The sequence below is a fragment of the Gossypium hirsutum genome, chromosome A10, assembly GCF_007990345.1.
Source record: "Gossypium hirsutum isolate 1008001.06 chromosome A10, Gossypium_hirsutum_v2.1, whole genome shotgun sequence".
NCBI classification, from domain to species: domain Eukaryota; kingdom Viridiplantae; phylum Streptophyta; class Magnoliopsida; order Malvales; family Malvaceae; genus Gossypium; species Gossypium hirsutum.
This window is the reverse complement of record NC_053433.1, coordinates 84,311,002-84,379,568: the sequence shown is the minus strand read 5'-3', so window position 1 is coordinate 84,379,568 and position 68,567 is coordinate 84,311,002. Positions and strand designations below refer to the sequence as shown.

Genomic DNA, 68,567 nt, shown 5'->3' with positions numbered 1-68,567 from the left:
CTGGAGTCCCTGTTGTGACTTTGGAAATTCATTATAAATTAACCAGAGATAATTAGAAGTCATGCCATATGTGCATAGATTCCCCTTCGAGTCTAGTTTCTATATAAACAAACGACATCAGTGATGAAGCCCTGTACAGGGAGATATCCAAGTCGTAATGCGAAAGGTCAGTGTAGTCGATCCCTGTAACATGGGAGACTTTGACTAATAAATTACTAATTGGCCCAACCAAAAATTCTAGAAAAATATTGTGGATGGGTATATGAGTGTAGTTTCAGAGAAAATTTACGGAACTGGATTTCGAGTTTCAGAACTCAAGATATGATTTTTAAAGCGACTAGTACGCAGATTGGCAGCTTGTCTGGGAAATTTTTTTTAGTGGTTTGAAGTCTGTTAACACCTCGTGTTCGACTCCGGCGGCGGCCTTGGGTTCGGGGTGTTACATTTGATTGGTATCAGAGCTATGGTTTAGTCAGTTCTAGGACTACCATAGCACGTATGAGTCTAGCTGTACATGCCTTAATGTTAATGTTTAAATGTGTGATGACTTCTGACGGTTAAAATTTTTGTTTTGATTAGTAAATGGATCCCGGTGTAGAGAGAACCTTGGCGGATGACGTTGAAAGTGTAGCGGTGCTCCTGCACAAGGGACGCCGCCTGTTGAACCTCAGTCATCTGCGAATAATCAAGGTGAGGGGGCTAAACAAGCCTTCTTTACCATGATGAATGAGTGGGTCACGCAATATGCCCGAACCAATCCGGCTGTCCAACAATTCCCGAATTTGAATGATCCACCCCAAGAGCCCGTAATGCCATCAATTACTGATCTTGTGAGGCTGAGTAAGCCACCTGTAGAATTGATTAGGAAGCGCGGGGCTGAGGAGTTCAGGGCCATAGTTACTGATGATGCTGAAAGGGCCGAGTTCTGGCTTGATAACACCATTCGGGTGTTTGATGAACTGTCATGCACGCCCGATGAATGTCTAAAGTGTGCTATATCCTTGTTGTGGGACTCAGCCTACTATTGGTGGAGGACCCTGATTTCCATAGTCCCAAACGAACGAGTTACTTGGGACTTCTTTCAAACGAAATTTCGAAAGAAATATATTAGTCAACGGTTCATTGACCAAAAGCGTAAGGAATTCTTGGAACTCAAGCAAGGCCGTATGACAGTATCTGAATACGAACATGAATTCGTAAGACTCAGTAGGTATGCCTGGGAGTGTGTAGCTGATGAGGTTGCTATGTGCAAAAGATTCGAAGAAGGGTTGAATGAAGATTTAAAGCTACTAGTGGGTATTTTGGAGATAAAAGAATTCGTGACACTAGTCGAACGAGCCTGCAAGGCGGAAGAACTTGGAAAGGAGAAGAAGAAGGCTGAATTTGAAGCTAGAGACTATCGTAAAAGATCGACGGGTAAAGCTCCGTTCTCAGCTGTAAAGAAGTTCAGGGAGGACACTAATAAGTCGAGGACGACTGCGGGAATTTCCATCAGAGCACGACCACCGACGGACTCCCGAGCTACTTCGGTAGCTAGTGTGGGCAATAATCGTCAAGAGAAACCTGAATGTCCCCAATGCGGAAGACGACACCTAGGTGAATGTTGGGGTAAGTCTACTAACAGGGCCTGTTACGGATGCGGTTCGAAGGACCACTTCATTAGAGATTGCACGAAGCTTGATGAGAAGAATAAGATTCAAGGTGCAAGACCTAGTGGAGTGACAACTAGAGGTAGACCACCGAGAATTTTAGGAGGTAGGGGTGGTAGTAAGAGAGGGGCCTCTGATACGGCTGTTCGAGCCGAGAACCGTACTCCTGCTAGAGCATATGCCATTCGCGCACGAGAGGAGGCATCCTCCCCTGACGTCATCACTGGTACCTTCATTCTCTTTGATACTAATGTGATTGCATTGATTGACCCTGGCTCTACTCATTCATATGTATGTGAAACCTTAGCATCCAGTAAGACTCTACCTGTTGAGTCTACTGAGTTCGTAATTCGAGTGTCAAACCCTTTGGGTCAATACGTACTTGTTGATAAAATGTGTAAGAGATGCCCTCTAATAATCCGAGAATCCTGTTTTCCGGCTGATTTGATGCTTTTGCCGTTTGACGAATTTGATGTTATTCTTGGTATGGATTGGTTGACCGTACATGATGCAGTGGTGAGCTGCAAAAGAAAAACCATCGATTTGAGGTGCGCAAATAACGAGATAATTCGAGTTGAGTCTACGGACTTAAGGGGGTTGCTAGCTGCAATATCCTCAATGTTGGCCCAGAAATATGTAAGAAAAGGGTGCGAAGCATACCTTGCGTATGTACTTGATGACAAGGAATTAGAAAAAAAACCCAAATCTGTACCGGTGGTTTGTGAATACCCGGATGTTTTTCCTGAAGAATTACCGGGTTTACCACCTGTTCGGGAGGTAGAGTTTGGTATTGAGCTTGTACCTGGAACTACGCCAATTTCGATAGCTCCGTATCGTATGGCACCAACCGAGTTAAAGGAATTGAAAGCTCAATTGCAAGAGTTGACGGATAGAGGTTTCGCTCGACCAAGTTTCTCACCTTGGGGTGCACCAGTATTGTTCGTGAAAAAGAAGGACGGAACCATGAAGTTGTGCATTGACTATCGTCAGCTGAATAAAGTGACAATAAAGAACAAATATCCGTTACCGCGTATCGATGATTTGTTCGACCAACTGAATGGAGCCTCAGTGTTCTCAAAAATAGATTTGAGATCGGGCTATTATCAGTTGCGAATTCGAGATTCGGACATACCCAAAACTGCCTTCAGAACGAGATATGGTCACTACGAGTTCTTAGTGATGCCGTTTGGGCTCACTAATGCCCCTGCGGTATTTATGGATTTGATGAATCAGATCTTCAGACAGTATTTGGACCGGTTCGTAGTTGTGTTCATTGATGACATCTTGGTCTATTCAAGAGATGAGACCGAACATGCTGAGCACCTGAGATTAGTGTTGCAAATTTTGCGGGATAAGCAGTTATATGCTAAGTTCAGTAAGTGTGAGTTCTGGTTAAGAGAGGTTAGCTTCTTGGGTCATGTGGTATCCGCATCGGGTATTCGAGTTGACCCGAGCAAAATTTTAGCCATACTTAACTGGAAGCCTCCAAGAAATATTACCGAAGTTCGGAGCTTCCTGGGGCTCGTCGGTTATTACCGACGATTTGTAAAAGGTTTCTCGATGATAGCCACACCAATGACGAAGCTACATCAAAAGGATGCTAAGTTCGAATGGACGGAGAAATGTCAGAAAAGTTTCGATCAACTGAAAACTTATTTGACTGAAGCTCCAATTTTAGTGGAACCCGAATCAGGCAAAGAGTTTGTCATTTATAGTGACGCATCCCTACTTGGGTTGGGTTGCGTATTGATGCAAGAAGGTTGAGTGGTGGCCTATGCGTCGAGACAATTAAAGCCACATGAGAAAAATTATCCGACCCATGATCTCAAACTAGCTGCCATCGTATTCGCTTTAAAAATATGGCGACATTACTTATTTGGTGAAAAGTGCCATGTATTTTCGGATCACAAAAGTCTCAAATATTTGATGACTCAAAGAGACTTAAATCTGCGACAATGACGTTGGCTTGAGTTGTTGAAAGATTACGAGCTTGTCATTGATTACCACCGGGAAAGGCTAATGTGGTTGCGGACGCCTTAAGCCGGAAATCACTGTTTGCTTTACGAGCGATGAATGTACACTTGTCTGTTCTACCCGACAATGTGTTAGTAGCTGAATTAAAGGCCAAACCATTATTGATTCGTCAAATTCGTGAAGCTCAGAAAGTCGATGATGAATTGGTTGCAAAACGGGCTGAATGTGTTCCGAATATGGAATCCGAATTTCAAATTGATGATGACGATTGTTTGAGGTTCAGAAGTCGGTTGTGTGTTCCAAGAAATTCAGAACTCATTTCGATGATTCTGAACGAAGCCCATTGTAGCCGAATGTTAATTCACCCGGAGAGTACGAAAATGTACAACGACTTCAAACGTCGGTTTTGGTGGCATGGTATGAAACGAGACATCTCCGACTTTGTTTCGAGATGTTTAATATGTCAACAAGTGAAAGCGGAACATCAAGTGCCTTCAGGATTACTTCAGCCGATCATGATACCCGAGTGGAAATGGGATCGAGTCACAATGGACTTTGTGTCCGGACTGCCATTGTCAGCAAGTAAGAAGGATACGATTTGGGTTGTTGTTGATAGACTGACTAAGTCGGCTCACTTTATCCCCGTGCGTACGGATTTTTCATTGGATAAACTAGCCGAATTGTATGTTTCTCAGATTGTGAGATTACACGGGGTGCCTATTTCTATCGTGTCGGATAGAGATCTGAGATTCACCTCGCGATTTTGGAATAAATTGCAAGAAGCTTTGGGTACCAAGCTGCATTTTAGCACCGCTTTTCATCCACAAACCGATGGTCAATCCGATCGGATAATTCAGATACTTGAGGATATGTTGAGATGTTGCATCCTCGAGTTTAGTGGTTCATGGGAACGGTATTTACCTTTGATTGAATTCGCTTACAACAATAGTTTTCAATCAAGTATTAAGATGGCACCTTACGAGGCTTTGTACGGTCGTAAATGCCGTACACCATTGTTTTGGACCGAGCTCGGTGAAAGTAAAATTTTCGGAGTTGATTTGATTAAAGATGCCGAACAGAAAGTAAAGGTAATCCGTGAAAGTCTGAAAGCAGCCACAGATCGTCAGAAATCGTATGCGGATTTGAAACGAAAAGACATTGAATATCAGGTGGGAGATAAAGTGTTTCTTAAAGTTTCGCCTTGGAAAAAGGTACTCAGATTTGGCCGTAAGGGCAAGTTGAGTCCGAGATTCATTGGGCCGTACGAAATCTTCGAACGAGTTGGTCCAGTTGCGTATCGATTGATTTTGCCCCCTGAACTTGAAAAGATCCACGACGTCTTTCATGTTTCGATGCTTCGACGCTATAGATCTGATCCATCGCACATAATTAGCCCATCAGAGGTTGAAATTCAAGCCGATATGAGTTATGAAGAAGAACCGATGCGTATCCTAGCTCGTGAAGTGAAGGAGTTGCGAAACAAAAGGGTTCCGCTAGTAAAGGTGTTATGGCTCAAACACGGGATCGAGGAAGCTACTTGGGAAACCGAGAGCTCGATGAAAGAACGATACCCAAACTTATTTACTGGTAAGATTTTCGGGGACGAAAATTTCTTAAGTGGGGGAGAGTTGTGACAGCCCAAAATTGACCCTAGTCGGGAAGTGGTTTCGGGACCGCTAAACCGAGTCATAAAAATAATTAACCGTCATAATTGATGCTCATTATATGTACATGTGCATGTGTGAAAATTTTGTGTTTGAATTTTGTTTAATTGTAGGTGAATTTTAGTAAATAGGACTTATGTGAGAAAATTTTGAAATGTGATAGGTCAAAGCATAAGGATCTATTAGTGCATGAAATAAAAAGGGGGGACTTGCATGTCAATTTCCCCCCTAATTAGTAGTGGCCGGCCATGACAAGCATGGTAGACCAAGTGTGATGGGCAAGAACATGTCATAAACATGTTGAGTTAGTGTTTCATGGGAAGTATGATAAAATAAGGAGCATGGGCATAAAATAATGAAAGGGAATATGATGAAAACAAAAAAAAAGTGTTTGGTTGTCCCCCCTCCATTTGGCCGAAACTAGAAAGAAAAAACAAAAAAAAAGTGTCCATCTTTCTTCATTTCCCTTGGCCGAATGTTCTAAGGAAGAAAGAAAAACAAGTTGTGTTCTTTGGTTTTTCTTGGCCGAATTGAAAAGAAAAAGAAGAAATTGAAGTTAAGGCATTTGGTCACCTTTAAGTTAATTAAGAAGCTCTTGAATATTCGGTGCCTAGGGGAAAAGTTTCTAAGAAGTTTGGCCATGCATGTAACTAGATTGAGGTATGTTTGATATTATTCTTTGAGATTCATGTATATTTTAAGTTGTAAGTTTGAAATCTACCTAGCCATGGTTCAAATTTTGTTAATTGATGGAGATGATATTCGGCCATGAATGTTACATTCTTGGTTGGTATTTTGATGTCTTTGGTGATGAGGTATGAAGATGGTTGATTTTGAGTGTTTAATAAAAAGGATACATGAATTATTGTTAAAAAAATGGGTCAAGTGTTCATGAGATGAAATTAGGTGTTTAAATGATGTTATAGTTGACATTGTGCATATATACATGCATTCGGCCATCTAATTGAGTATGAAGGTGGTGTTAAATCTAATTGTGATGCCCATTCCGAAGTATATATATATACATATATATATACATAAGTATGCCCATTCGTGATGTTACCTTTAATTATGTGTATAATCGACTAAATGGGTAATTAGTGAGGATGGTTGCCGAATATACAGACATACATATGCATGTGTAATTGAATTATGAATGTTTAGCAAGATGGTTAAACTAGTTGATTTATTGATTAAGCTCAAGGAGTTAAAGGAGGAGAATCAAGCAAAGGCAAAGAAAAGATCATCGAGTAGCCGAGTTGGAACCGTCTTACCCAACACAAAGTAAGTCATTAAGCATATAGTTTGTATTAATTTAAATGGTCACAACGTCTATGTAATGATGCTGAATGGAATGATAAATATATATATATATACATGTATGCATGTGGTGATGAAAGTGTTGAATGAAAAGAAAAGAGGTGAGATGTATTGAGTTGTTGATCTCGGCACTAAGTGTGTGGGTATAAACATTTATGATCATGAGATTGGCACTAAGTGTGCGGGTTTAAATTGTACAGCACTAAGTGTGCAAGTTTGATTATATAGCACTAAGTGTGCGAGTTGATTATATAGCACTGAGTGTGCGGACTTAATATATACTTTTGAATCACTATGGACACTAAGTGTGCGACATTATTGAGTTGATCACGGACAGCGGATCGGGTAAGTACCTTGAGTTCATGGCTAATAGGCGCTATGTTTATATTTGGAGTTGAGCTTGGTTAGTTTGAACCAATGTGACAATTATAATTGAAGTCACGTACATAAGATTTATCGCGGAATAGGTGAAAGGTCGTTTAGTTGTATGATTGTAACGAAAATACAATGATGTATGAAAATGCCTCAAATATCCTATTGATTAGTATATGGAATGTGAATGCATGACTTGGTATGAGATTGAACCGATAGGTCAAAGGAACTATGGTATGGTTCGGTATGGATGGAGTAACTAGCCTCGTTCCATTTTGTTTCCTCTTGTGATAATGTTATTAATGGATGGTGGTGCATTGCTTATGACTTACTGAGTTATATACTCACTCGGTGTTTCCTTGTCACCTATTTTAGGTTTCTTGGACTCGTCTCTTTTTGCGTGATCGGGCCGTCATCGAAGTCATCACACCGGCTAGCAACTTTTGGTATCTTCTTTTTAGTCGGTCTAGGAGAACATTTCGGCATGTATAGGCTAATATGTTTTGTTGAAATTTGGTATGTAAACTTTTAGCCATGCGAAAATGGCATAAATGTTCGGTTGGATTTGGTTCTATAATGTTAGGTCGTAAGTCTTGGAAATTCGATTTTATGCCATATGTCATGGTTGATTATTTTTGGTGTCAAAATTCATGATATGGCAATAGTGTAGTAGGGAGATGTTTGACAATGATTAGCCCTTGGCATGGCTAGTCATGATCATAATTTGTGATATGTATGATGAATTACTAGTTAGATCAAGGAGAAATCACGAAATAGGCATAGTTGCTTTAGTAACAGATGCTGGCAGCAGTAGTGACATGAGATTGAAAAATCACTAAAAATAGTAGGAGTGGAATTAATTAATGCATAAATTATGTAATTGAAGCTCGATGAGTCTTTTTTCATATAGAAGAAACGAAACGACCATATGAGCTGTATGTTAGGAGATAATTAAACTCTTGTAAAACAGGGCCAGAGTGATTTCTGGATTCCCTGTTCCGACTTTGAAAATTCATTATAAATTAACCAGAGATAATTAGAAGTCATGCCATATGTGCATAGATTCCCCTTCGAGTCTAGTTTCTATAGAAAGAAACGACATCAGTAATGAAGCCCTGTACAGGGAGATATCCAAGTCGTAATGCGAAAAGGTCAGTGTAGTCGATCCCTGTAACATGGGAGACTTTGACTAATAAAATGTACTAATTGGCCTAACCAAAAATTCTAGAAAAAAATATGTGGATGGAAATATGAGTCTAGTTTCAGGGAAAATTTACAGAACTGGATTTCGAGTTTCAGAACTCAAGATATGATTTTTAAAGCGACTAGTACGCAGATTGGCAGCTTGTCTGGGAAATTTTTTTTTTAGTGGTTTGAAGTCTGTTAACACCTCGTGTTCGACTCCGGCGACGGCCTTGGGTTCGGGGTGTTACAAAAACACTTTATTCAATGAATGTGTGCATAACAACGGGCGACATATATTATAGGAAAAACTAGGGTAAATTTTAAGTCCTAATGCATCTAGGATTACTTGCTTAGTAGGTAGCAATTAAAAACCTAAGTTTAAAACATGAAAAATAACTAAGTATAAAACTAATGCCTAATAAAGCATGTTTGGCCAGCTTTAAAATAACTACGGAGTAGACAAAATTTGACATGATAAATAGTCTTATTAGGCTTAAATAAAATTGTCCATCAACCCAATTAACACTTAAAGCTTTAAAAGAAATTAACTAAGTCTTAAAAGTTACAAATTGCTTCTTATAACAACCCTAACCTATATCTGCTGCCAAAACAGGGTTACGAAGCATTACTAGAAGTTACAAATCAAGTAAACAGATATTTCACATCATACAGTATTCACATCAGAAATCAATCATAAAGTCCCTTATATGAACCCTCGAAGTCTAAAATACACATTAGAAATAAGTCGGGACTAAACTGGGTCCTCAAAATTTTTTTCGAAAAACATTAAAATTTTTCCAAAGTGCAGGGGACACATGCTCGTGTGGCCAGATCGTGTGTCTCACTTGGTCAAGAGACAAGATCGTGTCTCAAGCCATGTAGACATTCAAAATAGGGACACACGACTATGTCCCAACCAGTGTCCAAACTTGAGAGCTCTCTGACTTAGGTCACACGGCCAAGCCACACGTTCGTGTGCTAGGCCATGGAGCATACTGACTTGCGTTAATAAGGTGAAGGGGCCACATGGCCAAGCCACATGCCTGTGTGCTAGGCCGTGTGAATATTTTGAGCATTCTGTTTAGCAATTTAAAAGATGTAGGGGACACACGGCCGAACCACACGCCCATGTGCGAGGCCATATGTCATACACAGCTGAGACACAAGTCCATGTCTCTGCCTGTATGGACAAAAATAGGTCATTTCCAATGCCACATTTCTCAACCAATTTGTATTCCACCTACATTAACAATTCAATGCATTCAAAAGCCAATACATGACATTCAAACTAAGCCAAAATCAAGTTTTATGCATGTAATATCATTTCATAAATCCAAATATCCAAACTTACCTATTTGACCAAAAACACATATAGGTATACTTGTATCAATTATTAACATACCTATAAGATTACTATCAATCAACCATACCAAACACTCACATCAAACATGATATAGCCTCTTATATACACATCAAAACATGTCCATCACAAGCCATTCCAATGGCTAGTTACAACAAAAATATTTACATGCCAACATTAGCTAATTAATCTATACATGCCATTATAACCTAAATTGATTTACTATTTATACCGAAATGTACATAGTCATCAGGCAAGTTTCATACACATGTATCTTTCATCTCATTTTTCAACATATCAAGTAACATCATTTTCATGTATTATAGACATATACGGGTAATAATTCATTTCATATTCATATTGTTTCATATCATAAATTTGCCCATTGAATCATTTAAAATATCGATGGATACACGGGTTGTACACACGAATTGTACAAATCTAAAATCTTTCGATTCATATATAGGTATGCCCATAAGAGCATATAATCGGGAAGCTATTTCAAGCCATATAACGAGAAGCTCATGTGAGCCATGTTACAGGAAGTTCGTAAGAGCTGTAATCGGAAAGCTCATGCGAGCCAATATCAGGTAGCTCCTGAGAGCCATTAATCGAGAAGCTCATATGAGCCAATTATTGGGAAGCTCCGAAGAGCCAATTGTCGAGAACCTTATACAAGCCATAAAAAGGAAGCTCAAGATAGCCATTAATCAAGAAGCTCGTGAGAGCCATATAACGGGATGCTCATAAGAGCTAAATAATTGAAAGCTCATGAGAGCTATTATCGGGACGCTCATTAGAGCTGTGGTGTGTCCGCAACACATGCAGGACCACAACCATTTGGGAACCCTTAACGATAATGTCTTTGTATCCATTGAATTTTCAAGGTTCAAACGGGACTTAATACTTGTCGGATATATGATCAAGAATATACATGACATTTTATACAAATCATTCAGAACAATATTCAATTCAAAACATTTAAATATACAATTTAGCTACACGAACTTACCTCAATATGTGTTTGTAGGTTTGTAGTCTACTAGTCCGATACTTTCTCTTTTCCCCGATCTAACTACGTATTGTGTTTATTCGAATCTATATGAGTAAGTTTAGCTCAATTTATTACAATTCACATTCAATTCAATCCAATACGCATTTTTGGCAAAATTATTATTTTACCTCTATACTTTTAATTAATTATGATTTTATCCCTAGGCTCGGAAAATGAAATTCATACAATTTAATCCTTATTCCAAGCCTAGCCGATTTTTATGTATAGCAATAGCAGCCCATGCATTTCATAAAATTTAGAATTTTTCCATGAATTTTTCATCTTTTCAATTTAATCCTTGAACCATAATTTCATCAAAATTCTCTTTACAAAAGTTGTTTATCTATCAACAACCTTTCATTTTCTACCATAAAACTTCATAATTCAACTATGCTCATCTATGGCAAAACTTTGATACTTTAATAACTTTGTAAATTAATCCCCAAGATAGCTAGATGAAGCTATTGCGATCTTAGAAACATAAAAATTATTAAAAATAGAACAAGAATACATACCTAATTAAGCCAAATAAGTTTGGTAGAACTCAATACTGATAGCTAGGGTTTCCATGTATTTTTGTTTAGGAAAGATGATGAAAATGATGAAAATAGATTTTTTTCTTTTATTTATCATTACTTTAATCCTTAATAATTTGCTAAATTCCATTGATGACTAATCATCCTTATCAACTAACTCCTTTAAATGGTCTATTTGCCATACAAGAACCTCAAAATTTGAATTCCATAGCTATTTGATCCTTTTAGATATTAGAATTCAACTTTTGCACTTTATGCAATTTGGTCATTTTCATCAAATTAGACATGTAACTGGTAAAATTTATTTACAAAATTTTCGTACGATATTTCTGTCATAATGCAGACCATGAAATAATATTAAAATAAATTTTCTTCCGGACTTGGATCTGTTGTCTCGAAACCACTGTTCTGATTTCACTAAAAACGGGTTGTTACAACTCTCCCCCTTTAAGAAATTTTTGTCCTCGAAAATCTTACCAGTAAAGAGGTTCTGATATTGCTTTCTCATTGTTTCCTCAAGTTCCCAAGTAGCTTCTTCAATACCGTATTGTTGCTAAAGAACTTTTACTAAAGCTACCTTTTTTATTTACCAATTCTTTCACCTAACGTGCCAGAATTTTGATCAGTTCCTCACTGTACGTCATGTCAGGCTGAATCTCAATATCCTTTCGAGAGATAACATGTGAAGGATTTGACTAGTACCATCGTAACATAGACATATGAAAAACATTGTGAATTTTGTCAAGTTCTGGCGGTAGAGCTAATCAGTACGCAACAAGTCCGATTCTTTCAATAATCTCATATGGCCCGATAAATCGTGGACTCAGTTTTCCTTTACAACCAAACCGAAGAAATTTCTTCCACGGTGAAACTTTTAGAAATAATTCGTCGCCAACTTGAAATTTTATTTCTTTATGTTTAAGATCCGCATAGGATTTCTGACGATTAGAAGCTACTTTCAAGCTATCTCGAATCACTTTTACCTTTTCTTCAGTCTCATGAATCAAATCAACTCCATGCATGTTTTTCTCATTGAGCTCAGTCCAATACAATGGATTTCTACATTTACGACCATATAAAGCTTTGTACGGTGCCATCTTTATACTTGATTGATAACTATCATTATATGCGAATTTGACTAATGGCAGATGTTTTTCCCAATTGCCTCATAATTCTAAAACGCATCATCGAAGTATATCTTCAAGGATCTGAATCACACACTTAGACTGACCATCAGTTTGAGGATGAAATGAGGTATTGAAATGTAATTGCGTACAAGAGTTTATTGTAACCTTTCCCAAAATCGTAATGTGAATCGCGGATCTCTATCTTAAATTATAGAGACCGGAACTCCATGCAGTTTGACAATTTCAGAAACATATAATTTTGCTAACTATCCAGGGAGAAATCCATACATACCGGAATAAAATGTACAGACTTCGTCAACCAATCAATGATAACCCAAATGACATCTTTCTTTTTCGAAGATAGAGGTAATCATGATACAAAATCCATTGTAACTTTATCCCATTTCCATTTCGGTATCGTCACTGGTTGTAACAATCCTGAAGGTGCCTGATGTTCAGCTTTAACTCCTTGATATATCAAAAATTTAGATACAAACTCAAAAATATCACATTTCATTCCTGACCACCAGTACATCTATTTCAACTTATTGCACATTTTATTACTCTCCGGATGAACAGTCATAATACCATTATGATCTTCGACAAAATTTTTTGTACAAGCTCTGAATTCTTCAATACACAGTCTCTGCCTTTGAAGAAACAATCATCGGGTCGTATTTGAAATTCTGAATTAGGAGTTGATTCACACTGTACCTGTTTAGGTTGCAACTCATTATTCACTTTTCTGAGATTTACAGATCTGCTGTAGGAACATTGGTTTAGCCTTTAACTCAGCTAAGATTGAGCCATCATCAGACAATGGCAATCGAGTATGTAACATCCTGATTTTCGGATTTATTCGCGGTTTTCAATATTTTGTAAAGATTTTAAAATTTTGTATTTGGATGTGAAATTAATATTTTGAGTAGGTAAATGGGCTTATAGAAGGCCCATGTGTTGGCCAAAACCCGGTTGAATTTTTGAATTTTTGGACTTAGGAGTTAGGGGTTCTGGCTAGATGGCCCTTGTATAGAGATATGGGTAAATTGCATCACAAAAAGAGCCTTAGTAAAGTGGCAAGGGTGACGCCACTAGGCTCCTAAAAAGATGGCGTGTGGAGCATTGGGGAAAGCATGGGATCGATTCCCTGTGTTGACAAATAGATGCATTTATTTTTCAGTGCTGGAGGGGTAAGTGTTGGAGTCCAGGTGGATTCTGCTAGAGGAGAGTTTGAATCAGTCTAAACGCTTGGATTAAGGAGCGATAAGGGGAGAGATTTAAGGGATTTTGAGAGAGGCTAAGAGTTGGCCGAATTAGGGGAATTAGAAAGGGGATTTCGGCAGAGGGGTATTAGGTTAGTATTTTGGCACTTAGGGTGTTGAGTGGTGCCGTTTTCTTTTGCTGAAACACCTTAGGGTCGTTCTTTTCTCTTTTTTCCTCTCTAGCCGAAACCACCATTCTCTCTATTCTTCTTTCTTCATTTTTCTTCTTCAAAACCGTTCATCAAACCTGCTGTTCATCAACACTTGTGCCGAAACCACAAAAGTTGAAACCTCGAAAAATACATTAGTTGTGTCAATTTCTTTCAAGCCAAATCCTTCGATATTTTTGTGCCTAATAAACAACAATAATCTTTTCTAAACCCTAGATACCTGTCGGCAATTCTACATCAAGGTTATAGCCCTACATTGTCATCTCCTTCATCACCCAAAAGCCGAAAAAAAACCATAGATTTGTGGGCTTATAGCCGAAACTTCAAAACTCCGGGAGTCGAGTTCTACCGTCGTTTGAAAGATAAATCTACACCAGATTGCGTAGAGATAAAAAAAGGAGTAAGGGGTAAGTGTTCATCATCTCAGATCTGGTCTTATTTTTACAAGTTAGGAAAAGCCGAAGTCCCTAAGCTATAGGGAGGCTGTCGATTTGGGCCTTTGGCTCTCTAAGGTCTTTAACCAATGTTTTCTGTCAATGATTAGTGTTTACTTAAGCGTTGGAGAAGGCGTGGTTCCTTGGGGCAATCAGATTCGGAGCTAGCTATCGGTTTTTGCAGAAAGGTAAGGTTTTAAAGGTTTTTAGGGACATGGCTCGGTCTTGGATGAGTAAGTTTTTGGGTTTAGTGTCTATGGTTTGTAAATAAGAACTATGCTAATCAATTGTAGGACATCGAAAGAGATCTCAGTAGCAGTCGTCGCGAATCAGGTGTGTACCGAACACCCTTTCTTAGTTTAATTCGGCAAAAGTCGAAATGCCAAAATTTCGGCATTTCATGGGCTTGTGAGTATGCGAATGCTCTCAAGACGTAGAGTAATTGTTAGATCTAGCACCACAAGGTGGTAAGTAAGTTTGTGTGACGTCTTAACGTACTTCAGAAAAATAGGGCCTCGATAGGCCAAAACTGGGCCTAATGGGCTTACGGACCAATATGGGTAAGAGATGGGCAAATTAGCCTGTTAGTTAGATGGTGGAACCAAACTGCATAAAACTGTTGAAAATTACTGAAGTAGCTTGTGTAGTTGCTAAGTTTCGAAAATTACCCCTAAAGAGCAAAATTACCGATATACCCCTAGGGTTTAAATTGGCTAAACTGCATGATTGATTAATACTGTATTTTACATGATATGCTTTTACTAATATCTGTTGCATGGGATTGGGGTATTGATGGAGGAAGTATTGAAAGTGGTTCATCCACGTACTGGAGGCTTTGCTTCAACTTACTGATATTTGAGCAGCGTTGCTGCAACTGTGGAGTGTAGGGCTGGGTGGGTTGAGATATTCCCCACATGGAGTGTAGGGCTGGTGCGGGTGCAGTGTAGCAGTTGGTGGGTTGAGTAGTCTCCCCAGATGGGTTTGCATTCATTACTACTGTTGTTACTTATGTTACTGAACTGGGCCTATGGGCCACACTGTTATGTAAAAAGGGGCTAAGGCCTTGCTACTGTATTCTGAAAAGGGCTTCGGTCCACTGTGTACTGTTATCTGAATAGGGCTTAGGCCCAATGGGCTCAAGCTGATTTGGGCTTTGGATGGGTTTCTGTATGCACTGAGTTTCCCAAACTCACCCCTTCCTCTTCCATCTTTGCAGGTGAGCCCTAGTTGGTGGACTTGGAGCTGCGCGGGATTCAGAGTGGCCATGAAGATTGATTGCCGGATTTAATAAGTTTAGCATTTAATTTGGATTATTTTTATTATGCTTAAAGTTGTAATAAGGCCGCTCTTTTTAATTAATTTTATTTTGGGGATTATTAAACTGGTTAGCACTAGGGTTCGTTTCATAAAAACTACTTGTTTTTAAAAGATCACGATGACGCGTAAAGTTTCCGCAAAGTAAATGTTTTTTTTTCCAAGAAAATAAATATTTTAAGCAGACTTAAACTTGTTTTAATGTTCGTAGACACGTAACCTGCTTAAAGTGTGGCAATGGATGTGTGCATGTCTAGGATTGTATCCGGGAAGAGCTTGGTACTTAAGCAGTCCTATAAGACTCACCTCCTCTTTTCTGGCTTCCTACTTAGTGCACAGCTTCCATTCACTTTAACTTAAAACAAGAACTGATTTTTGCTAAACTCTAAACAAAGAATTTAGACAAACACATGTTTTTTGAAACATCTCCATGTGACATACTAAATTCGGCCGTAATGTCTGGGCCGGGTTTGGGGTGTTACATTTAGTGGTATCAGAGCCTGGTTGCAACAACTCGGCTGTGGATCGGGTCTAAAAATCTTTTCAGAAAAAAAGGTTTTTCTATAAGTTTTCGAAGATGTTGAAAGTTTTTTTATTGTTAAACGGGGTTAAATCAAAAGTTTTAAAATAAAAGTGTTTTCAAATCAAATCTTTTTATTTTCGGTAAATGAAAACATGAGTATTTTAAAAAAAAATTAAATGGACTGATAAGGAAGTGGCACACTGAATCCCCGACACCAAGTCTGTAAGTGTTGTTTTTCTGCTTTAAATATTTATATGGAACTGGACTGGAAATAATGCTGTAGATAGTACTGAGCCTTAGAGATAGTGCTATTGATAATGTAGTATTAGGGCTACAAAATTGGGACCCTAGCTAAATTGCGATTGCGCGAAAATAACTCTAAAACTCTATCTGTTCATAAGAGGCCGTGGTCGAGGCCGAGGTAGCACCCAAGCTGGATCTGCGTCATCTGAACACATACCAGCTGGCGAGGCACGTCCACCACCGGTTAATGAAAATGGGCCGTATGACTGGGCCGTAGGGGATGACACTTTGTCTCAGGCCATGTTGAGGGTTTTGGAAAGGGTGGCCGGAGCTAACATCGGGCCCATGAATAGGGGGTCCATTTCTGAATGACTTCGGGCAAACGGAGCTGAGATTTTTAGGGGCGTATCTGGAGTGGCCCCAAATGTGGCTGAGTACTGGTTGGAAGCCATAGAGCGGATCATGGATGACCTAGACTGCTCAGTAGAACAAAAGTTGAAAGGGGCGGTGTCATTGCTGCGGGATGAAGCGTATCAGTGGTGGATTACTGTGAGAGAGGGTACCCCAGCTGAGAGGGTAACATGGGAGCTGTTCAAACAGACCTTTAAGGAAAAATATGTTGGAGCTAGCTATGTGGATGCACGCAGAAAGGAGTTCTTGAATCTGACTCAGGGAAATAAGACCATTGCTGAATATGAGGCGGAGTTTCTACGATTGAGTCGGTATGCTAATGGCATTGTTTCCACCGAATACGAGCGCAACGTTCGTTTTGAGGATGGCCTCAGAGATGAGTTAAGGGTGCTCATAGCTCCGCAGAGAGAGCGAGATTTCGTTGCACTGGTAGAGAAGGCTAAGATAGCCGAGGAGGTGAAGCAAACCGAATGAAAGAATCGTGATAGGGATCGGAATCGGTTCAGGAGGGATGCTGGACCAGCGGGTGCTGCAAATCGAAGTGTTAAGAGAGCTAGGATGGAGGAACCGGTTCGAGCAGTTTCGGTGAACACAGGTAGACTGCAAGCTTGTGGGGATTGCGGCAGAATGCATCAAGGAGAGTGCTGGAAGCGTTCTGGGGCTTGTCTTCGTTGTGGGTTTAAGGAGCATAGGATTAAGGATTGTCCTAGGAGGGCCACTCAGGCTCAGGGGGCCGAACAAGGGGCTGTGCGACCGGCTCAACCTGTGAGGGATGGACCGCCGCTGCCAAGAGGTCGTGGACAAGGTCGCGGTGGTAATGGCCGTGGACGTGGGGCACCCAGCAGGGGTATTGGTAACGCGGATGCTCGTCAGCCAGCTTTGGTGTATGCTGCTCGTTGCCGCGAGGAGGGTGACGCACCTGATATCATAACTGGTACTTTTTTATATATGGTGTACCTTACCCTGCTCTGATTGATGTGGGATCAACCCATTCATATGTGGCATATAACATTTCTGGGGCACTGGGTGTGCACTTCGAGGAGACTGTGTGTGGGGTGTCTGTGATAAGTCATTTAGGTCATTCGGTTAAGGTAGAGAAACTCTTCAAGGAGGTGCCTCTGGAGATTCAAGGCGGGGTTTTCTGTGGGGATTTGATGGAGTTACCGCTTGAAGAATTCGATTTGATACTAGGGATGGATTGGTTGACCAAGCATAAGGCAACTTTGGATTGTGCAGCTAAGAGGATGGTGTTAAGGACTGTCAATGATGAAGAGGTAATGATTATTGGAGAACGGAAGGATTACTTATCCAATGTAGTATCGGCGTTGAGGGCTGAGAAACTGATGCGCAAGGGGTGCGAGGCATATCTGGCTTTGGTAAGCCAAGCTGAAACTGAGGATCTGACTGTGGAGACCATCAGAACTGTTAGGGAATTCTGGGATGTTTTTCCGGAAGAGCTTCCTAGATTACCTTCGAATCGGGAAGTTGAGTTTGGAATCGATTTGTTTCCTGGAACAGCTCCAGTATCTATTGCACCCTATAGGATGACACCGAAGGAGTTAGTGGAACTGAAGGCTCAAATTCAAGAGTTGTTAGATAGAGGCTTCATTAGGCCTAGTGTGTCTCCTTGGGGAGCACCAGTCCTGTTTGTGAAGAAAAAGGACGGACGATTAAGAATCAGTATCCACTACCAAGGATTGACGATCTGTTTGATCAGCTTAGGGGAGCTTCGGTATTCTCCAGAATTGATCTTCGTTCTAGATACCATCAGCTAAAGGTAAAAGAAGGGGATATTCATAAAACAACATTCCGAACTCGATATGGACATTATGAGTTTGTGGTCATGCTGTTTGGGCTGACGAACGTACCTGCAGCTTTTATGGATCTGATGAATTGAGTATTCCAACCTTACTTGGATCGGTTCGTAGTCGTCTTTATCGACGATATCCTAGTATACTCTGAAACGGAGGCGAAGCATGATAAGCATCTCTGTATTGTGCTGCAAGTGTTAAGGGAAAAGGAGCTCTATGCGAAATTCAGCAAGTGTGAATTCTGGTTGAGGGAGGTAACCTTCCTAGGGCATGTGGTCTCTGCCGAGGGGATTAAAGTGGATCCTCGTAAAATTGAAGCAATTCTGGAATGGAAGCCACCTAGGTCAGTATCGGAAATTTGGAGTTTTCTAGGGTTAGCAGGTTACTACAGAAGGTTTGTGGAGGGTTTCTCGGTGATGGCGGCACCTTTGACAAAACTCATAAGGAAAGGAGTACCATTTGTCTGGACCGAGAAACAGCAAAAAGCTTTTGATTGGTTGAAAAAGGTATTGACTGAAGCGCCAGTGTTGATTCAACCGGTGTCCGGGAAGAACTTTACTGTATACAGCGATGCGTCGCATGTGGGGTTAGGTTGCGTACTGATGCAAGAGGGCAAGGTGGTCACTTATGCATCGTGACAGCTTAAGGCTCATGAGGTGAATTACCCTACGCATGATTTGGAGCTAGCAGCGGTGATTTTACTTATATGGGGAAAAGTGCATCATATACACAGATCATAAGAGCCTAAAGTATTTGTTGACTCAGAAGGAGTTGAACCTTAGGCAACGAAGATAGGTGGAGTTGCTTAAAGACTACGACTGTTCGATAGAGTACCACCCAGGAAAGGCTAATGTGGTGGCGGATGCATTGAGTCGAAGGGTTGTTACTGATTTGAGAGCCTTGTTCGCACGATTAAGTCTGTACGACGATGGAAGCTTGTTGGCAGAACTCAAGTAAGGCCTACTTGGACTGAGCAGATTAAGGAAAAATAGTTGAAGGACGATTCATTAGCTCTTCGGTTCCAGCAAGTTAAGAATGGTGAGAAAGAGGATTTTGGGTTGAACACTGAAGGAGTTCTGTGCTTTGGTGGAAGGGTTTGTATTCCAAAGGACCCTGAATTGAGGCAGTTAATTCTAAAAGAGGCTCATGGTGGACTCTGTGCCATGCATCCTGGAGGAAATAAGCTATATCGAGACTTGCGAGAGGTGTACTGGTGGCCCGGATTAAAATGAGAGGTGACTGAATTTGTTGGGAAATGTCTGACGTGCCAGCAGGTTAAGGCTGAGCACCAATTACCTTCGGGATTACTGCAACCTGTGAAAATTCCGCTATGGAAGTGGGAAAGAGTAACAATGGACTTTGTGAGTGGGTTACCTTTGACACCCACCAAGAAAGATTCGGTGTGGGTGGTTGTGGATAGGTTAACAAAATCTGCTCATTTCATACCTGTTCGTATCGACTACTCACTGCAAAAGTTGGCCAAGTTATATGTGGCGGAGGTAGTGTGACTGCATGGGGTGCCAGTGTCGATAATTTCTGATCGAGACCCTAGGTTTACATCTCGGTTTTGGCAGAAGTTGCAAGAAGCGTTGGGTACACAATTGGATTTTAGCACCGCTTTTCACCCACAGACAGATGGACAGTCAGAAAGGGTTATTCAGGTTCTGGAGGATATGTTGAGAGGTTGTATCATTGATTTTCGTGGAAGTTGGGAGGACTACTTGCCATTGGCGGAGTTTACTTACAATAACAGCTATCAAGCAAGTATTCAGATGGCACCATATGAAGCGCTCTATGGGCGAAGATGTCGTACGCCGACGTGTTGGACAGAGTTGGGTGAACGACGAGTGCTTGGACCGGAATTGGTGGCAGACATTGAAAGCAAGGTTAGGCTGATAAGGGATCGGTTAAAGGAGGCATCCGATAGACAGAAGTCGTATGCGGATCTGAAGCGCAAAGAGATTGAGTTTGCTGTTGGGGATATGGTTTTCTTGAAGGTTTCCCCTTGGAAGAAAATTTTGAGATTTGGTAAGAAGGGTAAGTTGAGCCCACGGTTTATTGGGCCTTACCGAATTGTTAAGCGGGTTGGACCAGTGGCTTATCAGCTAGAGTTACCACCAGAACTGCATCGTATCCACGACGTTTTTCATGTATCCATACTGAGGCGGTATCGATCTGACCCAACTCATATCATACTAGTTGCAGAAATCGAGGTACAGTCAGATTTAACTTTCGAAGAGGAACCTGTGCAAATACTTGATCGTGACGTCAAGGTGTTGAGAAGGAAATCAGTTCCACTAGTGAAAGTACTTTGGAGGAACCATGGAAAAGAAGAAGTTACTTGAGAGATTGAGGAGGCTATGCGTCAACAGTACCCTCCAACTATTCTAATAAGGTAAAATTTCGAGGTCGAAATTTCTGTAAGGAGGGTAGAGTTGTAACATCCTGATTTTCGGATTTATTCGCGATTTTCAATATTTTTTAAAGATTTTAAAATTTTGTATTTGGATGTGAAATTAATATTTTGAGTAGGTATATGGGCTTATAGAAGGCCCATGTGTTGGCCAAAACCCGGTTGAATTTTTGAATTTTTGGACTTAGGAGTTAGGGGTTCTGGCTAGATGGCCCTTGTATAGAGATATGGGTAAATTGAATCACAAAAAGAGCCTTAGTAAAGTGGCAAGGGTGACGCCACTAGGCTCCTAAAAAGATGGCGTGTGGAGCATTGGGGAAAGCATGGGATCGATTCCCTGTGTTGACAAATAGATGCATTTATTTTTTAGTGCTGGAGGGGTAAGTGTTGGAGTCCATGTGGATTCTGCTAGAGGAGAGTTTGAATCAGTCTAAACGCTTAGATTAATGAGTGATAAGGGGAGAGATTTAAGGGATTTGGAGAGAGGCTAAGAGTTGGCCAAATTAGGGGAATTAGAAAGGGGATTTCGGCAGAGGGGTATTAGGTTAGTATTTCGGCACTTAGGGTGTTGAGTGGTGCCGTTTTCTTTTGCTGAAACACCTTAGGGTTGTTCTTTTCTCTCTTTTCCTCTCTAGCCGAAACCACCATTCTCTCTATTCTTCTTTCTTCATTTTTCTTCTTCAAAACCGTTCATCAAACCTGCTGTTCATCAACACTTGTGCCGAAACCACAAAAGCCGAAACCTCAAAAAATACATTAGTTGTGCCGATTTCTTCCAAGCCAAATCCTTCGATATTTTTGTGCCTAATAAACGACAATCATCTTTTCTAAACCCTAGATACCTGTTGGTAATTCTACATCAAGGTTATAGCCCCACATTGTCATCTCCTTCATCACCCAAAAGCCGAAAAAAAACCATAGATTTGGGGGCTTATAGCCGAAACTTCAAAACTCAGGGAGTCGAGTTCTACCGTCGTTTGAAAGATAAATCTACACCAGATTGCGTGGAGATCAAAAAGGAGTAAGGGGTAAGTGTTCATCATCTCAGATCTGGTCCTATTTTTACAAGTTAGGAAAAGCCGAAGTCCCTAAGCTATAGGGAGGCTGTCGATTTGGGCCTTTGGCTCTCTAAGGTCTTTAACCAATGTTTTCTGTCAATGATTAGTGTTTACTTAAGCGTTGGAGAAGGCGTGGTTCCTTGGGGCAATCAGATTCGGAGCTAGCTATCGGTTTTTGCAGAAAGGTAAGTTTTTAAAGGTTTTTAGGGACATGGCTCGGTCTTGGATGAGTAAGTTTTGGGGTTTAGTGACTATGGTTTGTAAATAAGAACTATGCTAATCAATTGTAGGACATCGGAAGAAATCTCAGTAGCAGTCGTCGCGAATCAGGTGTGTACCGAACACCCTTTCTTAGTTCAATTCGGCAAAAGCCGAAATGCCGAAATTCCGGCATTTCATGGGCTTGTGAGTATGCGAATGCTCTCAAGACGTGGAGTAATTGTTAGATCTAGCATCGCAAGGTGGTAAGTAAGTTTGTGTGACTTCTTAACGTACTTCGAAAAAAGAGGGCCTCGATGGGCCAAAATTGGGCCCAATGGGCTTACGGACCAATATGGGTAAGAGATGGGCAAATTAGCCTGTTAGTTAGATGGTGGAACCGAACTGCATAAAACTGTTGAAAATTACTGAAGTAGCTTGTGTAGTTGCTAAGTTACGAAAATTACCCCTAAAGAGGAAAATTACTGATATACCCCTAGGGTTTAAATTGGCTAAACTGCATGATTGATTAATACTGTATTTTACATGATATGCTTTTATTAATATCTGTTGCATGGGATTGGGGTATTGATGGAGGAAGTATTGAAAGTGGTTCATCCACGTACTGGAGGCTTTGCCTCAACTTACTGATATTTGAGCAGCGTAGCTGCAACTGTGGAGTGTAGGGCGGGTGGGTTGAGATATTCCCCACATGGAGTGTAGGGCTGGTACGGGTGCAGTGTAGCGGTTGGTGGGTTGAGTAGTCTCCCCAGATGAGTTTGCATTCATTACTACTTTTGTTACTTATGTTATTGAACTGGGCCTATGGGCCACACTGTTATGTAAAAAGGGGCTAAGGCCTTGCTATTGTATTCTGAAAAGGGCTTCGGTCCACTGTGTACTGTTATCTGAATAGGGCTTAGGCCCAATGGGCTTGAGCTGATTTGGGCTTTGGATGGGTTTCTGTATGCACTGAGTTTCCCAAACTCACCCCTTCCTCTTCCATCCTTGTAGGTGAGCCCTAGTTGGTGGACTTGGAGCTGGGCGGGATTTAGAGTGGCCATGAAGATTGATTGCCGGATTTAATAAGTTTAGCATTTAATTTGGATTATTTTTATTATGCTTAAAGTTGTAATAAGGCCGCTATTTTTAATTAATTTTATTTTGGGGATTATTAAACTGGTTAGCACTAGGGTTCGTTTTATAAAAACTACTTGTTTTTAAAAGATCACGATGATGCGCAAAGTTTCAGCAAAGTAAATGTTTTTTTTCCAAGAAAATAAATATTTTAAGCAGACTTAAACTTGTTTTAATGTTCGTAGACACGTAACCTGCTTAAAGTGTGGCAATGGATGTGTGCATGTCTAGGATTGGATCCGGGAAGAGCTTGGTACTTAAGCGGTCCTATAAGACTCACCTCATCTTTTCTGGCTTTCTACTTGGTGCACAGCTTCCATTCACTTTAACTTAAAATAAGAACTGAATTTTGCTAAACTCTAAACAAAGAATTTAGACAAACACATGTTTTTTGAAACATCTCCATGTAACATACTAAATTCGGCTGTAACGTCTGGGCCGGGTTTGGGGTGTTACAGAGTAATCGTTGCTCGTAAGGCAAACAGAGACTTTTTACTCAGAGAATCTGCAACTACATTTGCCTTTCCCAGGTGATAATCAATAACTAAGTCATAATCTTTCAATAATTCAAGCCACCTGTGCTGTCTTAGATTCAAATCTCTCTATGACATCAGATATTTTAAACTTTTATAATTGGTGAATATATGAAACTTTTCACTGAACAAATAGTTTCGCTAAATTTTTAGTGCAAAAACAATAGCTGCCAATTCTAAGTCATGTATCGAATAATTCTTCTCATGTGGTTTTAATTGTCTGGAAGTATATGCTATTACTTTACCTTATTGTATCAAAACACAGCCTAAATCGTTCAATGGCGCATCGCTGTAAATCACAAATTCTTTACCCGATTCAAGCTAAAGTAGAACTAGTGCTTCAATCAACAAGTCTTTCAACTGGTCAAAACTTTGCTAACTTTTATTGGTCCATTCAAATTTCACATCTTTCTGTAATAATCGTGTCATCGGCAAAGCTATCATCGAAAACCCTTGTACAAATCTCCGATAATAACCAGCTAATCCTAGAAAACTTCTGACTACAGCTGATATTTTATTCGGGTCAACTCTAATACCTTCAGCCGATACTATATGTCCCAGAAAACTCACTTCCCGAAGCCAAAACTCACATTTGCTAAATTTAGCATACAGTTGTTTTTCTCGCAAAGTTTTCAAAACAATTCTTAAATGTTCGGCATGCTCAGTTTCATCTCGGGAATATACCAAATTATCATCAATGACTACCACAACAAATCTATCTAGATACAATCTGAAAATTCTATTCATTAAATCCATAAACGCTGTAGGTGCATTAGTTAAGCCAAACGGCATCACAAGGAATTCATAATGTCCGTACCTGGTTCTGAATGATGTTTTTGACACATCTGAGTCTTTTACTTGTAATTGATAATAACCAGAACGGAGATTAATCTTTGAAAACACTATGACACCTTTCAACTGATCAAACAAGTCATCAATACGAGGCAATGGATACTTATTCTTAATTGTGACTTTATTAAGTTGTCGATAATCAATACATAATCTCAAGGATCCATATTTTTTCTTAACAAACAGAACTGGTGCACCCTAAGGTGAAGAACTAGGTCGTGTAAAACCGCTATCAGTCAATTCTTGCAATTGTGCTTTCAATTCTTTTAATGTAAGTTGACTGGTGAATGAGGATGAAGTCGGGTGTGGAGGGGTGTTAAGAGACTAGGATAGGGTGGTCAAGGCATTATTTTCAGGTCCAGTTGCAGCAAAGGATTCTATTACAGCCGAGGTTGGAGCGATCATCATTGCTTTGGATGTGTATTTAGCAATGGGGTGGAAAGGTAAAAGCTCTCTAATCATTGAGATTGGATTAAATGAGGTGTTTAGTTGGTTTGAGAATAATAGATTGAGAACGTGGTTGTTGCGATCTATCTTCAAGGATATCAAAAATAGAATGGTTAGAGTAGGTAATGTTTCCTTCTCGAAAGCTGAAAAGCATGGAAATGAGATGGGTTATGCTCTGGCGTTAGCTAGAATAAAAAGGCCTGAAATGTTTAAGGCATGGTGGTGAATATATATTGAGTGATGTTGTTGTGTTTCTTCTGAAGATTTGGTTAGTTGTAAGTGTCTAAATGATTCTTAGTTATATGAGGCTTATGTTTTGGTTGCTTGCACAATTTTTTTTAGAGGGCAGAATAATAGACGGGGGTTTTAGGGGTCTAGTGGTATGAAATTATGATGTTATCGGTTTAAGATTTTGGTGTTTTGTGCATGGGAGAGGGACACTTTTCGTTGGGGATTGTTGCATTTTGCAGATTGTAACATTATTTGCAAATGCTTGAAATGTGTAATAATTTAATCGAGCAAAAAAAAAAGTAAAAATTTGAATGTTAAAATATGATCTAGGTTCTCATATGTTTCATACCTTTGAAATTTAGTTTCCTTATATTATTTTTAGGAATTTAGTTAGTTGAAATTTAGTTTCCTTATTTTATTTTCAGGAATTTAGTTAGTCTACTTTTCAAATTTTAAAATTTAGATCATCATTAAAATTTTTTAGCTAAATTCAATAATGTGATATTTAAAATAAAAAAAATCACATTGTAGTGATGTAATAAAAAATTACGTGGAAAATGCTTATGTGATTTTTTTTCTTAAGTACGCATTCGAACTCGTCATAATACAATAATTTGTTGGTTGGAATAGTGTTCTTAAAAAAATGGATACATCATTGTAATTGAAATAGTTAACAATAATAACTATTTATGCTATTTAACAACATTTTAAAAATAAAAGGATCAAATTATGCCAAAATTTGAAGTATATGGATTTAATCCAAGTTTTAGCATAGTATAAGAGCCAAAATTAAAATTTAACCATTGTCTTATAATGTAAAAAATTGGCAAACCCAAAAGATGTGTTTGTCTTTAAAATCTTTGGGCTTGTTTGGTTTGCTTGAAATTGTAGCAATAGTTCATATATTACATAACTATCACATGAGCATCAAATAAAAATGGATTTGCTAGCCTTGATAAATAGCAAGGTCATATGAATTTTTTACTTAAGTTAGGTGATATCTTTTTAGCTTTCAGAAGGTATGTTTTAAACATCACTCATTCTTTCCTCAACTTCAATTATTTTTGTTTCAATTTTATCCTCATCCAACAACCACATATTACAAGTAAAACTATTCATGGGTTGAGTGACCCACCCGATTAGGTCGGCCCAGCCTGCCATTTCTTATCCTTGAGTTGACCTGTCCCAACCCGAATTTAAATTAAATGATTTTAATAATATTTTATTTAAATTTAATTATAAAATATATAAATATTAATAAAAAATATATTTTATTATTTTATTAATTTTAAAAAATATTTTTATATATTTAATATAAAATTTAAAATATATAAAATTAAACAATTATATATACAATTTATTTTATTATATTAATATTAAAATTATACATTTTAATAGTATATTAATATATTAATATAAAATTAAATATTTAGTTATTTATATAAATATAGTTTTTTTTATCATTTTAGTAAATATATATTATTATTTTTACAAAGTAATAATATTAATATATTGTTTTTAAACAATAAAACTTTTTAATTTATTATTTTAATATTAATATAAAATTAAATATTATAATATTTTTATTTTAATATTTTATTCTAAGTTATATAAAAAATAAAGATGTTAAAGGTAAGATAATACATTAACAAATAATACTTATGTTTTAACTCATAGCAAGCACATAGTGAGAAGAGTAATTTATATCACAATTTTCAATAACCAAACACTGTGATGTAGTAACTTCTATCTTTTACCCATTATTTTGAAACTTGAGTGTTATTTAATATAACACTCCTCTTTTTACATTAAGCATACCAAATGTGATATTAAAGTATTCAAATTATATATAACTACGTAATATTATAATAAAAATTTTAACTATATTAATTATTTGGACTAACTAGTAATATTATTAAAAATATAGTATGGAATTATATTAAAAATTAAATTATTAAGATTAAATTTAAAATTAGAGTATAATAAAATGCAAAAAAAAAAAGGTACATAGACCTAAAAATAAGAGAATTGACAGAAAATCTTCGTGCAACATATAAAGCACGATAACTCATAGATATAAAAAAGGAATACAAATACGAGAATCAAGATTTGCAATTGAAGGTAGGATGAAAATTGAGGTTGAAGTTCAGTCGTAGCTATTACGATTCATTTCATCAAGAATCACCACCAGTGCAACAACGAATGCGTAATCAACATTAGGGTATGCTGTTATTCCATAGTTGTCTGCGTTAATTACCAGGCTTTTCACGTTTTGTTTTCTTTGCATCTGCATTCAAATTAATATGCTCACTATTACTTACCCAAATAATAACATGATTAATAGTAATAACATAAACTTAGAAATGGTGCTGATTGAATCTTAGTTCGATTGGTATGGACATCGTTGTCAATACAGAAGGACGTGGATTTGAGTGCGCCGAAGCACATTATCCTCCTATTTATGAATTAGGGATAAACTATGAATAGTTCTAGATATTATGTCAAAAAAAACATATATGATCAAAACTTATAATAAGATTATTAAAAAAAAGGTTAGAAATGGTAAAAAACTATCTCATCTTTATCCGAATTTTAGGGCAAAATTAGTTCATTACCCTTTATTGACATGTCTATAATTAGCGCCATTCAGAAAAAAAAATTGGTATTTAAGTTTGGGTATATTTCAATTACTAATTCAACTATGTTTTGTAATGGTTAATTTTATTATAATTATTTAGATATATTATTAGAAATTATGATTGAGCTTAGAAAAAAAAATTGTCATATATTAATAGTGTTTAGTAGGTGTATAAATGAGATATTAGTACTTGCAAGCTATTCGAATTCGGTTCAAAAAATATTTGAACTCGATTTGGTAATTATCGAGGCGAGCTCAAGCTATCGTTAGAGCAGAATTCAAGCTTAGTAATACTTGATTTGAATGGCTCGTAAGCCTTATCGAGCATTTCATATTTTTATATTATTAAATTACATTATTACTATTAATATATATTATTAATCTTAAACTTAATTATTGCGTTGAGCTAAGCTTGAATTTGAGTACAAAAATAGATAAACAAACTTAACTGAGCTTAAAACAAGATGTTTGATTGAGCTCAAACCGAATATCAAGTTCCGAATTTCAAGTCAAATTCGAGCTTGAACTTGATAATATTCGAGCTTAGCTCGGCTAAAATAAATTCCCTTATGTTTAATTTTATACATCAGATAATACATATATCAAAAGTAAAAGTAAATAAATTCAAATATCTGTCGAAGAGTTGTTAAAAATTTTGTCTGATACTTAAATAACATGGGTTGAAACATTTTCATCCACTTCCGCTAAAGATAAAAGGGTGACATAGATTAAACCCATGTCATCTGAGTTAAAAAAAAATTTAACCACTGTCCAGAGTAAGCCTTTGCAGTATTAAACGTTGTGTTAATATATTCAATTTTGTGCATAATCTTTTGGCTCTCTGAGTGATATTGATTTTGTGCATAATATTTGGCCTAAAAGGTCAATATAATTAGTGCTTTAGTAAGAAATGATTAGGGTTGGAATAGTAAATTTAGTACCTGTGCAATAATAGCGTCTCCAGCAAAAATAGTGCAGCTGCTGTCGCGCCAACCCTCTTTGATCTTGAAATCAGGCAGTGATTCACTGGTATTGGATGCCAAGAAAACATCTAAAGTCTTAGTCATCGTAGTCTTCGTCCTCATCTTCAGATGAACCAAAGACGATTTCCTCACACTGAAAAGAAAATCACTTGATTTGTCGCTTTCCCCTCTAAAAACTCTCCATCTCCTATGAACACTCAATATCTAACCAAAGAACACCAAATTTATATTCATTGAATTTGAATTCACTTATTGTCCAAGAAAATGGGAACCAAACCTTTACCTTCTGTTTGAGGGAAACGAGAGGATTTCCAGCAGCGTCGAGCAAAACGCGGCGATCAGGAAAGCTGAACAACTTATTTTTAACCTTGAAAATAGGGTTATCATTAACGTCGGTGATATCGAAGTTATTTTCAGCAACCGTAAATACCGTGTGTTGTATTTTAAGATCCACAGGGTATGGGACAATATACTGTTCACCGATCACCACAATGGGGTTACTCTCCGTCGTATAGGCATTGGCCGGTGCCGTTCCTGACGCTGGCCCTGGAAGCTTTCCTCCCATCGCTGCTGCCATCGAATAACGAATATTCTCTCTTATTCTTACAGGAAATTAAAACAGTGAGGAAATTCTATTGAAAATTATTACGGGGTTAACATTTTATTTATGCAAAATATGTGTACATGCAGATTCAATGAGATTTCTGTTGCTATATTACATGTTTTGGATCAAATTCTTACGCCAACTACTGCAATTTGTTCCGCATGAGAAGAAGCTTGCCGGCCATTTCATGTTTTTTCCAACGCTTTCACCCACTAAAATACAAATTTGGCTTAACCATTTTTCTCTTCAATGAATACAGTAAAAAGGTTGAAAATAATCAGCTCTCTGTTTTCCGCAAACATACTGATAACCTAACTTAAGATAATTATCTAACAATATGAAATGAAGATTGAATGGTGGTGATGCTGCTCTTCCCCTCGCTAATTTTAGTGTGTGGTGGGTATAGACCGATTGTGTGTTTTCTAATATTGATCGTATTTCTCCAATGTTGTTTCTTTGGTGGGAGACAATGCGTTTATTGTGTTGGAATATAAGGGCTTCGTCTTAGCCCTATAACAAGAAATGTCTTTCTTGAAACAGTGTAGGTAATTTTGGATCCTTGGGGCGCTGTGACGTGGGCTGGTTAGGTGAATTCATTCTTTTCTTTTGGCGTATCTCGTTTAAGGGTTTTCTAAGAAGGATCGTGGTTTGCTTCTTGGGTGGGCTGTTATGTGGTCTATCCGGCCGGTGAAGGCCTTGTCAAACAATGTGCCTTCGTTAGAATCAGTTTAGCATTCTAACCAAACATTTAGAGATGACAAAACAAATCGGGAATTCGTGTGTTAATTTGAGATAATGTCCACCTTTTAACTCTTTATTCATTTAAGAAATCATAAAATCATTATACCCTAACACTTTCTTAGTTAGAATTTTTAGGACGAAATTTTTCAAGAGTTGTAACAACCCGATTTTTATTAGTCTTGAAAATGAAAAATTTCAAGAGTTGTAAACTCGGTCTGTAAGTATGAATATTTAATATTTATGATGTTAGTATTAAAGTTTATTAAAGCTTGAATAAGCAATTAAATGCGTCATTATAAAGGTTTAACATGGATTGGTAACCTGACACGAATATATTTAACTCAGACAAGCAACTGATGTGGTTTAATACTTGTGTATCCGAGCACATTGACTAGGTTTCATCGAGCGATATGGATAATATGAAATGAGAAATTGAATGACATGGAATGAATTCGGTATTTAAATGATGAATTATTGAATGTTCGGAAAGTAAAGTCTATAGCATATATGTGAGTACATTACTCTTGCTTGGATTGAGATTTCAAATATGTTACCTATAGTTAAATGAATGGCATGATAAATACAATGTTATATTATGGTTTGATGTTGGTATAATACTCACCTTATTGTTTTTCCTAATATGTCTATTGATTAAATAGGTGATATAAATCGGTATGAGATTAAATTTGGTTATTTGCATTTATTTTCGTATGAATTTGTGTTGCTTTGTTGCTGATGAAATTGGTCAGTTATGCACGAAATGATAGGTTTTGGTGGAAACTTGAAATAAATACCAAAGTTGTGTTTTTACCAATAACAAGGGAATTAATGAACTGTTTCCAGTATCGCGATGCCATACCCTTAATATTATGATACCCACTTGTTATATTTTGAACACTTTGCAATTTGATCCTCAGGTTGAGAAGTCTAGCTACTGTCTTTGACATCGTGATACCCGTTTGGCTTATTTTGGAGTTTAGCTACTATTTTTGTTACCATGATACCGAGCTAGAGATATCACGATACCTACTTGCTAAATTTTGAAAATTTTTAGTTTAATCCAAGTTCAAACCTAGGATGGTTTTGAACTTTCGTAAGATCAATTAAGGTTCGGATTGGATAGTGTAACATAATATAAATTTGTTAAACGTTTAATTGCATGCTTGAATAGAATTTACTGTATAATTGACTGTAACTGCTCCGACAATGAATATGGTATCCTGTAGCTTGGATTTGACAATTGGGTCGGGTGAGGGGTGTTACATTTAGTAGTATCAAAGCTACGGTTTAGTCGATTCTAGGGCTAAAACATAGCGCGTGTTAAGTTTAGAAATACATGCCACAATAACCTATGATAATGTGATGCATTCTGATCCGAATTGATTATGTTTTTCATATCGATAAACCATGTTGGTCAAATCAAATCAAGTCGTTTCTAATGAAGTTGATAGTAATGTTCTTTCTTTTGATTAGGGAGCTGCCTATAGTTTGCCCGTTTCTCAAGGACCTAGGAGTGAGGCAAGAGTTCACCCAGTTTGTGGGAGATACCCATTCAACTCCACAACCTCAAATGCATCCTACTCTTATGATCGTGCCTCTTGTCGAACCTCTTCATCCTCAAAACCCTAGTACAATAAATGTTAAGCAACCCACCGATCGATAAAGTTCATAAATGTGGGGTAGAAAAATTTAGGGGCAAAAAAGATGACAACTCTGCTAATGCTAAGTATTGGTTGGAAAAACACTTCGAGGGTGCTTGATAAAATGATGTGTACCCTAGAGGACAGTTTGAAATGTGTTGTATCTTTATTGAAAGAGGAAGCATGCTAGTGGTGGACAACTCTAATATTTGTTGTTCCTAAAAACCGAGTAAATTAGGATTTCTTTCAAACTGAATTATGTAACAGCTCACCCGACGAAATCACTATATTTGGTTACTGTTTATTGTGTTACAGTATTAAGCATAGCTTTGATGGCAATATAGCACTATTAATAACAAGTAGACTAAATTCCTTTAGTCCTTACTCAACTTCCACTGAAATGCTTATCAGCTCAAACTGCCGATGCAAAAATGTGCAAGCGTACACTATCGATGCAAGTATAGTAGGCAGATCTGTGGGATATCGATCATGCAGGGACGATAGTTCTTTGTCTATTAATGTTGATGCAATAGCTAAAAAAAATGAATTGAATTGTGTGGGTAATTGTCGGAGCAATAACTTAAAAAAATGAAATAAAATATGGTAATGATAAACTGGGATCCCAACATGAATCTTCAGTAGTATAGTAAGTACTCACAAGGTATAAAAGATAGGTGATTGTTGACGCAATAAAAATTAATGTGTATCTTACCAAATGCCACTCTTTTATTTAATCTAGGACTTAACCATGCACGTTAACCTCACCTTCCGATGATGGCAATATGACACTATTAAACAAAAGTGGACTAAATTCCTTTAGTCCTTAGTCAACTTCCGCTGAAATGCTTGTTAGCTCAAACTGTCACTGCACCTTCTTATTTTAGTGACTGCAATAACACTTCTGTGTTTAATACATTGAAACCCCTAAGATTAAATAATAAAAACAATATTTAATAAGATAACATTTAACAAAGCATTCATTGTACTTCAATACAACAGAAAACATAGAGTAATCACCAATGTTTTCAAAGAAATAAGAAATAATTGAATGGAGAATACTATTCCTACGCTACTCGACTGGATCTCTCCATTTTCCCTTATTCTGTACTTAGATTTCCTCATCAGGAGTGGCTTTGCATCATTCTTCACATTGGCTCACTCATAGGAGGCTCAAGCTGCCATGGCCGCAAGCTTTAAAATAGGGTAAGAGAATAGAGGTTTTTTCCTCCCTTTCCTCTTCTCAACCTTTAATGTTCTCCCCAACTATACAGGTGTCCTTCCCTCAGGATTCTTCTGTACTTGTACGTACAGGGTATTAATACCAGATTGGACAGCTCATGCATAGTTGGCTATTATTAGACAGCTGTCACTGCGGCGACTATTCTGGATGCAATATGGAATTAACTAATGCAATGACATTAGTGCAGAAAGATAGCAAAATTAAGGATAAAATAGGCTAGGATTCACTAGGTTATAAAATGCAATTTACTAAACTGAAAATGCTAAAATGAATGCTATAGATAACTAAATGGGAACAAATTGGCCAATAAGTAGGGAGAAAACATATGTTCTTTCTAGTACAATCATACCTTCAAACTTGAGCTTTTACTTGTTCTCAAGTAAAATAGAAACTAGCAAGGCTACAAAAATCTTTCTAAGAAAAATGATCATTCTAGCAACTGGAACCCTCTAAATTCCCAATGAATGAATCACATTTAAGTGAAATAATATTGCATCGACAATACATAAGCACGAATGAGTAAGATTGCACTTTCATAAAGGCAAGCATCATGTTTCAAATCCTAAATTCTATCTCCCAGTAAAACATTTATTTTACAATGCTAAGTGTTTATATATCTTTTTTTCTAGAATAAGGGATATCGTTGCATTACTATACCCTTGTTCCTCAAAAGTAACGATGGGGTGCAACAAACCCCTAGGGAGTACATAATTGCATCGACACACACTCATGCAGCGATGGCCTTTGGCCAGATTCATTTTTCTAATGCTTGTATTGGAGTGTTCCCTTTTTAACATTCCACAATACACCCACTTTGTAGTGTCTCTTATTTATAACTATCTATATATATAAGCAGCTGAAAAAGGTAGTTTCACTCAAGATTCAAGGAATGCTACTAGTTTTTTATTACTAATGCGACCTAAATCATCCATCAAAGTATTGAAGATACAACATTCAGTCAAATTTATCCAACTCATTCATTGACAATTCACATGATCCAAGAATTAAGCATCGAATGTAACAAAAATTTTCAAACAATTGTGCATAAATCTTGCATGCTTAAATTTTTTTTTGAAATGTGGGTGTATTTCCAAATCCCATGTACATTCCCCCAAACTTAAAGATTGCATTGTCCCCAATGCACTGACATGAATATATAATGAAAATAAAAATGCAGTGACAATGTGTACTAAACAAAATGTGACTTACAACTATATGCAATGCATGAAAACTATAGCTACAACTTTAAAATAAAACTAACTCAGTTATTCACAGCCATCGCTGTGGCTGCACGATATTTCTTTCTTTTCCTTTTCTTCTTATCTTTTTTGTCCTTGGAGTGATTTCTTTTCTTTTCTTTGGGCTTTGTACTGTTTTCGGATCTCTTCTCAAGTTCCAGCTCAACCCCGGCATCATCGATTGCTTCTTATATAGGAGAGGCCACCTAGAGTGGTCTAGTGTAGACCATTATTGCCAATGAGTTATCCTGCTGCCCACGAGTGACCTCAGCAACTTCTGCCAGTCTCGCTCCATCTAGTTCTAGATTTTCAATATTTGCACCTAGATATTTTGGTGCGGTGACAATATTCACATCAGAGTCTTCTTTTTCTATTTTTTCTCTTCTTCAGCAACAATTTCCTCTTCTGTAGTAGTAGCTTCTTTTTCAACAACAGCGTACTCTTGATCAACAAAAATACCATCCTTAAACAAGCTATCAATCTTGCACAGACATTCCTCAATGCCCCTGGATTCTTAATCTTTGTCATTATTAGAAACTTGCACGATGAGAGGAGATTCCACTGATCGGTGTCAGTCTTTAAAGTTGTTTTTCGCAGATGAATGCTCATAGTTTTAAATTATTGGTGGAAACACTGGGAAGTCCGGTATTGGAGATGGGCTCAATTAGCTTAATGTGGCTACAATGGAACTATTCCAGGCTTTAGTATAAGCTTTAATTCTTGGTCATAGAGGTTGGCATAGAATTCACGTACCCAGGAAGGGGAAAGCTTCTAAGGTGTTTGCAGAAATTTTCCCATTTCAGTTTAGAAATGGTTTGGTGAATTTGTTTGCCCAACTCCTATTGTTGCGATAGGGAAATGCCTTGTTTGGGGTGAAAATTTTAGCACAATATGTTGTCTTGAAATTGTTCCCTTGCCACTTTATTTAAAAAGATTACTGGTTCCTTTTTTTGCACTTGCCTAGGGGATTCCGACTCATGAACTACGATAGCAGAGGACGCATGTTCTGTGACAGCCCAAAATTGACCCTAGTCGGGAAGTGGTTTCGGGACCGCTAAACTGAGTCACCGAAATGTTTGAATGTGATATTTATTGTCTAGAATATGTAATTATGAATGCGTGAAAATTTCAAGCTTCGATTTAGTCGATTGCATGTGAATTCAGTTAGTAGGATTTGTGTGACACTTTTGAAATGTGATAGGCTAATCTATAAGGATCTAATAGTGCATGTAATAAAAAGGGAGGACTTGCATGTCAAATTTCCCCCCTAATTAGTAGTGGCCGGCCATGCTATGAGTGGAAACATGTCACAAACATGTTATGTTAGTGAGGTATGTTAGGAAAAATAAAATAAGGAGTATGGGTAATAAAGAAATGGAAAAAAAAGAAAGAATGTGTGTGAGTGTTCCCCCATTGCCGTGAGTTAAAGAAAAGAAAAAAAATTTGTTCATCCTTTTTCATTTCTTTTGGCCGAAAATTCTAAGGAAGGAGGAAGGAGTTCTTGCTTCATGTTTGGTTTGGAAGAGGATTAGGAGGAGGTTTGGCCATACTTGTATCTAGATTAAGGTATGTTTGAGGTTGTGCCATGAGATTCATGCATGTTTTTAGTTGCTAGCTTGAGTTCTAATTAGCCCATGGTTCAAATCTTTGCTATGTCATGGGGATGATATTCGGCCTAGGTGGATTTTGTGTTAATGCCATTGCATGCTAAATATGAAGCTTGTTAATGATACATATGATGGTGGATTGATGACTCTTGGATTTTCTTTTTAGCATTTTTGAGTGAGACATTAAGTTCTTTGTTATACCATGACCAAAATTGAAATGGTATGGTGTTGTGATGTATTCGGCCATGGTATATCCATAAGTATGATTTATGCTTATTGCATGGTAGGTAAGATTTGTGTTTTGGATTTATGTTCATGTTTAGTTATAATCAACTTTAAGATTCGGCTCTTGCACATATATATATATGTTTGCACATGACGTATTGGTATGACATATACAATATCTCAAGGTATATATTTACATATGATGGTGTTTCGGTTATGGAGTACATGATGGATGCGTATTGAGTTATAATATGTAATGCATTAGTTAGTAAAAGGTATGCCATTTGTGTGTGGTATTGAGTATATAATTGGCCTCAACATAGACATGCATAATCGGCCACATGAATGAGTACATAGGTTGATGTGTTGTTCGGCCATAGGTAAGCATATTGAAGGCTTTATCTTGACTTAGAAAATTCGGCTAAGGAGAGTATTAACTAATGTGTTGAGTTTGATTTATGATTCCGTACATATGTGACTTTAATGTCTAATGAATATATGTGGGCCAAGTACCTTGAGTTCCTCTTTTCGATGCTCAAAGGATTAAATCAATTTATTTGTTAAATTAAGCTCAAGAGCAAAGGGGAACTAAATCCGATAAAGGGAAGGAAAAAGTGGTCGAATAGCCATCGGAATCGTTCGACAACATCCGAGGTAAGTTTTCGAGTAATGGGACTTAAATTATGATTCGATTAGATTATGTCTTAAGTAAATCAAAATCATGCTCTTATATGTGGCTATTGAGCCGAAATTGTAAATGTGATAAGTGTCTTGTGTTTGAGCTTTGGTAATGAAAATGAAATATGAATGTGTCATGATTTATTGATATATGTGCGTGGTTACTCGAATGATATCCGGGCTAAGTCCCGAAGGCTTTTGTGCTAAGCGACTACATCCGGACTAAGATCCGAAGGCATTTGTGCTAGTGACTATATCCGGGCTAAGTCCCGAAGGCATTTATGCTAGTGACCACATCCGGGTTAAGACCCGAAGGCCTTGTGCGAGTGGTTATATCCGGCTAAACCCCGAAGATGCTTGATTTGGGAACGAGCGATCTTGCTGTAAAAATTTAAATTAATACGCTCGTAAAATCCTAGCGATGAGGTATGTTTCGTGTGTGCTTTGAATTAGTTGATCCCTTACAAATCTGTATTCGCTCAGTCGATAAATGAGCTACCGGCCTTTGGCTAAGTTGATCTTTTGTGTATGAACATAAGGGTTGGTAATGTGAAGTAAGTATGATATTGAAAATTTGTGCATATGAAATTATCCGTTTAGCTATATGAATGCTATACTTTTGTTGTGCTGGAATCCCTTGCTCAAAACTTACTAAGCATAAATTGCTTACTCCGTTTCTTTGTTTCTCTGTTTTATAGATTTTGGCTCGTCAGCTATCGGACTCGGGATTTTTGGAAGTCGAAGTCTCCCACACTATCAAAGCCCCATTTTGGTACAATTTTGGTTGAACTTTGAAATGGCATGTATAGGACTACCCTTTTGTTGTTGGTCATGTACCCTTCGGTTTTGTGTAAATTTGGATAGCCATGCGAAAATGGCTTAAATATACTTTGATCATAGCATTATAATCATTTTGTATGTTGTCCGTCGAGAGGTATGGAAATGTTGGTAACGGTTAGCCATGAGAAGGGTTATTCTTGATCACTTTTGGAATATGTATGACAAACTCTAGTTGATCCATGGAGGATCATGAAATAGGTAAAGTTTACCTTAAAAAAACAGATGCTGGCAGTAGCAGTAATGTGGATGTGAAAAATCACTAAAAATAGTAGGAATGGAATTAAATAGTGAATAAATTATGTAAACGAACCTTGGTGAATCTATTTTCATAGGTAAGTAACGAAACGATCATATGGACAGTATGTTAAGTGATATTCAGGTTCTCGTGAGACAGGGCCAGAACGGTTTCTGGATTCCCTGTTCCGACTTTGGAAATTCATTATAAATTAACCAGAGATAATTAGAAGTCATGTCATATATTCATAGATTCCCTTTTGAGTCTAGTTTCTATAGAAACAAATGACATCAGTGTTGAAGCCCTGTACAGGGAGATATCCAAGTCGTAATGCGCAAAGGTCAGTGTAGTCGATCCCTGTAACATGGGAGACTTTGACTAATAAACTGTACTAATTGGCCAGACCAAAAATTCTAGAAAAAAATTTGTAGATGCATATATGAGTCTAGTTTCAGGGAAAAATCACGAAGCTGATTTTCGAGTTGTGAAACTCAAGATATGATTTTTAAGGTGACAGTGATGCAGTTAGCCAGCTTGCCTGGAAAATTTAAAATGGATTGTGCAAAGAAGTGATTTAAGTCTGCAAACCCCTCGTGTCCGACTCCGGCGACGGACTTGGGTACGGGGTGTTACATGTTCTTCAGTAGATTTGTTGGCTTTCTTGGTCAAACCTCTTGTTCCTACCATCTTTTGTTGAGGGAAGACAATTTTAAGTGAAAAAGGTTGGATCTTGAGTAAGGAAAAAGAATAAAAATGGTAGCTTAGGGTGCTTTACAGTCGGCATAGTGATGTAGACTTTATAGGGAGTGAAAGAGGAAGATGTAGAGCCGTGATGTTTTGTGGATAGATACAAAGCTAGCAAGAAGAGTTGCATCCAATAAGAATTGTGCCTGCTCAAACAGATCAAACGGTTGAGTGGGTTTTGATCCAACGGTGAAGATTGAATTTCCCTTAATTTTGATCAATGATAACATAGTGGTATGGAATGCGTTGACAACCAAATCTTATTTTGTTGACATTGGTACCTTATTGTTTTCCAAAAAGGAAAGAAAACAAGTTTTACAAAACAAGAATAAAATAAGATGAAATCTCGGAGTAATAAATTAAAGTTTTAATATATTTGAACCAAATTAATGGTCTTTGCCTGCACTTGATTTTTATTTCCAAAATAGTGTTTCAATCTCTGTCCATTGACTTTATATTGGTGTCCATCACGTAAATCTCAAACTGTGACCGCACCATGAGAAATTGCATCTACAACTTTGAACGGTCCAGACCAGTGTGAATGCAATTTACTTGAGTGCAATTTAAGTCAAGAATTGAATAATAAAATATGTTGCCCCGCGATTAATTGTCGCTACAAAATAATCTTGTCATGCCATCGTTTGGTCTTTTCCTTATAAATCATAGTATTTTCATAAGCATTTCTTCAAATCTCTTCTAGCTGGTGATGCCCAACAGCCTTTTCTTTCCAGTAGCTTCATAGTCTATGTTCACTTGCTTAACTTATTGGCAAGTGACATGCTTTCCCAAAAACCAATTGATACCAACATCCCCAATGAGGTCTTGTATGATGTCCGTAAAGCCCATAGAGCGTCATCGAATCGAAAGGACCAACCTTTCCTCGAAGGGTTCACAACCTTCTCGAGAATGTTCTTAATTTGTCGATTTGATACTTCGGCTTGTCCATTGGTTTGTAGATAATAGATAGTGACCATTTTGTGATTAACTCTATATCTCTTTAATGCGGCTGCCACTTGGTTGCAATGGGAATGTGTACCCTGATTAGTAATCAAGGCATTTGGTGTGTCGAAACGGGTGAGTATATGCTTGTGAAAAAATTTGAGCACTGTCCTTGCATTATCCTTAGGGGCAGCAACAACCTCCACCTACTTCAAAACATAGTCAACAACGACTAAATATAAAGATTTCCAAATGAACTTGGAAACAGTCCCATAAAATCCATTCCCCAAACATCGAACAATTAAACTTCCATAATTGGCTGTTGCAACATTTCATTACATCCGGAAATAGAACCAGTGCGCTGACATTTATTACATTGATTCACAAAGTTATGAGCATCCTTGAACAATGATGGCTAGAAAATCCTGATTGAAGAACCTTAGCAGCAGTTCTCATACCACTGAAATGAACTCCAAAAAGAGCATCGTGATAGTGCTTTAGAATTGAGAGCAACTCCCATTTTGGAACACAACGTCAAATAATGTTATCATTGCATACCTTGAATAAATACGGCTCGTTCCAATGGTACTTCACTACATCACAAAGACATTTTTCTTTTTTATGGCCTTTGATACTCAATGGAAGCTTTCCACACACCAAGTAATTAACCAAATTCACCAAGGAGTTGTATCAACAACGAATAACATCTCATCTGGAATGTGTCAACAATTTGAAGTATTTTCCCGTCTTCTCTGCCAATTTCCAATTTAGAAAAATGATCAGCAACTTGATTCTTTCACCCCTTTCGGTCTTTTATCTCAATGTCAAATTCTTGCAACAATAAAATCCATCGTATTAGTTCTGACGAGTATTTAATGGCAGCATGGTCAGTAAATACTGTAACTTTGGTACCTATAAGATATAAGTGAAATTTATCAAAAGAAAAAACTATTGCAAAGAGTTCCTTTTCAGTTACCGTATAATTGAGTTGGGCTCCCGTCAAAGTTTTACTTCTATAGTAAATAGGGTGAAACACTTTGTTTCTTCTTTGACCCATCACAGCTCCAATAGTATAATCACTTGCATCGCATATCAACTCAAAAGGTGAGTTCCAATCAGGTGTAATGATTATTGGGGCTGAGATTAATCATTTTTTCAGATCTTTAAAAGCTTCTAAACGTGCTTTGTTGAAATCAAATACTGTATCTTTCTCTAACAACAAACACAATGGTTTAGAAATTTTTGAGAAATCTTTAATAAACCTTCAGTAAAAATCAGCATGGCTTAAGAAACTTCTGACTCCTTTCACATTCATAGGGGCCAGTAATCTTTCAATTACATCCACCTTTGCTTTATCAACTTCAATTCCTCTCTTTGAGATTTTATGTCTTAAGACAATCCCTTCCTTGACCATAAAATGATATTTTTCCTAGTTAAGGACAAGATTCGTCTCTTCGCATCTCTTCAGTACCTTAGTCAAATTAATCAAACAAATATCATAAGTGTTACCAAAAATAGAAAAATCATCTATGAAAACCTTAACAAAATTTTCAACCATATCAGTGAATATTGCCATCATGCATCGTTGAAAGTTTGTAGGTGCATTGCATAAACCAAAAGGCATTCGCCTAAAAGAAAATGTACCATATGGACAAGTAAAGTGTGACAACCCTAATTTGACCCTCGTCGAAAAGTGGTTTCGAGACCACAAAATTGAGTCATAAAATATAATTAACCGTTATATTCTATGCTTATTATATGTGTAAATGCATGTGTGAAAGTTTCATGCTTTGATTTTGTCATTTGTATGTGAAATTTATTAAATAGGACTTATGTGAGACATTTTTGAAATGTGATAGGTTAATTTAAAAATGGTCTATTAATGCATGATATAAAAAGAATGGACTTGTATGTCAAATTATCCATTTTTAATGTAGTGGCCGGCCATGTTGATGTTTAATATAAAATATATGTATTATTTATTAGTTTAATGGCAACTAAATGGCTTTGTATTTTATAATATTGATGAATATAATAAAAAAAAGGGGTGAAGAAAACAAAGTTTCATCTTTGTTCTTCTTAGCCGAATTTGAAAGGAAAAAAAAGGGGCAAGACATTCGGTCATTTTAAGCTTGAGGAAGGTTAGTAAATTATGTTAGATTTTTGAAATTTTAGCTTGTTTTAAGTTAATTATCAAGTTTCTTACTTAGCCCATGTCAAAACTTTGAATTTTGGGTGATGAATTGAGCATTCGGTTATGGTAGATTAGAAAGGGATTGGATTATTGCCTTTATGTTTTGATGAAGAATTGTTGATGAAAGAAGTTTGAGCTAGTTAAAAATTTAAATTGCTAGTACTTATATGTGTAATATTCGAACTTGGACTTGCTTAATGATTTGAACAAGTGTTTTGTATTTAAATGCTAAAATGTGAGCAAATGCCGTTTGGGTGATTTGAAATGAATAAATTAGATGGTTGAATATCTAAGGCTTCGGCATTGTACATGATTTTTAAGGGTATGATTTTGAATAATGTAAGTAATGGAATGTGAGTAATGTTATGCATAGGTGAAATTATTATGTTCGGCTTTGATAGTATATATATGTAAGTATAATTAATCCATTTTGATAATATTATATAAGGTGATAAATAATAAGATTATGGTGACTTGATTTTAGTAACATTTGGCCAAGGACTATATGTGCTATCTAATTCGGTATAAGTGTATAGGTGCTAATTACCTTGTATTTGAGGTTTTGAAGAATAGGTAGTGATTAATTAAAATGATGAAGGTTAAATTTTGAGTTTGGTTAAGTTTGGGCATTCGGCATTACTTATAACATTGGATATGAGTGTATGAAAGGTTAGAATTTCTTTTAAGTGAATTATGACCTTGATTTGAGCAAGATAGAATTGGCCATAAGCATGATTAGATGGTTCGGTCATTGTTTGGCATAGGTGAAACCTATATAAATTTTGCTACATTCGGTCATAAAATGGAATTGAATATGAAAGTTAAGTTGAGTAGTTAGGGTTGAATGGGTTATATATTAATCATAAATGGATTTTATGCATATGAGTATGTATGTATTTGTGTGTGCGGCATTGATGATAAATGGCAATTGGTAATGTGGTAAATGTGTAATAAGTTGACATTCGGAGTTAGTTATATGTCTTGGAGCTATAGTGTAAATTTGAAAAATAAATAAAAGTATATGATTTAAAAGCATGCATTATATATATGCATGTGTATACGCGGTTGTGCATAAATATGAGTAAATGATTAAGTTGTGATAGTCATATATAGGTATATATATATGCCTTATGTATGTACCTTGTGCTTATAGAGACATTCGGGAATATGGTTAAATTCATGTATAAGGAAGCATGATAAGTTATGTGAATCTTTGCTTGTATGTGCGAATTAGATATAAATTAAATAAGCATGAAATCGAGTATTGGCATATTTTATAAAATATAATACATATTGAAGTTATATATGATTGTCAAATGTGACTATTAAGAAATAAAGTTGAGTAAGTAATTAAACAAATCTATTTGTTTTATTAAGCTCAAGAGCAAAGAGGGTCGAAGTTGGATAGGGGAAAGAAGAAAGTAATTGAGTAGCCTTTCCGCAACTGTTCTCACCTTTAGTATATAATTGATGATGCCTTGATATGTATATATTAGATGAATTGTGACCTTTTCGTTCTACTTGAATTAAGTTGTGTGATAAATAATTTATGTATATGACATATAGTTGAATGGTCACTATGGGTTAAGCTTGAATGGTGAAATGAATATGTGATATTTATGTATGACTTTTGAACCGAAATGTAAATGATGATGTTTATATGGAGCTAGTATCCGAATGTAGCAAATGACTACTAATGTGATATGTTGAATGAGATGTGTTAATTTATGATTAAATATGCATGATGTTTGATGTGTATCCGGGCTTAAAGATCCGCAGGCTATATGCTGGTATTATATCCGGGTTAAATCCCGCAGGCTTCGTGCTGGTATTATAGCCGCGTTAAATCCCGCAGGCTTCGTGCTGGTATTATATCCGAGTTAAATCCCGCAGGCTTAGTACTGGTATTATATTCGAGCTTAAAGTCCCGCAGGTTTTGTGCTAGTGACTGGATTCGGGTTTTAAACCTAGCAGGCTTAACGATAAGATCATGAATTCGAAAGTTCGAGGTAAACTACTATTGATTATGTATGATACATTATGATAGTCAGGTACGTATTATGTACTCGCATGTGAATTGATTTTTAAGGTGAATTATTAGTATCAAAGAACGATATATGTGTGTGAATGATTACTATATCTACAAATAAGAGCATGACCTATTCGGTCGATGTCTGTCATTATATGAAAGTATGTGACTTAAATTAATTGTATGAGCTATTAAATAAAGTAAAGTTTGTGCTGAAATTTATTTGTGTATTCATATATTTATATACATATATATTCGGCCAATAGGTTTTTTAATCGGTGTACTTGTGTATATTCGGCCAAGTGATAACTAATTAGAATATTAGTTTTGTGATACTAAATGCTCGATTTAAATGATAAGTTTTAATTGTTTGTATTGCTTAAAACTTACTAAGCTTTGAAAGCTTACTCTGTTCTTTATTTCTCTGTTTTATAGATTGTTAATTTTGGCCACCGATTCGGGGATCATCAGCAGTTAATCACACTATCGATCTTTTTGGGTACAGTTATATTTTGGACTCGATATGGCATGTATAGGTTAGGCTGATGATAACGATGTTTTGAAATTGTAAATATTCTGGCCATACGAAAATGGCGTATAACATAAATATCAGTATGTATTTCAGCTCGATCTCTGTTTATGTTTATTTACAATGTGAATGAGTTTATTAAATGTTTAGTTCGGTAATACCTCTTAGCCTTAATCCGGCGATCGGATTTGGGTTAGGGGTGTTACATAAAGGTTGTTTTATGTTGGTCTTCTGGGGCTACAACTATTCGGTTATATCCCGAATAACCATCTAAAAAAAATAGAATTTATTACCTGCCAGTCGATCTAACATCTGATCCATAAAAGGCAACAAAAAATGGTCCTTCTGAATGGCTTTGTTCAATTTTCTGTTATCAATACAGATTCTCCAAGTGGTAATAGTTCTCGTTGGAATTAACTCGTTACGCTCATTTTCGAAAATCGTGATTCCACCTTTCTTTGGCACACACTGTACCAGACTTACCCACGAACTATCTCAAATAGGATAGATGATTCCTTCATCTAACCATTTGATCACTTCCTTTCTCACAATTTCTTTCATAATAGGATTGAGCCTCCTTTTCCCATCAATTCGAGCTTTTTCACCTTTTCCCAAAATAATTTTATGTATGCAAAAAGAAGGGCTTATACCTCGAATATCAGCTATGGTCCAACCAATTGCTTTCTTAAATTTATTTGGAACAACAATTAGTTGCTCCTCTTGATCTTTCGTCAGTTCTGCTGAAATAATCATAGGAAAAGTATATCAGTCACCTAAATAAGCGTATTTCAAATGGGAAGGAAGTACCTTTAGTTCGAGTTTAGGTGGTTCTTCGATTAACAACTTGGGTTGCACAAATTCTCTGACTTCCAACTCTAATGGTTCAAATCGTGTGGATTGAATAAAATTTCTCTGATTGGCTTCCATCAAAACCATGTTTTCTTCACCTTCTTTATTCTCTAAAGGGTCAATATCTAAGACTTTCTCCAATAGATCTTCTTCAAAATTACTTTCCATAGAAACCAAGGTTTCTATCTATTCCATAACTGAACACTCTTCTACCGGATCGAGAAATTTCATTGCTTTAGGAAAGTTAAAGGTTACCTGATAGTCTTGAACTGGCATGGTAAGTTCACCTTTCTACACATCAATTAACATTCTTCCCGTGGCTAAGAAAGGTCTCTCAAGGATGATCAACAATTCCTTATCTGCTTTAAAATCTAAGACAATGAAATCAGTAGGAAAAATAAATTTATTGACTCTTACCAAAACATCCTCAATCTTTCCCTCGGGATATGCTAAAGATCGATCCACCAGCTGAAGCGTCACAGTTGTAGTTCTTACTTCACCTATCCCTAACATCTTGAAAATAGACTTAGGCATCAAGTTGATACTTGCTCCTAAATCACACAAGCTTTACCACAGTAAGATTCACAAATGTTCAGGGTGTAGTAAAGCTTCCTGGGTCTTTTAATTTCAGTGGTAGTTTATTCTGCAGGAACACACTGGACTCCTTTGTTAAGGCAATAGTCTCATACTCACTAAGTCGTTTCTTCTTGGACAGTATATCCTTCATAAACTTCACATAATTTGGTATTTGTTTTAAAGCCTCCACCAACAGAATATTGATGTGTAACTGCTTCAAAACATCCAAAAACTTCTTGAATTGCACCTCTTGTTTCTGCTTGTGTTGCTGCAATCTTTGCAGCTATGGAGGTGATGGAACTTTCGGTTGAATCGAACAATTTTTCTGAGTAGGTAAATTTGCATCCAAAGAAGATGTTAAAGTATCTGAATTCGCTAAGTTAGGATTTACCTTGTCAGTCTTTGTAGATTCTGATTCCTTTGGTGTAGGAATTTCAACAGCTGGTTGATTCTTCTCAACGGGCTTATCTTTAACATCAATCAATCGGGGTTACAGAATTTTACCACTTTGAAATGCCGTTGCCTTGATATGTTCTTTACCCAAATTTCTTGGATTCTCAGTATCACTCGGCAAGGTTCCTTGCAGTCTATTACGAAGCTCTATAGCTAACTGACCCATTTGGTTTTCCAAATTTTTTGCTGTTGCTGCTTGGCTTTGGATCAAAGAATCATTCTTTGCCATGTGCACTTTCAACAAGTTCTCCAAACTGTTTTGTAATAGGCCGATTTAGACCCTAATCAGAATGGTGGTTCCAGGACCACGAATCCGAGTCAGAAAAAATATTTTAACATTTTCGTGAATTGATTTTCGTAGAATTTTAGTGTTTTAATTTTGATGTTTGAGTGCTCGATTATTAAAAAAGATTTAATTACATCAAATGAAAATTAAGCATGCTACTTTGTAAAATGTCTAATTTCTATGTCTTTTTAATGTGGAGGTTTTATGTTGCAATTTAGCCAAATGAAATAAGGGTGGACTGTTATAACCATGCATGATAATGGTTGTGGATTTTACTTGTAAGGTCAAATCAAAAAAGTAATTATTTAGTTAATATATTATAAAACATATAATAAACAAACCACAATAGTATTCATCTTTAAGAATCGAAAATACCAAAAATAAAAAGAAAAGAAAAGAGTTAGGCATTCGGCTACTTCTCAAGCTAAATCAAGGTATGTTTTTACTTCGATTTTTGATAATTTTTACATTTCTGAGTTCGTTGCTTCAAATATTATCTGACCCATGCTTGAATTTTTTATTTTGATGAATATTTTGAGTTAGGTCATTGATGAGAGCTTGTTATTTTTGTTGTTTGATGATGAAATATGAAAGATATATTTTAGATTAACATGTTTTGTATTGAAATTTTTGATGGTTGAGTAATTAGGATTAATTTGCTAAAATAATAAGTTGAGGGACTAAAATGTAAAATAAATAAAATATATGGACTAGTATCAATATAAGGAAGATTTGGCCTAGCTATGTTGTTGTGAGATTTTGCATATTTTGTGTTTTGTGCAATAGGGACTAAATAGTGAAAAATGTGAAATATTAAGGGTAAAAGTGGAATTTGTTCATTTGTGTGTTTTTGGATGAATTTGATTGAATATTTGATTTAATAAGTTTAATTTAAATTAATTTAGATCAAGAAAAAATAAAATCAGATTTAGATCGAGGGAAAACTAAAGTTGTCGACTAGCCGATTCGTACCGGTTTTTTATCGACTGAGGTAAGTTTATAAGCAAATAGACATGTTTAATTGTAATTAAATACTAGATATATATGCTGTTATGAAATGTATGGATTTATATTTATTATGGCCAAATATGAAAAGGCTTGATTACTACATTTCCAAATTTGTTTTGACCGAGATACGACATTCGAAAGCCCCGTATGAACCTTAGGAATAGTTAGGATTCATATGTCATGACATAGGATTCCAATTAATGTGTGCGAGTAAGGCCATGGAATTGATATGTGACTCCGATATATGTGTGCAAGTAAGACCCTATTTGGGACTGTGGCATCGATATGTGATTACATGTAAGACCATGTCTAGGACGTTGGCATTGTACGATATGTGTGATTATCTGAGTATCCTATCCAATTTCGAATGGTTCATCGGGCAACGATAAGTTGTGATTGATTGTGCAAAATGAGCTAAGATGACTAGGTATGAGTTAGCTTATTACCTACTTGAAATAAGGTAAGTAAGTTACTCGATATTTGTTACAAATTATGTATGAGGTAAATGAAAAATGTATGTGTACATGGAAAGTGTATTCTGCCTTTGGAAGAAATAATATGAATATTTTTGTAATAACTTAATTTTTGAATATGTAAATATAATTATATGAACATTCAACCAAGGTAACATTTATGTATGAAAGTATATATATTATTTATGAAATAGTAAGTTCGAGATAATGTGATAATGATATTATAGTTTGGTCTAGTCAAAATGAGTTGGTCTTATCATTGAGTTGTTTACTTGCTTATACCTTACTAAACTATAATAGCTTATTGTGTGCGTATATGTTTTCCTTTGTTTTATAGATTTTGGAGTCAAGTTACGAGCTCGGGGATCATCATCAAAGTCTATCACACTATCGACAAACTTCAGTATTTTATAAACTGAATTTTTGGAACTATGGCACGTATAGGCTGGGTTATATTTTGAAATAATTGATTTTGGGATGTGTATATATTTAAAAGCCATACGAAAATGGCTTGTTCATTTGCTAAATATGGGTTTATGGTTTGATTAAATGATGTGGTTGAAATTTTGGATGTGTTTGGCATATTCGGTTATGATATATATATGTGTATAGTTAGATGTGATTATTGCTTGTAGTGGTTGGTGAAAGGTGAATGGGTTGTGAATTTGATCATGAGATGTGGTATAAATTTGTTTGTCTTGAGTGATGTTTATATATATATATTTGATATTTGAGATGTGAATTGGACTTATAAATGTACATGATTTGATATGTTTGGAAAGGTGTATCACTTATTTGAGATGATTCGGCTTGCTTATAGAAATGGTATAGATTTTGATAAATATTTGGTTAACTTGTGTCAATGATTTATACATTTAAAAGTTGATTTGGTCAAGTTATGTGCGATGTTATAAGTATATATCATGAGTGACTTTTTAATTCGGCAATTATTATTATTTTATATGGGCATTTGATATGTTTGTTTTGACTTGTGATCTTAAGTATATAATCAAATGTATGATCATTAAGTTGGTTTTATAGAAGTCTTTCGATTCAATGTAAAATGGTTGGTAATTAAATTTCGACCTTTTGAAGTCATGAATGTTGGTATTCGGCAATTAGTATGGAAATTTGATTATTATTTGTCATGTGATACTTGCTAATTGAATAATCATGAAAATGTGATTCTTTGAAAAGTTTTCATGCAAATTGAATAATAGAAATTGGTTTAGTAAAGAAATGGTCATTGAATGAAACACATGTATTAGGCATGATCATATTTGGCTAAAGCTTTATAAAATGATCATATGAATAGTAGATTATTTTTGTTTGAAATGGAAATATTTGACATTTCTTGTAATTAAAATTTACATGCCGAATGAAGTAGGGTAAACATGGTATGTATCTCGAATATGTATGCTTTATAATTTTCATATATGAAATCCTTGATTGAATAAATTGCATTGTATTTGTTTTTGGTTTAATAATGAAATGCCTTGTATAGGAAAGCATATGGTAATCGGCTAATGCTTATAAAAGTGACCAAATGAATACTGATTTTAGTATTATAAGGTTTTAATGGTTTGCTTGCAAATTTGGTTTTTGTGCTATTTGATATTTCATGCTTATAATAATTGATTTAAATTATTTTATAAAGACTTTGATATGCGCATATGATTTGTGTCAAAACGATATAGTTGACATTATTTGTTTATGATTTAATATTAGATACAAGTTGATTAATATGTTATAAATTGTTTCGTAAAAAGGTTAAATTGATTATTTAATTTTATAATTGATTTGAATTTGAATTACATATTTGAGTATGTTTATGATTGCCTAAAAGCTATGTCTCTTCTAGTAATACCTCGTAACCCATTCCGGTAACGGATACGGGTTAGGGTGTTACATGTTTGATGCCTTAGCTTGAGGTGGTTTTGGAGCTTGCTAATTAAACCCTTGAGATTTGTTGAGTCTATGCTGCAATGAGTTGTGGTTCAGTCCATTTCCTTGGTTGCTGCAAGAAATGTTAGGATGATTACGCCATGAAGGATTATAAAAGTTGGACTGGGGTCCTTGTCCACTCCTATTTTGATATTGGTTCCCCACATAGTACACTGACTCGAGATTTGATGGACAATTCTCAAAAGAATGACCTTCCCCACAGTACACATAGAAAACTACTTTGTACGGACTTGGTGGCTGAGTTGCAAAATTATTAGTACTATTAGCGGTAAACTGTTCTAACATAGAGGAAATAGACGATACCTGAGCTGATAACGAAGTGAGGGCGTCAACTTCATGAACTCTAGCTAGACGTCTTCCTAAAGCTGTTCGATTTGTTGGCCATTGATAGTTATTACTTGCAATCCTCTCAATGATCTCATAAGCCTCATTATAAGACTTAGACAAAATTGCACCATTCACAGAAGCATCTATCATCAATCTTGCATGTGCATTGAGACCATTATAGAATGTCTCCAACTGGATACAATAAGGATTCCTATGATGAGGATACTTACGCAGTAACTCTTTGAATCGCTCCCAAGCCTCATACAAAGACTCATTGTAACACCCCACACTCGTGCCCTACGCCGGGATGGAATACGAGGCATTACTAAACTTAAACACATACATTCAAATGTTTCCGATTCACCAAGACTTGATCAAATTTAAAACTTTTTGAACTTTGTTTAAACTCCATAATATGGGCCTACGAGGCCTCAAACATTCATTGGAAGCCATTCGGAACCAACTCGGGTCCTTAAACCGACTTAATAAAGATGACCCTTGAAACAGGGTACACGCCTGTGTGGAAGGGCAACATGCCCGTGTGGCTATTATGACATGGCCGTACTGATGGCCTGTGTGGTTCACATAGCTGTGGTTCACATAGCCTAAGCACAAGGGGACACGCCCGTGCCCTGAGCTTGTGTAAATTAAATTCTAAATTTGAACCTACAAGGGTTTTCACACGACCTAACACACGCTCGTGTCTATAGCCCGTGTCTGAAAACCTTGACATTCTATTTTTGACGTCAGCATCCAATAAGGGGCACACGGCCAAGGCACACGCCCGTGGCCAGAGGCTGTGTCCTCCACACAGTTGAGACACACAGCCATGTCTCTGCTCGTGTGTTTACTACCATGCATACTTACTTGCAAATTTTACGAGCAGGGGACAAACAATCAAGCAACACGCCCGTGGGGCTGACCGTGTGTCACACACGGCCTAGACACATGTCCGTGTGTCTACCCATGTGGAAAAAATAAGGCTATCTACCTAGCCTTTGCCACTCTGAAACACAATATAACATCAACCAACATATCAAATGTTAACTTAATATGATTTCTCAACCAAACAACCATAGTTAAGACCTATATACATTACATATATTCAACCATGCCAACAATTTCACATTCATGAAAGACTAGCTTGCATTCACATAATAACTTTCAGTATCAGCCATTTTCCATGGCCTTATACAAAATGAAACAAATATTAGATTAAGCCAATACACTTGGCCAATTAACAATGGCACAAAACTCAAAAGTCAAGGTCCTATACATGCCATAATCAAAATAAAAGATTTAACTTTACCAAGTGCCATGGATGATAGTGTGATCGATGCCTCCGACGTCCGATGATCCTTGACCTAATTAGGCGGCACTATAACAAAATGGAAAGGAGAGGGAGTAAGCATAAAGTTTAGTAACTTGCATGAAAATAAATATAACAACAACTTTACCATTCATCATCATGCTCATAATATAAAAGTAGGCATAAGCACAACTTACTCATCACTATCCAATACAATTTACATACCATATTTTGAGCTCACATCTCATACATTTCAAACAAGTACCTGTACCGCTAACAACATTGTTATACATTTGTCATTTAACTTAAACTGTAACTCTTATCATTGACCCATTTGAAAAGCTATCGGATATTCACTAAGCCTCAAACATAGGGTATAATGCCGATGCCATGTCCTAGACATGGTCTTACATTGGCTATCGAAATCGAGGCTGACGGAATGTCTAGACATGGTCTTACACTAGCTCTCACATATCCGTGCCGATGCCATATCCCAGACATGGTCTTACACTGACACCTCTATATGTGCCAATGCCATGCCCCAAACATGGTCTTGAACTGACACATCTCGTAGCTGATGCATGTCCCAGACATGTCTTACACTGGCTTACATCTCGAGGCCGATGCATGTCCCAGACATGTCTTACACTAGCTCTCATCTCAATGTCGATGCCATGTCCCAGACATGGTCTTACATTGGCTCTCATAATGTGGCTGATTCATGTCCTAGACATGTCTTACACTAGCACACAAATAACCCGAATATCATGGCATGAATATCTGATTTATTTTCTAAGGTTCAAACGGGAGTTCTACTATCTCAATATTCATCATACAGAATCATTTCCACAAACAAGCAATTTATGCTATATCAATTCACACACATATAGTAACAATGTAGTTGTATTATTTACATACAACTTACCTCAGATTACAAAATGTAGACGACTAGTTCGGCTTAGTCCACTTGTTTTGCTTTTCCCTAGTCTAGACCCGGATTTTGTAATTCTTGATCTATAATGATAAAAATTCACAAATTTAATCATTTTATTAAGCTAGGTACTCAAAAATTTAAAAATTGGGCAAAATGACCATTTTGCCCCTAGATTTTACAAAATGATCATTTTACCCCTAAGTCCGAAAATCAATTTTTATCAAATATCTTCATATCTTAAGCCTAGCCGACCACTTTTTACTCTCATAGAAACTTAAAATTTCCATTATTTCTCACATTTATCATCTAATTTTCAACCTATACAAAATGGTCCCTAGATAGGGTTTCCATGAAAACTACTTCACAAAAGTTGTTTATTACATACCCATAACTCATATTCTTCCATAAAATTTCAGAAAACACCATGAACACTCTCATGGTAAAACCCTAGACTTTCAACCATTTTGCAAAATAGTTCCCTTATTAGAAAGCTCATGTTATAAGGGGTCCAAAAATACAAAAATAATCTTGAATAACCTTTTAAATGACTTACTTGCAAGAAATATTAATGGATGATATTTTGAACTCTCTAAACACCCTTTTTGATGCTAAAAATAGTGAAGAAGAAGAAATAAAAAGATGAAGCCTTTTTATTTTATTTTAATATTATTACTAGTCAAAATATGTCACCAAAACCTCACCTAATTTTGACTTTCTTGTCTCATGGTCGGCCAAGCACTATTTTAGGTTCTATTTTCCTTTTAAAGACCCCCAATTTATGATGCATGGCAATTTAACACCCTTAGCTATCAAATTAAGACTTTTGCACTTTACGCGATTTAGTCTTTTTTTCGCAATTAGGCTCCCAAACGCTAAAATTTCTTCACCAAATTTTTCATGAACTAATATAAACATGCAATAACTCCAAAATAATAACAAAATACTTTCTCTGAATTTAGATTGGTGGTCTCAAAACCACTGTTTCGACTGGGCCCAAAATTGGGCTGTTACACTCGTCATCTAATTGTTGGAAGGTTGGGATCTCGTTCCTCAACTTAGCGTTTATGTTAGGTAGGAAATACTTAACCAAATGGTGGCAATGAATTGAGCATGCTCGATCTAGCAACGAGTACGGAAACAACTTCAACCTCAGTGCGTCTTCTATCACACCGGCTATCTTGAATGAATCACTCACCTCCATAAACAATCGAAGGTGGAGATGTGGATCTTCTGTGGGCATACCACTAAATTGGCCCACCGTTTGGAGCATTTGAAACATCACTAGTTTCAATTCAAATTGGGTTGCCTCAATATCTAACCTTCTAATTCCTAGATTTAACTCACTAAAAAGTGGCACAACAGATTGTCTGATGCATTGATCCCTATTATTGGCAATGAGGACAGGATTTCATACATGATCAGCTTCATTACCTTGGTCTTGATTCTAATTTCCAAGGCCTATTTCAACTTGTATTTGAGTTGTTTGTTCACGTCTTATTTTTCTGAAATTTCACTCAATTTCAGGGTCTACAAGGAGTAAATCGATAATTCGATCTATGCTCATAAACACCTGAAAAGAAATCACAAAATTAAAAATAGAATAAGTTCATAATTTTAGAAATAAATCAAATTGAAAATAAATAATTTCACGAAAGAAATGACAATGGCAATAGTTGACAATCCCCCGACAATAACGCGTAGGTTTGTGCAAGTGTACACAGTTGTTATCAAGTATTAAGTAAGTATCGAGTTACTGTCTACACAGGGATTGTCTTTGTGCTAAGTTACTTAATTTTTAAAATTATATTAACAATTTGGTAAATAAAAAACACAATTTAGTTGGGAAGTGATGATTAAAATATATTAGACTAAATGTAATGATCCCTAATGCAAATTAACCTAAGTATGCAAACTATATGAATGGAATAGATTTTAGCAAAATAAAACACAATTTGCAACAATTATAACATAAATAAACTAGAACAATTACTTTAATTAAACTTAATTTATTATCAACATGCTTAATTGTGACAGCCCTAATTTGACCCTAGTCGGAAAGTGGTTTCGGGATCACAAAATCGAGTCACAAAAATAATTAAATGTTATATTCTATGTTTATTATATGTGAAAGTGCATGTGTGAAAATTTCATGCTTTGATTTTGTCATTTGAGAGTAAAATTATGAAATAGGACCTATGTGAAAATTTCTGAAAATGCTATAGGCTAAATTGTAGTGGCCAAATAATTTGTAGTGTAAAATAGGAGGATTTGCATGTCAAACCCCCCATTTTTACATGTAGTGGCCGACCAAGGTGATGGGTATTAGATAAAATATGCATTTTAGCATTATAATAGCTATAATGGATGGTGGGCATGATAAGCTTTTGTGTAAAATTTTTTATTGAAGTTATGGCTTAGTTATGACACAAATTAATATATCATTTATGTGTCATAAAATGTTGGGGAATAAGAATAACAAAAAAAGGATGAAAAAAACAAAGTTTTGTTTATTCTTAGTTCTTCATAGCCGAAAAAAGGAGAGCAAGAGGGGGGAGATCTCTTGAATATTCGGTCACTTGGGGAAGAAAAATCCAAGGTAAGTTCATGGTACTTTGCTTCAATTTTGATGTTCATGGGTTCTTCTTGATTCTACCTTAACTCATGAAGCATATTTTGGTTTTTGGTTGTGTTGTGAGCATTTGATCATGAATTTAAAATGATGAAATGGAGATTATGCTTAAATAAAATCATAGATATGTGATGATTGATTGGTGATATACATGTTTAAATAACATGCATGCAAGGTTTGTGTGAAGGAGTGATTTGGTAATAAATCTGCTTGGAACAGCAGCAGTAACATGACTTTGGAAAATCACCATAAACTGTGGGAGATGAGTTAGAAGCTGAATAAATTATGGAATTAAAGATTAATGAGTCTAGTTTCTTATAAAAGAAACCGTGTAAGCAAAGTAATTGCCGATAATGAGATATTTGAAGTGATGTGTGACAGGGTCAGAATGACTTCTAGATCCTCTGTTCTGTTTTTATAAAATCATTATAAATTGTACAAAAATGGTCATAAGATGAAATTTATATGCTTAGACTCCTTAATGAGTCTAGTTCCAAATGAAATAAACAAAAATATATTTTTAATTCTGTACAATGAGAAATTGGATTTGTAGTGAAGAGTGGTCAGATTAGTCAAACAGCAAAACAAGGGAAACTTTAAGAAAAATCTGGTATTGATTGGCCAAACTAAAAATTCTAAAAAATTTATGGATAGAAGATATATGAGTCTATTTTCAGGGAAAATTAATGGAAATTTATTTGGAGTTTCTTAGCTCCACTTATAAATGATTTAGTAACTGTTGCTCAGGAAGACAGCTTGCAGTGAAATTATGATTATGTGGTAAACATTGACAAAAATTTGTTAATGAGTTACTTATTGATTTCTTATAAGCTTACTATGATCTATATGTGTGAAAGTCAAATATATATATTATATATTCTGAAAGTGATGCTTGAATAGTCGAATAATGACTAAGTTTAAAATTGTTGAATTTAAGCTTAAGAGCATAGAGGGGCAAATTCGGATAAGGGAAAAGAGAAAGTAATCGAATAGCCGTTGTAATCGTTCAACAACATTCAAGGTAAGTTCTTAAGTGTTTAAGCTTGATTCCTTTTTATATGCCTAAGAGTTAAATTAATATGGTAAAGGGAATGTAAATTTTATTTAGTTAATGTGCCGAATATGTAATGATTTAAGGCTATAAGCCGATTACGGCTATTATGCCTAAGTTGAATTGGATTTGGAAATTTGATAGACTAAATGAGTGTTACAATGAATAAACTATGCCGTATATGTGCTGGTGGAGATATCACGATTGTGATTATTGAATATCTAAAGGAAACCAGGATGTGTATACAATTATTATATTTAGTCCGTTGTGGTAGCCGAAGGTGGCTTGGTACTAAAGTGATTAAATGTGAACTTCGATGAGGTAACTGTTAGTGATCAATGATATAAGTTATGCATTATAATATATATTCGAGTTTCAAACCTAACAGACGTAATGCCAGTGAAATGACATCAGACTTAAAGGTCTAGCAGGCTTATGGCCGATGATGAAATCAGGTTATTACCTAGCAGGCAAATTGCAGATAAAATATTAAAAGTGTGGTGCTATAAAACTATGGGCTAATACGATATGTGGATTCATTCCGTATAGTAAATTATTCAGGTACGAACAACCTAATTAAGTACATGTAAATTAAATGAATTTGATGATTGATGTGAATCGAATGTATAAGAAATGGTTTCATTTTTATGTTCAACTATGAGACCTTGTGTTAAATCGACAATCGAATTCGTTCAAATACATTAAGTTGGTTAGGTATACGATATGTACTTATGCATGTTAAATCGATTGGAATTGAATCACAAATGTGAATTGCGAAGCATAGGTAAAAATGCCTATATGTGAGTAAGGGTAAAACCATCGTAAATTATCGATAAGGATGGGCTATGTGCGGAACCATCTTATAATTGCTAATTTGAAAGGTTGTGTACGAATCAGTGAGCAATATGTACATATTAGATGAATTGTGACCTTTTGGTTCTACCTGAATTAATTTGTGCGATAAATAATTTATGTATATGACTTAGAGTCGAATGGTCACTATGGGTTAAGTTTGAATGGTGAACTAGATATGTGATATTTACGTATGACTTTTGAACCGAAATGTAAATGATGGTGTTCATAAGGAGCTTATATCCAAATGTAGCAAATGACTACTAATGTGATATGTTGAATGAGAGGTGTTAAAATATGATTAAATATGCATGATATTCGATGTATATCCGGATTAAATCCCACAGGCTTCGTGCTGGTATTATATCCGGGTTAAATCCCGCAAGCTTCGTGCTGGTAATATATCCGGGTTAAATCCCACAGGCTTCGTGCTGGTATCATATCCGGGTTAAATCCCGCAGGCTTCGTGCTGGTATTATATCCAGGCTTAAAGACCCGCAGGCTTCGTGCTGGTAAAATATCCGGGTTAAATCCCGCAGGCTTCGTGCTGGTATTATATCTGGGATAAATCCCGCAGGCCTAGTGCTGGTATTATATTCGGGCCTTCGTGCCTAGCAGGCTTCGTACCGGTGATGTGTATTCAGGCCTTCGTGCCTAGCAGGCGTAATGCCGGTGAAATGACATGTTATGTGAATTTGGTGTTCCTTGTAAGATAAGGGTTTAGCCGAATGTTAAAGATGAAATGATAGTGTATTGTATCATGCTTATATGGCCTAATGGCAAGTATAACATGTTGGTAAATATGCAATGTGCTTTTATAATCGAATGATAAGTTTGAAATGAATGTGAGTGAAATGTTATGCATAAGCTATCAAATTTAAGTGTGAAAATGAGATGAAAGAAAAATGTTTGAGATGTATAATTATATATACGTTCGAACGATGTTAGTACTCAATTGATATGAATATGTTATATGGAACTTGTTGATTTGATTATTCGGGCCTTTGAGCTTAGCAAACTATAATGTCGGTAAGATACTATTCGGCCTTTCGAGCCTAGCAGGCTATAAAGTCGGTGAAATGATATCAGGCCTCAAGCCTAGCAGGCGAAATGAATACATTTCGAGCCTAGCAGCCTATGACTAAGGTACCTCGTGCTAGATTGTCAAATGAATACATTTAATACATAAAGTGGGCCAGGTATGCAGTATGTACTCATATGTGAGTTTGATTTGAAGTGAATCATAAGGGAGTAATGTGATACGTACGTGAATAAATGTTAAAACTATACCTATGATCATGATACACCTGGTCAAGGTGTGAAAGTATGTGAGGGTATTTGTTAAAAATATGTTATATGAATTCAGATTAAGTGTGATAAGAATGCTGAACGTGCATTATGTGCTTGTGTATATTCGGCCAGATGGCAATATCCCTAGAATTTGGCCTCTTAAGAAATTAAACAATCGAAGTATAATTGTGTTTATTTGTTTGCATTGCTTAAGACTTACTAAGCTTATGAAAGCTGACTCCGTTGTTACATTTCTCTATTTTATAGATTGTTGACTTCAGTTACCTGCTCAAGTTGGAGTTCGCCGGAGATATTATCACACTGTCGAGCTCACGTTATCGGTGTAAGTAAATCCTAGTATTTCGAGTCTATGGCATGTATAGGGTTTTAATGTTTTGGACCTCGTAAGCTCATATATGGGATAGATTGCTTGTGAAAAGAAAAGTTTTAAATTGATCAAAATTTTTCAACACGGTTTTTGTGTGATTGACTGAGTTTAAGTCGGGTAACACCTCGAACCCTGTTCCGGTGAGGGATACGGGCGAGGGGTGTTACATTAATGATATTCAGAAAAACATTCCATGGCAAATCAATCTTTCATGAGTTTGGAAACCACGTTAGGTCCTTTTGGAATCCTTTACTTAGTAAATACACATTTTACTGATCCTTATTTACTATGGGTTTCTATAACGCCCCAAATTTGGGCGGGCCTTGAGTATGGGTCCGTAAGAAGGTTGTATATAAGTACTTAATTGTGCAAGGAAATGACACAATTAAATGTCTTCTTTGGTGGTTAATGGCCCTGAGAAGTGTTGGAGAAGTCTTGGGTTCAAACCTACTCTTTAGCAAAAATTTTGGTTTTAAGCGAATAAAACCCTGGATGCTTGGAAGTGGGCCTTTTAAATTATTGTGTTAAGTAAATGACATAAGGAAGCATGTGGTCTAGTGGTTGTGGCGTCATTAAGGTTGGAAGGGAGCTTGGGTTCAACTCTTGGATCTTGCAATTTATTTTTGTTTTTCTTTTAAAGGAACTTGGATTTTGGCCAATAGACCTTTTAAATAATTGTGGTTAAAATTTGATACAAGAGTGCTGGGTGGCCCAGTGGTAGTGGCGTGATTAAGACTGCAAGGGAGCTTGAGTTCGAGTCTCATGATGGGCAAAGGGGTAGTTATTTTACATTATTACTGCATAAGTAGTGGAGTTTGACTCAAACTCTGCAAGGTGGAATTTGAATTAGTCATGGAGAAGTTTGAGGAGGGATTTGTGGAGATTATCTGGGTTGTTAGTAGGAAATCAAGGAAAGTTTAAAAATAGGAGAGTTGTATGGGAACCCTAGCTTTGAGAATTCGGCTTGGGGTATGATCCTCATTTTCGATTTCGGGTGTTGAGTATTAGCAATTCTTGGAGCCGATTTTCATTAGGAGTACTTGGGGTTTCTCTCGATTTTCCTTTTTATGGCCATTTGAAGTCTTTTTTTCCTCATTTTCCTATTTTTGTAACCGAATTCTCTCTCTTCTTAACTCTCTTCACAGTTGGCTGATTCTTTCCCTTCTTTTCTTCTCTCAACCTAGCTGAATACTGCTTCCTCTCCATTCTCTTTTCTCCTTTCCCCTTCTTTCTCAACTTGACCAAATATACCTTTCTCTCCCCAAACTGTTATAGTTTCATTTCTTTCTTTAGCACTTAGTACCTTGGCCGAATATAGCATTCCCTTTGGTATTCAACTTGATAAATTCTTTCTATTCTCTTCTGCATTCTTCACTTTGTTTTCGGTTGGGCTTCCTTCTTTTGGCTATTTTTCACTCATTCTGCTATTTGGTATTCAGCCGATTGCTTCCATACTCTGCTGTTGGTATATTAATTCTATATCTGCAAGTGATCCTGACAAAAGGGTAGGTGTTCATATTTATTTGCCTTCCGTTCAAAACTGTTCTTTCGTACTTTGTTTCTTAAAGCTGAATGCCCTCCTTCTTATTCTTCAGTTGCTGTTTGGTTGATCCCTTCCTCAACATATGTGGTTCGTTGGGTCTCTAGGTTTCTCGAGGTGTGAAGAAGTGCAAGGGCTGCTCGAGTCGTTAAACCCTTTCTCTCATTAATCGAATAAGATTTTTGGTAAGAAAGGTGTGGACGGTTTTAGCCAAGTGATCTAAAGGCAATAAGCCATACATGTTCGTTCAAGGCTTGGGCGCGGTGAACTATTTGCTCGTAAACAGGTGTGTAACAGTACCCTATAATCGATAGTTGGTGAAAAGCCGAAAAGGTGTGTAACCATACACCATTCTGTACTTTCAAAAGCTGAAAAAGATGTGTAACTGTACACCGTAAACCATTACTATCGAAAAGCCAAAAAATGAGTGTAATCACACCCTTGTTAAACTGTAAATCGGTGAAAGTCGAAAAACCGAAAAGCCAAAACTTCGGCATTTGAGGCCTCGCGAGCGTACGATCGGTCGTGGGGTAAATCGAGTCTAAAAATCATGGGCGATAGAATGCAAAGGCCACCACTTGCATTTTTATGGACTAGGGCCGTCATGGGCCTCGATAGGCCATAATGGTCCGAGTAGGCCCTATAGGCCCGTGGACCTGCGTGGGTAAATTTCACTGTTAAGCAGGAAGTAGATAGACTTGTTATGTCGCGCGCATGACTCAGGTTATTTTTGGGCCTCGATGGGCCATGTGGGCCCAATGGGCTTGTGGGCCCCACGCAAATAAAATCCATGGTAAGTGTCACATTATGAGCTGGGCTATCGTGTTCGCATAGTTGTGACTGGAATTGGGTTAAATGGGCCACATGAGCGTGTGGGCCCACTTGGGTCGAGTAATAGGCCTTAGGCCTATTTGCACCATTATGTCTGTGTAGGTTACTTAAGTCACTCGAGCTGACGGTGGACCATCTGATGGGTCATAAATACCCTCGGTTTGGAAAATGACTGTGATGCCCCTGTATGGTAAAATGACGATTATGCTCTTATAGTCTGTTTGAATGGTGTGCATATGATTTACATATATGATTGTACTGAGTATGACTTTGCATACATGCAATATTTATGACATGCAATACTGCATGAGTTTGGTTTATTATTGACGGAGGAAGTGTATGGCTTGTAGCCGTTCTGTACATGGCTTTCAGTCATTCTGCGATACTTATGGCTTATAGCCATTCTGTTAATTGGCAGTGTTGCTGCGATATTTACGGCCTTTAGCTGTTCTGTCTATAGTATTGAGCCGTTCTGTTGACTTAGTGCCGAACTAGTGCTAAGCTTGGTGTGTTGGCTGAGTGGGTCGATTTTATCCCCACATGGTGTGTTGGTTGGTACGGGTGGTGTATTGGTTGGACTGGGCTGGATATCTGTCTGCATATCTGCATCTGATACTCTGTATTGGGCTTAGGCCCACCTGATTCTGTTAATGGTCTAGGCCCAACTGTTACTAATATTAAGAATGGGCTAGGCCCAATTGATTCTGATGAGGGCTGAGACCCAAGTGAAATTATACTGGGCTTAGGTCCACACTCATTGTTCTGTTACTATAATGGGCTCCAGCCCAAACTGATTCTGAATTTTGTCTGTTTACTAACTATTTTAGTTTAGGAGGGGATTACACACTGAGTTTTCATAAACTCACCCCGTTTATTAACTGTGCAGGTACTCCACAGCCTTAGGCGATTTGGAGCCACGAGAGACTCAGAGGTGGCAACACGACCACTGATGCTCTACTGTAGACTTTTTATTTGAATTCTGTATTTTGGGTTTTAATTCTGTAATAAGGCATTTGAGGGATTAAATATTTAATTGGGCTTTTGATTTCCTTATTTAAAACTGCTAAACACGAATTTTCAAAAATTAATTACTATTTTCAAAAACACTTAAAAACAGATATTTTATATTTGAAACTTTAGTAACTTCCACGATTTGAAATAACTTAAAGTATCAATGCCAGACATTTAGTAAACATTTTTGACGAGATGATTTGCTAACCTCGAGCAAAAGATTTTAATTATAGAAATAAACTTTTAATGACAACTCGATTTTTGAACGACGCTTTGATGTGACACTCCAGATTTGGCCATAACATCTAGGCCGGGTTTGGGGTGTTATATTTAGTGGTATCAGAGTCAAGTTGCAAAACTCAGCTGTGGAATAGGTTTCCAAAAATTGAATTTCAAAAAGTTGTTTCCACATGGGTGATATACATGAGATATTTCTTCTAAAAAGTGTGGCACACCGAGTCTCTGGCGTCAAATCCATAAGTTTTTGAAACTGTTGTTTGTTTTCATTGAAAAGCAATAGATAAAAAACATTGTGATTTCTTTAGATATTAGACTGTGTTTTTACACTTGAATTTAGAGTTTGTATTTATTCTATGTGTGTTCTGGAAATGGTATGTATATGATATTTATCCACTTCGATAGATAGATGGTTTGGTGCGTGCTTCTATTGTTAGGATTAGAGTGCGCAGCGAGAGCGTTGTGTGGTAGGCTAGGTTGTGCGACTATTTTGATAGTTGGAAATTTTGAGGACGAAATTTCTTTAAGGGGGTAGAATTGTAATGCCCCGAATTTGGGCCTAGAAGTATTGGGCCTTGAGTATGGGTCCGTAAGGAGGTTGTTTATAAGTATGTAATTGTACAAGGAAATGACACAATTAAATGTCTGCTTTGGAGGTTAATGACCCTGAGAAGTGTTGGAGAAGTCTTGGGTTCAAACCTACTCTTTAGCAAAAATTTTGGTTTTAAGTGAATAAACCCTGGATGCTTAGAAGTAGGCCTTTTAAATTATTGTGTTAAGTAAATGACACAAGGAAGCTTGTGGTCTAATGGTTGTGGCGTCATTAAGGTTGTAAGGGAGCCTGGGTTTAAGTCTTGGCTCTTGCAATTTATTTTGGTTTGTCTTTTAAAGGAACCTAGATTTTGGCCTGTAGACCTTTTAAATAATTGTGGTTAAAATTTGACACAAGAGTGTTGGGTGACCTAGTGGAAATGGCGTGATTAAGACTGCAAGGGAGCTTGAGTTCGATCTCATGATGCGCAAAGGGGTATTTATTTTACATCCTTGATGCATGAGCAGTAGAGTTTGACTCAAACTCTGCAGGGTGGAATTTGAATTAGTCATGGAGAAGTTTGAGGAGGAATTTGTGGAGATTATCTGGGTTGTTAGTAGGAAATCAAGGAAAGTTTGAAAATAGGAGAGTTGTATGGGAACTCTAGTTTTGAGAAGTCAACTAGGGGTATGATCCTCATTTTTATCCTCATTTTCGATTTCGAGTGTTGAGTATTAGCAATTCTTGGAGTCAATTTTTATTAAGAGTTATTGGGGGTTTCTCTCAGTTTTCCTTTTTGTAGCCATTTGAAGTCTATTCTTCCTCATTTTCCTGTTTTTTGTGACCGAATACTCTCTCTTCTTGACTGTCTTCACAGCTGGTCGATTGTTTCCCTTCTCTTCTTCTCTTAACTTAGCCGAATACTATTTCCTCTCCATTCTCTTTTCTCTCTTCCCCTTCTTTCTCAACTTGACCGAATATACCTTTCTCTCCCCAAACTGTTATAGTTTCATTTCTTTCTTTGGCACTTAGCACCTTGGCCGAATATAGCATTTCGTTTACTATTCAACTTGATAAATTCTTTCTATTCTCTTCTGCACTTTTCACTTTGATTTCGGTTGGGCTTCTTTCTTCTGGCAGTTTTTCACTCATTCTACTATTTGGTATTCAACTGATTGCTTCCATACTCTGTTGTTGGTATATTAATTCAATATTTGCAAGTGATCCTGACAAAAGGGTAGGTGTTCATATTTCTTTGCCTTTCGTTCAAGATTGTTCTTTCTTACTCTGTTTCTTAAAGCTGAATTCCTTTCTTCTTATTCTTCGATTTCTGTTTGGTAGATCCCTTCCTCAAGATATGTGGTTCGTTGGGTCTATAGGTTTCTTGAGGTGTGAAAAAGTGCAAGGGCAGCTCGAATCGTCAAACCCTTTTTCTCATTAATCGAATAAGATTTTTGGTAAGAAAGGTGTGGACAGTTTTATCCAAGTGATCTAAAGGCAATAAGCCATACACGTTCGTTCAAGGCTTGGGCGCGGTGGAATGTTTGCTCAGCTTCGTAAACATGTGTGTAACAATACCCTGTAATCGGTAGTCGGTGAAAAGCTGAAAAGGTGTGTAACCATACACCATTCTGTACTGTCAAAAGCCGAAAAAGGTGTGTAACTGTGCACCGTAAACCATTACTATCGAAAAGCCGAGAAAGGAGTGTAATCACACCCCTGTTGAACTGCAAATCGGTGAAAGCTGAAAAGCCGAAACTTCAGCATTTGAGGCCTCGCGAACGTTCGATCGCTCGTGGGGCAAATCGAGCCCACAAATCATGGGCAATAGACTACAAAGGCCACGATGTGCGTTTTCATGGACTAGGCCGTTATGGGCCTCGATAGGCCATAATGGGCCGAATAGGCCGAATAGGCCCGTGGGCTTGCGTGGGTAAATTTCTCTGTCAAGCGGGAAGTAGATAGACTTGTCATGCCGCGCACATAACTCAGGTTGTTTTGGGCCTTAATGGGCCGTGTGGGCCCAATGGGCTCGTGGGCCCCATGCAGATAAAATCTATGGTAAGTGTCAAATTATGAGCTGGGCTATCGTGTTCGCATAGCTGTGATTGGAATTGGGCTAAATAGGCCACACGAACGTGTGGGCCTACTTAGGCCGAGTAATGGGCCTTAGGCCCATTTGCACCGTTATGTTTGTTTAGGTTACTTAAGTCGCTCGAGCCGTCGGTGGACCATCTGATGGGTCATAAATACCTTCGGTTTGGAAAATGATCGTAATGCCCTTTTAGGGTAAAATGATCGTAATACCCCTGTATGGTAAAATGACGATTATGCGCTTTTGTTCCATTTGACTGATGTGCATATGATTTACATATATGATTGTATTGAGTATGACTTTGCATACACGCAATATTTATGACATGACATACTGCATGGGGTTGGGTTATTATTGACGGAGGAAGTGTACGACTTGTAGTCATTTTGTACAAGGCTTTCATTCTTTCTACGATACTTATGGCTTATAGCCATTCTGTTAATCGGCAGCGTTGCTGTAATATTTACGGCCTTTAGCTGTTCTGTCTACGGCATTAAGCCGTTCTGTTGACTTAGTGTCGCAACCGGTGCTAAGCTTGGTGTGTTGGCTGAGTGGGTCGATTTTATCCCCACATGGTGTGTTGGTTGGTACGGGTGGTGTATTGGTTGGTCTGGGCTGGGTATTTGTCTGCATATCTGCATCTGATAATCTGTATTGGGCTTAGGCCCACCTGATTCTATTAATGGGCTAGGCCCAACTGTTACTGATATTGAGAATGGGCTAGGCCCAATCGATTCTGATGAGGGCTGAGACCCAAGTGAAATTGTACTGGACTTAGGCCCACACTCATTGTTCTGTTACTATAATAGGCTCCGGCCCAGATTGATTCTGAATTTTGTCTGTTTACTAACTGTTTTAATTTAGGAGGGGATTACACACTGAGTTTTCATAAACTCACCCCGTTTATTAACTGTACAAGTAATCCCTAACCTTGGCGATTTGGAGACGCGAAAGACTCGGAAGTGGCCACATGACCGCTGATGCTCTACTGTAGACTTTTTATTTGAATTTTATGTTTTGGGTTTTAATTCTGTAATAAGGCCTTTAAGGGATTAAATATTTAATTGGGCTTTTGATTTCCTTATTTTAAATTGCTAAACATGAGTTTTCAAAAATTAATAACTATTTTAAAAAATACTTAAAAATAGACATTTTATATTTCAAACTTTAGTAGCTTCCACGATTTGAAATAACTTAAAGTATCAATGCCAGACATTAAGTAAACATTTTTGACGAGATGATTTGCTAACCTTGAGCAAAAGGTTTTAACTATAGAAATAAACTTTTAACGACAACTCGATTTTTGAACAACGCTTTCATGTGACATGCTAGAGTCAGCCATAACATCTAGACTGCGTTTGGGGTGTTACAGTTTCTTAGTATTCGTGCGGGGTAACAGAGACATGTTATGTTTGAAACAGTTTAATCACACAAATCTAAAAACTATGCAGATATCAGAGCCTTATTAGGGTTGTTATGCAACTTGCAATTTAATTGGGTTAGGATCTAAATTGAGCATGCACATTTCAATTATGTGTCCACTAGCTGTCTTCTGGTTAGGATCACTAATCTAATTCAGGTGCATTTCAATCACGTATGAAAAAAATACAAACTTGATTTTAATTGAAAACATGATCGATTGAGGCACAAACATTATAAGCATGAATCTAATAAATATTATTTAATCAAAGCAATCATCCTAGCTTAAGTAAAATGAAGCCAACATTTTTGTAAACAATAACAAAGAACACATAGTAAACATCTTTAAATTAAATTAAAGAAAAGAAAGATTAACCCAATTTAGAGTGGCTATCACATAAGACTCTAACTGATGAGGCTCCTTCGTTCTTTTGCTTCACTCCTTTGCTGATGGCTCTCCATGGTGGGCAACCAAGGGTTCTTTAAGGGGCTCAAATGCTAAAATCTTTATGAAAAGATGACGATAGGCATGGGGAGAAAAGAAGAATGCTAAGAGAATTTAGAGAGGAGAGAATGATGATGGATGATGGATGATGGATGAGTAGAAATGTGAGAATGAGGTCTTATTTATAGGTGATGAGAGGGGGATAGTTTACTAAAAACAAGAGTTTTCATCATTTAAAGCATCTTCCATAGGTGGCCGACCATAAATTGAGAAAGTTAAGCTGATTTTTGCTTTATTTTTGGTCAATTTGAGTGCTACAACAACTCAGGACTGAGACTGGGTCAAGTGCAAATCTTTAGGTAAATCTTTAATTTCTTCATCTCTTCAAAGACCTTGTGCAATTAAACCAAAAAGTGGTTTATGGACAGTCATGTGTAGTCGAATTTTGGGTTGACTTGGTCCCCAATTTGGACGATTTTATAATCCAGCAAAGCTATCAGACTTGTCCAGAATAAATCAACAAGTTAGAGGACAAAGATAAAATTTATTCAATTTAATTAATTAATTTAAAACCCAAATTATTAATGAAATATTTTAAAATAAATTATTAAATATAATTTTATATTTTATTATTTAATTTAATCATGCATGGCCCACTTTATGTCTTAAAAAAATATAATTTATTCAAATTAGTATAAAATAAGCCATTTATTGCGTGAAAACTAAACAATAAAGCATAAATCACATTTTAATAATTTCTATGTCCTAATTTCATATTTTCACATATTTCATTAACTTATTAAAAAAGTTACTTAGTTTTAACAACAATTTTAAGTAAAAAGGTGATAAATGATAGGAAAAATCCTATATATATTTCCGTTTACAGATGCATTGCACTAGATTCACCCACTTTCTATTGGAAATCAGGTAAATAATTCCCGCATCAAGCCATTTTATGATTTCCTTCTTGACAGCTTCTTTCATCTTCTTGTTTAACCTTCATTGCGGTTCAATTGATTGCTTGCCTTCATCTTCTAACTTGATTTTGTGCATGTAAAAAAGAAAGAATAATACCTTGAATAGCCACAATATTCCAGGCAATAGCTCGTTTGTGTTGCTTGAGAATGTGAGTCAATTTCTTTTCTTGTGTTTCATCTAGTGTTACAGAGACAATAACTGCCAGAGTATTGTGATCACCCAAAAAAATGTATTTGAGATGAGGAGGTAGTGGTTTCAGCTCTAGAGTAGGAGCTTCTTTAATCGATGGTTTGAAAATTGGATTTGTTTTGTTGGTTAAGTATAAGGGTTCAATTCACCATCTATGCTTGATTTTAACATTACTAGCTTCAATCGTGTCGCTATAATTGTCTAAGGATTTCGCCTTAGATATCACTGCAATTTCTTCATCAAGGGCTGTGGTTTGGTTGTTGAATTCTTCATCAATTAAATCATCTAGCACATTGATAGTATGGCACTCTACTATATCCTTGTAATGAACAGACTCAAAAATACTAAAGGTAACTTGATCATCTTTAAGTCGTATGGTTAGTTCTCCTTTATAAACATCAATGAGAGTTTGACCGGTAGCTAAAAATGGTCATCCTAAGATTATGGGAACATCCTTGTCTGCCTCGCAGTCAAGTATGATAAAATCAGCTGGGAAAATGAATTTATCCATATGAATTAAG

At 36.7% G+C, this 68,567-nt stretch overlaps 1 protein-coding gene across 2 annotated transcripts; it reads right to left on the bottom strand.

Annotated features, from left to right (window-relative positions):
• Positions 1 to 27,295: 27,295 nt before the first annotated feature.
• On the bottom strand, positions 27,296 to 29,910 carry LOC107916150 (protein LURP-one-related 10). Of its 2 annotated transcripts, none has more exons than XM_041078902.1 (4): positions 29,616 to 29,910; positions 29,180 to 29,463; positions 28,855 to 29,100; positions 27,296 to 27,562 (listed from the first exon to the last, which is right to left on the bottom strand). In XM_041078902.1, the coding sequence occupies exons 2-4, from the start codon at positions 29,459 to 29,461 to the stop codon at positions 27,422 to 27,424; spliced, it is 669 nt and encodes a 222-aa protein (XP_040934836.1). In that variant the 5' UTR covers positions 29,462 to 29,463; positions 29,616 to 29,910; the 3' UTR covers positions 27,296 to 27,421. The 2 variants fall into 2 exon arrangements, with proteins under 2 accessions (XP_040934836.1, XP_016700796.2); XM_016845307.2 differs by having other exon boundaries at positions 29,638 to 29,910.
• Between the last annotated feature and the right edge of the window lie 38,657 nt (positions 29,911 to 68,567).

What these genes read in the sequence shown, in the direction of transcription:
- LOC107916150 (XM_016845307.2), bottom strand. Translation starts at nt 29,689, where the DNA reads ATGAAATGGCCGGCAAGCTTCTTCTCATGCGGAACAAATTGCAGTAGT. An exon ending in AACAAATTGCAGTAGTTGGC is followed by an intron (nt 29,464 to 29,637) that starts GTAAGAATTTGA and finishes CGATGGCAGCAG; the next exon opens with CGATGGGAGGAAAGCTTCCA. An exon ending in TCGTTTCCCTCAAACAGAAG is followed by an intron (nt 29,101 to 29,179) that starts GTAAAGGTTTGG and finishes TTCTTTGGTTAG; the next exon opens with ATATTGAGTGTTCATAGGAG.